This window comes from Mesoplodon mirus (assembly GCF_964341445.2).
Source record: "Mesoplodon mirus genome assembly, chromosome: 9".
NCBI classification, from domain to species: domain Eukaryota; kingdom Metazoa; phylum Chordata; class Mammalia; order Artiodactyla; family Ziphiidae; genus Mesoplodon; species Mesoplodon mirus.
In genome coordinates this window covers 99,049,939-99,122,027 of record NC_138985.1, presented here as the reverse complement: position 1 = coordinate 99,122,027, position 72,089 = coordinate 99,049,939, and positions in this window count along the sequence as shown.

Genomic DNA, 72,089 nt, shown 5'->3' with positions numbered 1-72,089 from the left:
TCAATATACGCAGATCAATCAATGTGATACACCATATTAACAAACTGAAGGATAAAAACCATATCATCATCTCAATAGATGCAGAAAAAGCCTTTGACAAAATTCAACACCGATTTATGATAAAAACCCTGCAGAAAGTAGGCATAGAGGGAACTTACCTCAACATAATAAAGGCCATATATGACAAACCCACAGCCAACATCATCCTATATGGTGAAAAACTGAAACCATTTCCACTAAGATCAGGAAGAAGACAAGGTTGCCCACTCTCATCACTATTATTCAACATAGTTTTGGAAGTTTTAGCCACAGCAATCAGAGAAGAAAAAGAAATAAAAGGAATCCAAATTGGAAAAGAGACACACTTCAGACCTAGGGGCACATACAGATTGAAAGTGAGGGGATGGAAAAAAGTACTCCATCAGTGTAAAGCTGTAAAGCTGTCACTGTTTGCAGATGTAATGATACTACACAGAGAGAATCCTAAAGATGCTACCAGAAAACTACTAGAGCTAATCAATGAATTCGCTAAGTAGCAGGATACAAAATTAATGCACAGAAAACTGCTGCATTCCTATACACTAATGATGAAAAATCTGAAAGAGAAATTAAGGAAACACTCCCATTTATCACTGCAGCAAAAAGAATAAAATACCTAGGAATAAACGTACCTAAGGAGACAAAAGACCTATATGCAGAAAACTATAAGACACTGATGAAAGAAATTAAAGATGATACAAAGAGATGGAGAGATATACCATGCCCTTGGTTTGGAAGAATCAACATTGTGAAAATGACTATACTACCCAAAACAATCTACAGATTCAATGCAATCCCTATCAAACTACCAATGGCATTTTTCACAGAAGTAGAAGAAAAAATTTCACAATTTGTATGGAAACACAAAAGGCCCCGAATAGCCAAAGCAATCTTGAGAAAGTAAAAGGGAGCTGGAAGAATCACGCTCCCGGACTTCAGACTATACTTAAAAGCTACAGTAATCAAGACTGTATGGTACTAGCACAAAAACAGAAATATAGATCAATGGAACAGGATAGAAATCCCAGTGATAAACCCACACACATATGGTCACCTTATCTTTGATAAAGGAGGCAAGAGTATACAATGGAGAAAAGACAGCCTCCTCAGTAAGCGGTGCTGGGAAAATTGGACAGCTACATGTAAAAGAATGAAATTAGAACACTCCCTAACACCATACACAAAAATAAACTCAAAGTGGGTTACAGATCTAAATGTAAGACCAGACACTATAAAACTCTTAGAGGAAAACATAGGCAGAACACTCTATGACATAAATCACAGCAAGATCCTTTCTGACCCACCTACTAGAGAAATGGATATAAAAAGAGAAATATAGAAATGGGACCTAATGAAACTTAAAAGCTTTTGCACAGCAGAGGGAACCATAAAGAAGACCAAAAGACAACCCTCAGAATGGGAGAAAATATTTGCCAACGAAGCAACTGACAGAGGATTAATCTCCAAAATATACAAGCAGCTCATGCAGCTCAATATCAAAAAACAAACAACTCAATCCAAAAATGGGCAGAAGCCCTAAATAGACATTTTCCCAAAGAAGATATACAGATTGCCAACAAACACATGAAAGGATGGTCAACATCACTAATTATAATTGAAATGCAAATCAAAACTACAATGAGGCATCACCCCACACCTGTCTGATGGCCATCATCAAAAAATATACAAACAATAAATGCTGGAGAGGTTGTGGAGAAAAGGGAACCTTCTTGCACTGTTGGTGGGAACGTAAATTGATACAGCCACTATGGAGCACACTATGGAGGTTCCTTAAGAAATTAAAAATAGAACTACCATATGACCCAGCAATCCCACTACTGGGCATACACCCTGAGAAACCATAATTCAAAAAGAGTCATGTACCACAATGTTCATTGCAGCTCTTTTTACAATAGCCCGGACATGGAAGCAACCTAAGTGTCCATCGACAGATGAATGGATAAAGATGTGGCGCATATATACAATGGAATATTACTCAGCTATAGAAAGAAAAGAAATTGTGTTATTTTTAGTGAGATGGATGGACCTAGAGTCCGCCATACAGAGTGAAGTTATGTCAGAAAGAGAAAAACAAGTACCATATGCCATATGCTAACACACATATATGGAATCTACCAAAAAAAAAAGGGCTCTGAGGAACCTAGGGGCAAGCCAGGAATAAAGACACAGATGTAAAGAATGGACTTGAGGACACGGGAGTGGGAAGGGTAAGCTGGGACGAACTGAGAGAATGGCATAGAGTAATATATGCTACCAAATGTAAAACAGATAGCTAGTGAGAAGCAGCTGCATAGCACAGGGAAATCAGCTTGGTGCTTTGTGACCACCTAGGGGGTGGGATGGGGAGGGTAGGAGGGAGGTGCGGGAGGGAGGAGATATGGGGATATATGTATATATATAGCTGATTCACTTTGTTATAGAGCAGAAACTAACACACCATTGTAAAGCAATTATACTCCAATAAAGATGTTTGAAAAAAAATCATATGTAGAAATTTTAGGCTGAAAGACATGAAATTATATTATTCCTCTAACTTCAACATAAAGCAAGATTTCACCCTACTGAATCCTCAGGGAACATAACCCAAACACAGAGGTTGACTTTTTTTTTTTTTTTTTTTTTCTGTACGCGGGCCTCTCACTGCTGTGGCCTCTCCCGCCATGGAGCACAGGCTCCGGAGGCGCAGGCCCAGCGGCCATGGCCCACGGGCCCAGCCGCTCCGAGGCACGTGGGATCCTCCTGGACCGGGGCACGAACCCGCATCTCCTGCATCGGCAGGCGGACTCCCAACCACTGCACCACCAGGGAAGCCCCCCAGAGGTTGACTTTTAAGAGTGCTTTTCAAATAGGAGAAGCTTGCAAATGTACTTCAATTTTTTAAAAAATTAGCTATTTTTGTTATTCTTTTCTTTAACTGAGAATGAGCAAAAAATATTGTTTGACTTATTTTTGTCCTTAGAGAAATTTCAGTTTTCTTTGAGTTGTACATTCAGTGAATTCTGGGGTGAAGTGAAGTCAAAAAGCTTTTGTCAAGAACCTCCTCCCCTATGTAACAAGACCTATGTTGAACAAAGACACTGCAAAGAATTGTTTTGTTAAATAAGAAGTGAAACTAATGTCACACACTTATATTATTCAGAAAACAAAATTAATGATAGTCATATAAGGATTGTCAAAATTCAGAGAAGTAAGCAATCCACACAGGCCAGAGTAGGGAATTATCATTGATGAGATAAAATGTACTTTGGGTGATGGGCTTAATTTGGTTACATTAGGGAAAGAGTGTTTTATGACACTATGCAGGTGGAGGGTATCAGGGAACGGCTGGTGGCAAGGAGGAAACTGGCCTGTCTGGAATAGGCATTTCATGTGAAAGAAAAGTGGGGAAGTTGGCTAAGTGTGGACTATAGGTTAGGGAAGTAGACAGGAAAGGTGGTGAGATAAAAAATAGGGCAAATCCCTAAGTACCCAAATAAGAGGTTCAGATTTGAACATTCAAGTGCTAAGAAGTCACTGAAGTCTTCTGAAAAATAAGGATTGTCATCTCTATAAAGGAGGGCAGAACTAAGATATGAAATAGAGGCAAAGGAAGGGAGAGACAGCTTTTTGCAATTTTCTCTACTGGTAATGAAGATGAAAGTGATAGACACTGAAATGGAAACATATTAACCATAGTAGCAGCAACAATACAGCCACAGATCACTAGAGAGTAAGGAGTCAGAATGATATATACCTCACTTTGACCATGGTTGAGTTTTTTATGGCACTAAATGGGCTCTTGGCCGTTGAAACAATACAGGAAGAAAGAGTTCAGGCAAAATACGTTATAAAAGAGAGAGATCCTCAAAGCCTGGGAAATACTCTTACTTTTCCCTGTTATAAATGGCTGAGAGGATGAGGGAAAATTTTGTCTGTTTGAAACTAGTCTATTTTAAATCAATCAATTAAATTAATCGGCTAATTAAATTTATGTTAAATTAATAGTAGTCAGCTTACTTTATTTCCCCAGTTCCCTGTAACCAGTTCATTAGTCCTCTTATTGCCAGATTAAACCCTTTGCTAACGCAACATGGTCCTCTTCCAGTGTTTCCTATCTTACACTATGGATTTTCCTCCCTCCCTCAACTTTTCTAGCACCTGCTGTACTATTTTCATATTCAGTGTCCCTCTCTCTCTCTCACTGCACCACACTGTACACTGTAAATGTCTTGCTGTTCCCATAATTCTACTCTTATTTAGCTAAAAAGTTCCTCCAAAAGATCATTTCAGAGTTTTTCATTTCCAACTTTTTCATTTTTCTCCTCTGAGCTCTTAATTAATGATTGAATTGACATGATGAAAGAAAAAAAAAACCTACATGAGCTTTATTATGCACTTGTCTTCATTAAAGTTAAATGACTCTCTCTAAAGTTATCCTTTCAATTCCCAGAGAATTAATGTTTTTCACTTCCCTAGGCTGCATTCCCTCCCCTAAATGCTGGAACTGATCACTTCTTGCCTCTTCTGGGGTTTTGTTTCTACCACAGATGTTTCATGTGCTCTTAAATAAATTTTAGCTTACTATATCTTTTAGAAAAAAATACACACAATTTACTGAGAGAAAATATTTGTTTTATTAGCCAATGAAATTTTAAATGTTTGGTTTCCATTTTCCAAATTCCTATCAGGGATTCTTAGGCAGGATGATTGACTAACCATCCATGACTACCTCTCCTCCTTCCTGAAATCTCATTGAAATGTGAGAAAACTCTAAAAACTCTGCACAACTAAATCCGTTGTACCACTGCAAAACCCAAAAGGGTATCATTAAATTATCAGAACATCAAGGATTTTCTTGACAGTATAAAAGAGATTGTTTATGAAACTCAACCAATCTTAGTCACCTGCAGTTCATGACAGATTAAAAATAAAAGGGCACCCAAGTAAGTGAGTTTACTCAGCAGAACTTTCAAAGTTTTCCAATTCCCAAAGCAGCTGGAACTGGGAGTAGGACTTGCCCTGTCAGGTGGTTGATTAATTCAAGGACTGTGGAATAGTTGTAGTAGTCTCTCAAAAAGGAATTTTCCTAGAAGATAAAACTAAGTAGAGCTCTCCAAGTAAAATGGGAGTTCTGCCCTAGGAGACTCTGTAAGGAAATTAAGTCAAGAAGAAGCTGCTATAATGGACAAAAAACAAACAAACAAACAAAAAACCCCAAACAAAAAATCTCTTGTACCTATAAATTCCCTTCTCCTTCTAAAGAAAACCCAGCCACACACAAACTTTCTCCCCATTTTAATCCTGCCCCCTATCCTTGCTCTCAGTCAGTGACCTTCACGATCAGGGTCAGAATTCACTGTGGGATAAAAAGCTTACTTTACCTGTGATTTAAAGACACCTGAATGTAACATGTTGCTACAACTGGGCTGTTAGTTAAAATTGGGAACAAACTAAAACCTCAAACAACTGAGAGAAAACAAAGGTAAGAAAGACAAGGGTAAGAAAGAGAGACAACAGAGTGAATAAATAAAGTCCCAGGGAAAGCTAAAGCAATAAAGGAAATAGAAGGTAACATCCAATATAGGATGTTTAACAACCTCAGAGATTCTAAAGGATCGCATATCTCGAAAGCAAGAACTGGCTACCATAAAATAGAAGTAACTCAGTAAACTGGGGTCTTGAGAATTAAACTGCAATAACAACAACAACAAAAAACCCAACTTCAGTGTTAATAAAGTAGAATAAGGAACAGCTGCAGAGTGACATTTGTCTTAAAGACTATATACAGAGGCATGCCTCAAAATTAGAGATGAAAATGAATGAGAGGTGAAATTATGAGAATGCAATTAAGAAATATGGAAATGGATCCATGAAATCAAATGATCATTCTAGAAGGAACAATTAAAAAGAGAAGAAAACTTATCTTCTAGAAGAAATATGTGGTGCAATGAGCAGAACTGTCTAAAAGTGACGCTAGGAATTCCCTGGCAGTCCAGTGGTTAGGTCTCCCTGCTTCCAATGCAGGGGGCACGGGTTTGATCGCTGGTCAGGGAACTAAGATCCCGCAAGCCATGCAGTGCAGCCAAAAATAAATGAATAACATAAAAAAAAATAAAAGTGACTCTAGATGTTATTATAGGTTCCCCAGACAAACTGGCTTCTTCCACTTCTCTCAGGTGTGTTGCACCAAGCTTGGCTTCCCGTAACAGGCCAAAGGCCACCCGGTGCTAGGCAGCTGGTTTCTCAGACAACTCTTGTAAACAGCTTGAACTGTTTCCAGACTACCCAGCATGATTCCAGACTACCCAGTATCAAAAGATTATTTTCTTTCCCTGAAAACACTGTCCTGCTTGCACCATAACAAAGCAGATACACAGGGGAGAGTGACCTTCAACAGGATCCCAGCCTCACACTGCAGGCCAGGAGTACCCAGGTCTCAGGACATTCTTCTGTAGGTGATGGAAGAATGGGAACCTTCTTCCTTTGCTTGTTTCTCTTCTTATTGAACCTGGACCTATGTGTTGTCCTTTTCCTCAATAAATCCTGTTCCTTAAGCCACACAAAATTATGTTGTGATGTATCATAGATGGAGACCTAGAAGGGACTCACCATGCACAACAAATTATTATTGAGTCTTCAGAGAAAAAGGCCCACCAGATATTGGTTATTTAAACATATTTTGGAAAAAGATACGATCTTCAAGGATAAAAGGAAATACCTATATTTTCATTTTTTGGATAGGTTACATTTATAGAACCAGTTAATCTTGAAATTAATGGAATTCCAAATGTATTTCAAAGAAAAATTAAAAAGGAACTCAATAGGCCAATTTTAAAATTCATGTGGAAGATAAAGGGTAACAAATAATGAAAAAATTTTTGTGTGAAAATATAATGTGTCGTGTAGTGGACACTGTGCTTTTCTACCCAGATCCCTCTTGTGGACCGAAGGACACCTTCCTCCCGCGGCTTCGAGTTCTGCCAGCAGATAGCCCCCAGTAGCCTGTCCTCTCCAGGAATGTCTCTCAGGGGAAGAAACCACTTCACCCAGAGTCTGTGTTCCTTCTAAGAGGCAGCCTGTATCCAATTACTAGTTGATGCAGGAGTATAATAGCTCAGCCATCCCACTTCAACTTGGGACATCTCTCGGGGACTGTCTCTTTCTTCAGAGCTCTCTGTGGGGTTAACTGTGGCTTAACATGATGTATCAAGCACACTTTCTCCCTCAGCCCATTCCTGCATCAGTGTCTTCCCCACAGATGCTGATCACCAGAGCACTCACTAATAAAATTCCTATATACTAATCTCCATCTCAGAGTCTGCTTCCAGAGAACCAGACTTGCCCTATCAGATGTAGATATCACAACAGCAAAAGACAGCAGTTAAGCACAGTAATACCAATATATCAATAGGCAATTGAATCAGGAAGAAATAGAAAGGTAAGAAATAGACACACACATATACTATGGTGATTTGGTATGTCACAAAGGTTATTTTTTTTTTTAACTTGGCCAGGAAATAATAGACTTTTAAATAAATGGTTGGGGACAATGATCGTCTATACATCAAAGGAAAACATAATGTAGTCAATTTTCAACTTTATATAATGCACAGGAACAAATTACACATAAGTTAAAGATGTAAACATAAAAATCAAAGTATGAAAATACCTAGAATTAAGCATCAGACAATATTTTATAAGCTTGAATGGGATGCGGGTGTTAGTATAAAGCTTCCCAGACAAAACACAAAATTCAAAGGTCATTTTAAAAAATGATTGTCAGATTTTAAATTTTAAATTTTTTACCTTTGCATTTTGACATAATTTCAGACACACACAAAGTTGCGAAAGTAATACAAAATATTACCACATATGGTTCCCCCATGCTGAAGAAAAATTGTATAAGAAATATTTAGTATGTTTGTTTTTCACGAAGATATGATTTAGCAGTTGTGAAACTACTTTATTTGTATTCTAGGACTGAGTAAATACATAAATATATTGTAGATAATGAAAACCAAGTTCCTCACAGTCAGAGAAAAAGTTTATTCTAGTGAGAACACTAGAATAAATGCTGTGGTAATTGGTGGTATTAGTAATAATTCGTGATTATAGATAGATAACCACCCAGGCCTGGATTTCTCCATGGGGCTCAATTCTTCAAAATTAGATTTCATTCCATTTCTGTTATCTTGATTCCGTATATTCCCACCTTTCCCCAATTTCAATTATTTCCATAACTAATTTAAATGTGTTTGTAAGCTTGAATCTTCCCTTAGAAATTTCTCCTTGCTAACTCAAAGGAATCTCTAACATTTGAAATCAAATGCAAAGTAATAAAGTGAAATAAAATATTCTAGACAATGTATATGAGAGAAAAACTGCCTTCCCTAGTCTCACAAAAGTGTCTCATAATAAAAATTATCGAGCTTCCCTGATGGCACAGTGGTTGAGAGTCCGCCTGCTGATGCAGGGGACACGGGTTCGTGCCCCGATCCTGGAGGATCCCACATGCCGCGGAGTGGCTGGGCCCGTGAGCCATGGCCACTGAGCCTGCACGTCCGGAGCCTGTGCTCCTTGACGGGAGAGGCCACAATGGTGATAGGCTCGCATACCGCAAAAAAAAAAAAAAAAAAAATCAGCTGTGTCCTTAAGGATAGATTAATTTTTAACTTTTCCATCTGGATTGGATTAATTTTCCTTTACTAACATAGCTTTGACCTCACGTTTGTACCATGTGATTACACCTGTCTAACTTTTTAGAAGTGTGGGTCCAATCAAATCCTCTTTGTGTAAATTCAAATTAAAGACAAAGAAACTAAGAATCAGAGCGTGGGGACTGCGAGAAGCAGTACTTGGAGATATGGACTTTGGGGTTATGGTGGCCATTTTGACCCATGTGCACCAATGAGGCTTGCAGTAACACTGTTGGTACAGAAGACAGAAGTGGCACAGGAGACCATGCATTTGCAGAGAGCGTAAGTAGCTAGAAAGTTTATATATTTACTTGTTAACTTTTCATGTCTGGTAAGGTCTGACTATATCTATAGTTAAGTTTAACTAAATGCTCGTAATTCTTTAATATAGAATGCCCTCCTTGCTTAAGCTACCTTGGGTAGGTTTTTGTTTGTTGCAATTAAACAATTGTCTGTTAAAATTGTTAAAAAGCTAATTAAAATTGTTAAAATTGAAGTAGGGTAATGAAAAGTAGGGTAATGAAAGAAGTCACTGCAATGTGGATCTTTAGTAAATAATAGTATTTACTATTAATTTAAACCATGTATAAATACATTTATAAGTAATAGTTTAAACCATGTGTAAATTCATTTATAATATACAAAACGGAACAAAAAGTTATCATATTGCTGGTAAAGTAACAAGAATGAAGTCTCTGTACTGATGTTTCCTCCATAGTTTGTTGTGGAATTTATTTCTTGATAGGTATTCTATGTTCGTTCAGACTTTAACCTAGATGTTTTTAATAAAGAAAGAATATAAAAAGAAGTGCTTCAAGGATTTGGAAGTTGAAAAGAGACATATATATATATATATATATATATATATATATATATATATATATATATATGAACATGATCTTCAATGGTCCTAGCATATCCGAAAAAATTTGTGTTCAATATAATTCTCTAATGTATGCTGATAACCTGGAATCAAAGAGCTGAGAAATACTAAGCTGAATCTAGTATTATAAGAAGGAAATCATCAATAATAATAGTATTAAAAGGTACCCTTTCCAGAATTCAGGGGAAAAAATTCTCCCCTTCCCTTAAAAAATAATTAGGATGCTTCGGAATGTTCTGCATTTCCCTGATCAAAAGCATTTTAAGCAAAACTAGCTCGATCTGAGGAACTAAAATATAAGCAAGTACGATCTGAGCAACTAAAATATAAGCAAGTATCGAATAATTGAGGAGAAGCTTAGTAGAGTTAGGGAGTTATTTCTCTCAAGAATCATTTTAGAAGACCTGAAGCATGCAGACAGTGACAATCTATTAATTTTCCTCATAAGCTGCCTTATTTTTTCCACTTAGTGGTCAGCAAATGCAAAGCCAACTACCAAACACTCAACTTTGAATATTCACTAATCAATAGACAATTATCTCTGACTGAGGCCAGGATGAAAACAACACAAGAAATAAACCACTATCTCACCCTTACTCCATTCTTCACTGTATCTGCACTCTCTCCTGGTATGAGCATTCTAAGCATTTAGTGATAATTTTTTGAAACACACACACACACACACACACACACACACACACTTCCATATAAAATTATCTTCTCAGAATATTTCACAAGGAAAACTCACTTTTCCATTGTGGCCAACCTATAAACTCAAAGTCAATACAATAAGCAATTCAGACTAGCAATAAAACTAACATATAGTATAAAATTACATTGATTTTGTGCTAGATTTTTACATTTTTTGTTACAAAAATTAACATATGCATTCTTATCCTCATTTTACAGATGAGGAAACAGAAGTTCTAAGAAATTAAATCTTATCCAAGGTAACATAATTAGATACTAAGTGATTAATCCATCTTAAAACAACCCTTTGAAACATTAACCACTTTTGCCTCTGTCCATGAGATAATGTAGAAGTATATTGCTTTAGGTATTTTGCTAGCAGTATTTTTTTAGATGGATCTATCAATTGGTATAAAGCAGTAAAGAAGGAAAAATAAATTATATCTATATTCATTTTACAAATATGAACCGTAAGCTTAACTATCATTCTACAGAAATGCATTCTTTATCATTCTGATATTATTACAGGTTGTCCATTTTAGAATGACAAGGTAGGCTGTCAATCTGTCTGAAGTTTACCTTCCCTAAAATATGATCATGTCATTTTCATGCTAATTTTTACATAAATTAGACTGTACTTTTCACTCATGTTTTTGTGCTGCCTCATATCCACAACCCACAAAAACATATTAGTGTCTCAGAAATACTTGAGTAAAACATAAAATGAGTAACGAAAGGTGTAACATGAATTATACAACTCAGACAATTGTCTCAAATTACATCAAGCATGAGAATCTGGTATGAAAAAATAAATTTGTTAATATAGTGACAAATGTACAAATGTGAGTATTTGTATAAGCACCTGTATCAGAAAATTACAATCAAGATATCTGAGAGTAAATATCTGAACATAGGATACTATTAGATGGGAGAGTCAGCTGAACAGCTTTGGCATAGAGCCAGTGAAGTCTCCATAATTAAAAGTAAAAAAAAAAAAAAGGAAAACCTAGAGGGTTTTTTCCCCTGAATTAGTAGAAAAATACAATTCAGCAAAAAAATAATTAATTTTAAAGATAAAGACAGAGAAGAAACAAAAACTATAATTATAGCACTCAAAATTGTAGTCCTGAGACTTAAGTATAAATCACAGTATGACAAGATATTTGCAAAATCAGGTAGAAAATTAAGAATTAATGTTCTGTTCAAAGAGAAAACTGAAAAAGTTATTGTAAAAATTCTCCCATTAAATGATGTTGGTTATCACATAGTGGTAATGAAGTGCATTACAGAAGAGCAATTATTATCACAAGATCACTCCATCAGATAGTTTTGTTTATAGCTGTGCAAAAACCCCTGAGGTACAGAATATGACTCTGCTCTTAGAACATATGTGGTACCTATATCAAGGAGATGGTCCTGGTTAGTATTTGTTTGATCTGCTACTAAAACCCAAACCACTGGGAAAGAGGTATTTCATTTCGTTCACATATTTTATGTACCATAACTTAGCTGGAGAAGGAGGCATTAATGCCAGTAGTAATGGAGAGTTATCAATAAGTGTGCCAAGTGAGGGCATTTCTGTGTGAAGAGAAGATGCTGACTATGAATACTGTCAACTAAAAAAATGCATAACCTAAAATTTGAGAATTATGTTTTATTTGGCAGACAAAACCAAGGGCTTAAGCCTGGGACTCAGCCTCTCAGAGAGCTCTGAGGACTGATCCAAAGAGGTGAGGGAGGAGCCAGGATATGTAGGAGTTTTTGCAACAAAGACCAGGTAGTCAGAACTTCAAAAGACTACTGTGAATTAAAGAAAACCAGACATCTAAGGGATTTAGCACTTTTTCTAGTACGGAAGATGCAAGAGTCTGGGCTCAGTGAAATCATTCCTTTGATATGCACCTTAGCTATCTGGGGTCAGTATCCTGTTCTTTCCCATCCTGAGTTCCCCCATGGCTCACCACAGGGGAGAGGCTGCAATGGCTTGCTTGATGGCTGCAACATCTTTTGTTTACTGATATGGCAGGCAACATTTTTCATTAGCAATACCAATCCACACAGAGTCTTATTCAGAGACAATGGTTGAGAGTCAAAATTAGATTTTTGGATCATAATTTGGTGATGAAAGAAATGGTAAATATCTTAAATTTGTTCAAAGCGTATTCTCTGGGTCTACATCTTTTCAACATGCTGAGTGAGGAAGTGGGCAGCAAATGCAAACCTAACTTCCCATATGAAGGCTACTGCACTTCAAAGTGAAAGATGCTCATCCAAATTTAAAGAATGAAATATAAGGTAAAATTATTGCTTAATGAATGATTCTAATATCGAAAGTTAAAGTGTCCTTTGAATTTATGTGGCTTGCTCGGGTGGCACAGGTTAGTGATATACTCAGCATGTTGCAGGGTCCAAGTCTGTTATTTAAGCATCACAGTATTATTTTTATTATTGGAGATAAAAGAATGGTACATCTTAAGAAAAAAGTCCATCTCAGGGTGTATTAGTCAGAGTTCTCCATAGAAACAGAAACAATAGGAGTTCTATCTATCAAGAAAGATTGATTTCTTATGAGGAATTAACTCACATAACTATGGAGGCTGAGAAGTCCCACATCCTGTCATCTGCAAGTCTGCAAGCTGGAGACCCAGAAAAGTCTGTGGTGTAATTTAGTCTGAGTCTGAAGGCCTGAGAACGAGGGGAGCTCAGAGTGTAAATCCCCATCTGAAGGCAGGAGAAAATGAGATGAAATGTCCCAGCTCATCAGTGAGGCAGAAGAAAGGGGCAAAGTCCTCCTTCCTCCACCTTTTGTTCTGTTAAGGCCCTCAACGGACTGGGGGATGCCCAGCCACACTCTGTGTTACTGAGTTCAAATGCTAAACTCATCCAGAACCCCACTGACAAGACACACGAAGAAATACTGTTTAACCTGGGCACCCCTTCATCCAGTCAAGTTGACACATAAAAGTAACTATCACAGAGGATAAGTAAATAGATTGCTGAAAATTTTATTTAATTTTCCTTCACGCTTTATTATTTTCTTCACTCACTGAAAATACATTATTAGACATGTTTTAACATTTATACCCAAATGATACTACGATATCCTGTTGAGTGCGGGATCCTCCCAAGGAGCAGACTAGGAATTCACTTGCCGTTATCCTTTGTGCTGAACTAATCAACCTAGGAGCTTGCAACTGAACCGTACTTACCAACTTGGCATCCAGGGAGAGGCACTGAAAGAAGCTGTTGATTTCATTAGAATCCAACTATCCAGAACTACCTGACAGAAGCATCACATTCTGGATGCCTTTCCCAATGATCTGCAACTGTAATTTAAGACTATTTCACTTACTGGGAAATGCAAGCAGAAATGCAAGCAGAACCTGATTCATGGCTCAAAACTCTCCATCCCCAAAACAGAAAATAATGCTTATTTTTCTGTACTTGTACAGTAGAGAGAGAATCCCTATAGCTGGTAATGTACTCACTTTGTAATTTTAGATTAACCAATTCGGAAGAGAGACTATGGGAGCTTCAGAGTCTTTACCTATAAATGAGCAATTCCTTCCTAGAAAGGGCTTTAGTAGGATAAGTTAAAAGTGTAAAAACCACTCAAAGTATCTTATGATAAAGAAATAATATAGGGCCTCCCTGGTGGCGCAGTGGTTGAGAGTCCGCCTGCCGATGCAGGGGATACGGGTTCGTGCCCCGGTCTGGGAGGATCCCATATGCCGCGGAGCGGCTGGGCCCGTGAGCCATGGCCGCTGAGCCTGTGCGTCCGGAGCCTGTGCTCCGCGACGGGAGAGGCCACAACAGTGAGAGGCCCGCGTACAGCAAAAAAAAAAAAAAAAAAATATAAATGACAAAATAAGCCAGCATATTTGGGCTGGAAATGTTCTTATACATCATCTATTGATTTCTTTTAGAGGTCCAGAGGGTTTAATCTCTTACCCTGGAACACACAATTAGATAAAGGCAAATCATAGACTGTAACTCAGTGTTTTGGTCTGTCTCAGAGTTCAACGCTCATTCTCCCTTGCTCTGCAATACTTCTTTGTGTTTTCTTTCATTTAGACTGCCCTTCAAATGTACAACAGATATTTTGCTGAAGATGCTGTGTAAATTCACTTAATGTAATACTAATCATGTTGTACATATATGAGACTAAACTTTACACAAAAAAAAACCCTATCTTGAAGTCTAAGGTAATAGAAATAATCATGTAACCTCTCTGAATTATGAGTTTGATTTTCATATATCAGTACTGTCTATATTTCAAGGTGTCTTGACCCTGCTGCATTTTCTTGTTTTCAAACAGTCCATGTTTATTATTCTCATTTTTGCTGCATTTACCATTTGCATTAGTTTCCTAGGACTGCTGTAAAAATTAGCACATACTCAGTGCCTTAAAACAACAGACATGTATTTTCTCATGTCCTGGAGGCTAGAAGTCTGAAAAATCAGGGTATTGGCAGGGCCACACCTTGTCCGAATGATCTGAGGTAGAAATCTCTTCCATGCCTTTCTCCTCGCTTTTGGCGGTTGCTGACAATCCCTGGTATCTGCCTCCATCTTCCCCTGGCATTCTCTTCTCTATGTGTGTCTATATCTCCATATCTGTACCTCTCCATCTCCCCTGCTTATATGGACCGCAGTCATTGTACTAGAGCCCACCCTAATTCAGTATGATCCATCTTAACTTGATTACAACTGCATAAACCCTATTTCCAAACAAGGTCATATTCACAGGTGTCAGGGGGCAGGGATTAGGACTTCAACATATTTCTCTGGGAGACATAATTCAACCCACATTGTTTTGCGGCATTTGCTATTGCCTATGTCTTCCTTCTGGAATGTTTCTTGACCACTACCTCTCTTCAAGGAGGCCCTCTCTTGGTCTCTTGGAAAAAGAAGAGTGTTTGTATAGAAGTTAAAGCAGTGGTTCTCAACCAGGAGTTATTTTGTTTCACAGGACATGTTTGCCAATATGTGGAGAAATTTTTGTTTGTCACAACTGGGAAGTGGGGGAGTTGCTACCGGCATCCACTGGGCAAGAATGCTTCTAAACACTCTTCAACGCACAAGGCACCCCCCCATCCCCACAATAAGGAACTGTGGTCCCTAATGTTAATAGCACCAAGATTGAGAAACCCAGATCCAGAGGTTTCACAGAGCTGTTAAAAAATACATTCACTTAGGATTCCTATTTCATGTCTTCATTAGAATACACATTGTTGAGCTGAGGTTGGTGATGGGAATTTGGAGACACAGACCTGGGACTGGTTGGACAGGACCTCACCTCACAGCTTGGCCTTACTACTCTACTGGTTATTAAGAACAGATGACAGAACCACCACGGAAACATTAAAAAATGACAAAAACTCAGGTTCCACACTTTGATCTTTTGAATCAAAATTGATAATGGATTGTAGAAATCTACTGTTATGAAGTTTACAGTCTACTAGAGTAAGTCAGGGAGTAGAAAACACACAGGCATAATGTTGTTTTTCTACTATAGAAAAGGAAATAGCCTCGGGGAACCCACCCATAAAAAAGAACAATGGGAATATAGTCCTCAGATAACTAAAAGGGATAATTAAGGAAAACACTTATTATTTTATTTTATTGTAGGTTAAGTCAGAAGTAAACATGTCTCCATTTTTAGAGAGGATCAATGACTAGAAGAGGTGTGTGAAGAATGAACACAGGGAACCATCATCTCAGCATAATTCTCCACTGTGTCTCCTAGACAATGGAGCTCTGGGCACCATGCTCACTTGAATACTTCCTGAGCATCCCATGGCCTTGAAACATGGCCCTTGAGCCAGGAAGTCTGCTTCGATTGGTGCTAACCTCTGTTGTGAGGTAACTGCCTAACATCTCAAGCCAAAACTAGTAAGAGCGGTGCCTAGAAAATATTGGGTGCTCAATAAATGTGTTAAATGAATTAATAAATAAAGAAATGCTCCAAAGTATAAGGAAAAACTTATCTGATCTTAGCTGTCCTCCAGAACAACCTAGCATGTTAACCTAGCATGTAACAAACAATATGCCATGTTAGCAAAAGTGATATGGTTCCCTCAATTCTGCAAAAACTAGAATAAAGAGGAAAGTCTAAGAATTGGATAATATTATAACTGGGATGTTGAACAAGCATGATGAGTTAAATGCAATAAAATGAAAATATATTATTGTTTTTAACTATCTTTTTAAAATGAATTAGCTTACTCTAAGTCACAATGCACCATCACTATCTGCTAATGAGAAAGCCCAATCTTCTGTTCTGTCAGAACGTTGAACTTGGCCAACTCAGACAGTACTGCTCACCAGACCTTTCCTTTCTCTGTTCTACTTTCCCTTTCTTGCAAATAAGGGCTTTGGTCCACTGTGGATTGAGGGAGGAGGGTATATGCCTCTCTTGACAAGGAGAGTGAGTGACTAACCAAGTAGTGCTGCAGAGGCTGCCAGATATTTAAGCCTTTCTTTCTTGGGTACTTTCCTTGGTCCTTCAGATGCGCCCTCCTCCCTTCCACTGGGCCACAGCAACTGGGAAATACACCTTTTTTTTTATCAGTCAGCTGCTACCAATTTAGCCTCATGTTTGTCTCCTGGATTTACTCCACACAGAAGTCTCCCTGTTAAAATCCCCACCACTACCCCAGGCATTGTAAAAGGCAAGGTTGGAAAGGACTCCAAGTCATCTCACTCTTTCAACTCTGGACCTTGGGAGAATTTATGGGAAAAACTCATGCATTCTTTAAGATGCTGGTTTCAGTCTTTGGTGAGGGCACAGTTTGCACTGACATTCCAAATCTTTCTTTCTTTCTCTCCCTCTCTCTCTATATCTCCCCCCGCCGCTTCTTCCTCCCCACCCCCAAATGCTTCAGGCCTATAGCTACTGTCTCTCTCCTTAAGATAACCCAGACTTGTGTCAGACACTATCTACTGAGTAACCTAACTGCAGAGACTGGTTTCTTTGAGGCTGCCTGTCCTCAACTTGAGAGCAGAAGGCAGTAGCCCCCTCCTCATTCTTAACAGGGCGGACCCAAGAGAGTGGGTGGCAACTCTTCACATATCCACAATTATGTGTTTCACCTCTCAACCCATTTCTATCTTCCTTGTGAATTTGACAGTTCTCTATCTTGACACCTCTTGAGAAATGTCTACTCAGCAGCTAGCACATTACTTTGAAATTCCACATCTATTGGATCCAGTTGACTCAACTGAAACTGAGAAACAAAGAGGCCATTTGTATGAGGATTACATCCCGTTAATTGCACCTTCTTTTTTTCCAATAGTACATAGTAATTTAGTAATTGGTAAATGGCTATATTCAGGTTTCCCCCTCATTTTAGTGTTTAATTTAGAGTAATAATTAAATGAAAAGGTGTGTTAACTTCTAATCACAGCTATGTAAGTTTTTGCATGGCCAAGACACCATGTCTTGATGCCTAGACAGATTTAATTACTTAGTCTCTTGGGTGAAATAGCTGCTAGAATGCTCAACTAGCAAATAGAAATCCATAAAATGAAAGTAAAAAATATTACCAAAAATCTAAAATAAGTTTTAGCTTTGAACTCAGGTAGCCCATCTACTAATTCAAATAACTTAGTAAAATGAGACACTGGCAGCATTACATTTAGCAGCCACAGTGATGTTAAAATGTAAATTGTATTAGAATTGGCCTTACTAATCCTCCAATGTCTTCCACCTGTATGTAAAGTGAAAGCCTAGGTCCTTACCACAGCCTGTAAGGCTCTAATGTGATCTGGCCTCTGCCTACATCCAGACTTTTTTCCTCTCACCCCCCCCCCTTTAAATCACTATCTTCCAGACACACTAGCTTTTTACATGCCTCTTTAGCTTGTTGCTGTTTAGGGCCTTTGCATATTATGATGTCTCTGTGCCAGTGGTTCTTACCTGGGAGCAAGTTTGCCCTCCATGGGACCTTTGTCAATGTCTAGAGGCATCTTGGTTGTAACAACTGGAGTGGGATAGTGCTATCAGCAACTCTGGGTAGATGCTAGGGATGCTGCTAAACATCCTACAATCCCAGAATAATCCCCATAACAAATTATCATCTGCCCTCAAATGTTAATAGTGTCAAGATGGAGAAACCCTTCTTCTCTGTTAGCAGTGATCCACCTGAATACATCCCCATGGCTTCTCCTCCTTTTCATTCTCAGCTCAAAGCTTCAGAGAAACAAACATCCTTTCTACCACCCAGGCTAACATAGCCCAGGCCCCACCCCACACATTCTTAGGTCACCACCATATCTTGCTTATTATGAAGTTTATTGTTTTATTGTCTTTATTCTTCCAGTCTCTGACTCTAGCAGGAGATTCCTTGTTCTACACATTCACTGCAATATACCCTGCATCTGAGCAGTGTCAGGCACACAGAGATCTCCATTAGATATGAGTTAGATTAGTGAGACAGAGAAAAAAGTGCGTAAGAGAGAGTTAACAAATAGCTAAAACTTTTTAAAAGATTTTTTTTTCCTGAAACACGTTGCTGGGCCAAAAAAAAAAAAAAGTGGAAAAAGAGTTCAGGAATTGACTTATAAAAACAGCAAGTGTTTTCAGATGCAATGGATTAGCATCATCTGATGTTTTAAAGCTCAGGTAAGTCAGAAGAGAGTTAGAGCAGAACACACTAATTTTTCAGTAAAAATAACATGTTCATACAGTGGCAACTCACACTTCCATGGAAGTAACTTAGCACTGCAGTGAATGAGTGGCAAAGTGGAGAAAGGCTGTGAGGTCCCTCAGGAGGAAGGAGAAGAACCACTTAGAGAACACTACAAGAGCTGAGGATTATACTTTCAGTTTCTTGGAATTTAGCCAGTCCCTTTGCTATAAATTATTGTCAGATCAGTGGTTTATAGGTGCTAGATTTCTCAAAGCACACCAGATGAATTTCTCCTTTCTTTTTGGGTGCCTGAAAAGTAAAGATGGCATTCTTACTCCCCACTGGTTTGACGCTCAGTCTTCAATTTCTGTTGATCAACACAGGAGGGAAGAGGACATTCCATTATGCAATTGAAATGCTAGTGAAATGTGATCATTTTTTAAATCATTATCCATGCAGGTCTGACTTTTAAGGCAGCAAGATTTTCCAATTTCCAAAACAATGGGTATGCAGGGGTGTGGAGTGGGATAGGGAGAAAACACCAGAAGGAGTGAATAGGTTAAATCTATAGCTTATGAAAGTATCCTGATTCACCCCAGTTTTACCTTCAGTCAAGGGGTAGATGCTGTACAGATCAATGATGGGAATCTGTGAACCTCTCAAATTAAGTTTAAAATAATGTTTATGTGCATTTATGTTTGGTTCTCAGAAGACTCTCCACTACTTTATTGGAAGTTCTAACATTTTCTTTCTTTAGGTATTCTGCACTTGGGGAATATTCCCTATTTGGTGACACAGCGATCAATTACAAAATTAGTATAAACAGGGACTTATTTCGATGGTACGTTATTCACATGTTCCATTTTTAGAAAGTACAAAGATCTAGTAAAGAAGCCTGTGACTCACCAAAAGCCACATGGAATCTTTGGGCTGGTGATAAAACTATTCCTGAGCATCCTGTTACATCATCTGAGAAGAGAAGTGAAGAGAAGAGGGCAAGTGTTGTCTCCTTAGGGCAGGAATTCCAGCAAGCAAAATAAAGGAATTTATCTGATGCTATCTATAATTAGAGTTTATGGGAAGGAGTTAGGAGAAATATGGAAAAAAAGAGGACTACTTCAGAAGGGAATGATGAACGAAGCATGGTAAAGCAGGACAAACCTGGGAAATTCTGGACTTTTCACAACTGAGCAGTTAATAGACTGTAGAGTCTGAACTTGGAGAAGTAGAAGACAACCAGTGTGGAACTTTCTCCTCCTTCTGTCTCATCCCATATTCGTTTGTCACATTTAGGAAAGGAGCTTAGGTTTTATCTTCCTTCACTATGTTTGAAACTTGTGACAGGTGAGGAGGGATGGCAGTGATCAGAATATTGCCAAGTAAATTTGTAATAAGTGGAAAACGCTAATAAAGAAAAATGCTAGAATTTCTGCATCTACCTGGACAAGGGATTATTTATATTAACTTTGCCATTTGCTTTACTTCACATAGAAATATACAGTACTTGCACAAAATTATCCCATACCTGGGATAGGGGTGAAATGGAGATGAAAATACTTTGTTACTTGGCAATCCTTACTTCCAGGAACCAAGTGAAGTTTCTATGGGTACTGGACTTCCATCTCTACGACAAAAGTTTTACAGATAGCCAAATTCCTTTAGTGACTAATCTTTGACTTTTCACATCAAAAATAGATGATCCCTTTCCATAGAAAGATGTGTGAGTGGATCATATCTCTCTCTTTGAGGCTGAAAATTTACTACAAAGGTGATAAAAATGCTGATTGTATGTATTTATGTCGAGATGGAAAGGTAAAACAGGAATGTTCAAAGAAGAAAAACCAATGACTGGGTTGGATTTCACATCAAGAAAAACAAGAGATCCAAACATGCTTTCTGTCTTTAAGAGCATGTGGCAGCCACACCCACATATTAAACAATAACTAATGTGTTATAAGAAATATAGCTAGTAAAAAAAAAGATTTGATAATGAAGTCCTGAGTTACGTGAAAATAATTAAAAAGTATGATGAATAATTCTTTGTGAAAACTCTATAAGCAGTTCTGGGGCATCCGTCAGAGGAAGGACAGATGAGGACATAAAATCAACCCAATGAGCCTGTTTCTTGGATGCAGAGGAGTGTCTCCCAAGTTGCATTTATAGTGCTTGAGGGCATAGCAAATAAATGTGTTCTTTTCTTTGATGTTCACATCTGTAGCTGTGTTATTCCACTTCAACCTTGGCACAGACAGCCATGAAGCTATCCTAGGCACTAACAGTGATCCCTCTGAGAGCCTGGCATAGCTCCCCATAAGAAAGCTCTCTACCTGCATATATGTATGGCAGGTAGTCACCTATAGTCTAAAACTTGAGAGGTACTCAAAATCTTCATCATATTTTCCCCTATCACCATAGTGCTGCTAAGCTTTAAAATACCAGTAGTCAATTCTTTCTGTACAAATTTTCGGAAGCTTCTTAATAGTAAAGTTAATTATGCTAGTACAAATATTGATCCTAGCACCTTGTTAGCTAGCTAACTGGTAGCAGAGCTTTTAAGTTTTATTTTGTGTTATTTTATTTTTCTGACTAATTCCCTGTCATACAGTGAAAGGGATAAGCACAGACAGCTTCTGATGCAGAGTTAAGGAAGGGAAAAACAAGTAGGAAAAATTCTGTTCATCAGGTTCTGACTAGGATGGTAGAAACCCAAAACATGAAATACAAAGTACCTGATTAGGGGAGGTCCAAAGAAATTAGGGTGACAATTCAAAATATTTTTCTGGCTGTGTTTTCAGGTGATTTTTAGGGTTCTTTATCTTCTCTGAATGTTTCCACACATCGACTGTTACGTCAGGCTCATCTTTTCCTTAGAGACTTCAATCCTGCAGTATTGAAACCGTTTAGTACTGGTTTTTCTCTAGGCCAACTGCATAGTGATCAGTGTGGCATCTCCCTTCACCACCATTATGAAAAGTTCTCTCTTTTGAGTTACAGCCTTTATTTCCTGAATTACACACATCTCCCTCTTCAATGGTTTATTCCCATTGCTTCCTAGAAAAAGCACTTAGGATGTAAATTTTTGGAGACTTTGTAAATTGACTAGCAGTTTGACTGAGGATAGAATTTTAGGTAGAATTAACTTGTCCTTTAAATTTGAAAGTAATGTTTCATTAGAGTCAAGTTTCTAGTGCTGTGCAAAAAATTTAATTTGATTTTTATTCTTATTGCTTTTCAGGTAATGAGGGTTTTCTCCCCCTCTCTGGAAACTTTGATAATCTCTTATTGTCTTGTTTTTAGAATGTTACAGTAATATGTGTTGGTATGAGTCTGCTCTACTGTCATAAGCTTGGGCACTTGGTAGGCGTTTTTAATCAGCAAACTGTTATTTTCAGTTTTCAGTACTTCTCTTGAATTGTTCATAATTTCCTACCCTCTGTGTTCTCTGTTCTCATCAACAGAAGCTTTCTATATTTGGATTTTGACTTTGCGGCTGATTCTCTAACTTTATTACCTTACCATTCCTATTATCTTTTTATTTTTGCTGTTATTTTTCTACTTTTTGGTAGATTTCTGAAACTTTATTTTCCAAAATTTCTATTAGCTTTTTCATCTTTAATATTATATTTTTAATTTCTAAGAATTGAGGAAAGAAAAGAGAGTTGTTTTATATTACTTTATGAATACCCTGGTTTGTAATTTCAGTTCTTTTTAATGAAGGGATTTAATATTAATGTTAATTATGGAAGTAATTTATCTTTTCTTATCTGTGTGTATGAATTTTTTCCTACTGCCTTCATTTTTTCCTCCTACTTCGGTTTTCCTCCTTTTTGTTTGTTTTGTTTGCATGCTATAGGCTTATTTTAAGTATCCAGTGATTCTTAACTGTCTGTTCTTATTTAAGAGTAAAATATCAGAAAGTTATTTGGAGGCAGGTTTTTTCAGTGCTTGGATTTACTGCAGGATGACCTGGATGGGCCATTTATTTGGGTAATCCCCAATTGAAAGATTTATTATTACTGTTTTCTTAACTGGATCAGTTTCTCCATAAACACTCAATTTCTTCCTTGGGAGGAAAAAACTTAGCTACCAGAATTTTCTTGAATCCCAGTAGGAAATAGGGGAGTGAGGTGTTTATCTTCTAAGAAGAAAACTTTCAATTAATCCCTCTGTTTTCAGTATGTTACTTCAGGCCTCACGTGTGCTTGGTGTCCACAAATCTGGTTCTCTCTCATTTAATTTTTATCTTCCAATGGTTTGAGAGTGGAGCCATTACCCAAGCTGAATTTTTATACAAATATTCAACCAATTCTACTCTCTCAACCCCATATTGCACCCTCCCTTTTAGACCTATATCCAAGGTGAGTTTCAGAGTTCCTGAGGTTTTCTGGAATTCTATGGTACAAATCAGCATGATTCTGGTTCTGAGTTAGCCTCATAAATTCTCTCTCTCCGTCCCTCTCCCTCCCCCCATCCATCAATCATGTCAGTAGTTTGTTGTTGGGTTATTTGGTAAGGAGGCAATAACTTGCTTTCCTTTTACTTGCGTGAGTACTAAACCACTTCAAAAATAAGACAAAGGAGGTATACAAAAAACAAAATAAACATTGTGAAATGTTAGTGCTGATATTAAATAGTGTTTCTTTTACCTACAAGAAGGTAGACTTCCTATTACTGAAGCCTGCTGTGAGGACGTACCCTTCCAGCAGTACTAGACAGAAGCAGGCCTCCATCCCTGAGACAGAGCTACTCACAGAGACCCAAAACACAACATATATCACCTGCTCTTTGCCTGTTTCTTAGGAAGAAAGGAATCTGCTGGCCACACAGGCCCACTTGCTCCTTCCAATCTACCAATCAGATAAAGATATTCCACCTGCCCTTGGGCAGAGTGAATAAGTAAATAGCAAGAGGCCAAGAGAATTATGCCAAAAGATCTCCTTTTATATGGAAGTAATCATCAAGAGTAAGGTAGAAGCATCACCACTTCCAATATTCCCCAGGTTTTGTTCTTTTAACTTCTTGGCTTGACCATTAAAACAATGCTACCTCTTTCTTTAGAAGAGATTAGCTGTCCATCAAAATAATACTTCATGATGCATTTAACAACTGCTTATTTGGCTTTCTCTTTGGATATGGGTCAGAAGAGTGCATTAACTAAATCATCTCTAAGACCTCTCTGTACTCAAGGCTAAAAAGTCACTCTTTATTCTATTTCCCTTCTCAAATTATGCTACTTTCTTAAAGGTCCTCAATGGGACCAAATGACGTCATAAATATATTTCAATAATATATTACGTAAAGTCACAATAATAATAAAATTCCATCAACACAGAGGTGTTTCAGATAGATATAGATATAGATGTTATAGATATAGATATATCTCCTGCCATCATCAAATTCCCTGGGAGAAAACAGATCCAACTATTTTTTTTATTTTTTGGCCACACTGCACGGCACGTGGGATCTTAGTTCCCTGACCAGGGATTGAACCCATGCCTCCTGCAGTGGAAGTACGGAGTCTTAACCACTGGACCACCAGGAAAGCCCCCTATATCCAACTATTAAATTCCCTTGCAAGTCAAACCCCAAAGACCAAAACACTTGTAGATCCAAAATTAAATTATATTGTTCTTATGTATTAATAGTGCAAAGAAATAAAAGTCCACCCCAATTTCTTATTTTTGCTGAATTTCAAAGCTCAGTTGTATTTGTCTCAGTGATCAAAAGTAGTGGATAAATTATAAAGCAATTATACTACAATAATGATGTTTAAAAAAATTCTTAATTAAAAAACCTAAAAAAAAAAAATAGTGGATAAAAGCACAGAGTCTGGATCAGATCACCTAGGTTAGAATCCTGTGGACATTACTTGATAATTGGATGACTATGTCTCTCAGATATCCAATCTGCAAAATGGAAATGTTAATCATATCCATCTGATGAAGTTAATGAATTTTCCATAAAGTAATATCTGTCCTTAAAAGAGTGCCTGAGATATAATAAGCTCTCAATACAGTTTTAATATAATTTCTTCAGCAGCTTCAACCTGGACTATCTTCCAGTGGAACTGGTAGGACTCCTCTGAGTCCTTGGAAATTAAAATGATCAATGCCAAATCTCTGAGGTTGCTTATTTTTAGAATCCATATCATTAACAGGACATCTAAGAATGTGATGACACCAATTCCACACCCACCAAAATAATACAAAGTCCTAGAGCAGTTATCCCAGGCAAAATTATATTCCCAGAAGTCAGTGTCCAGAGTTGCTGAAGATCATAGCACATTCTCAACAGTAACTGTTGAGAGAACATTAATAGAGAATATCTTTCTTTAGTCTTAGCAACATTCAAGTAGTTCAGAATCCATGACCCATGATTTTAAAATGTTCATTAAGATGTTAATTTGGGCAAGTGCATTTTCTGTAAATGGTGGGGAGTAGAGGGAATCTATACACACAATCATTTCTCCTATAGAGTGGCATTTGTGTAATAGCAGCTCTGCTTATCAGATATTTTGAACTTGGTGCCTTTCTTTAGATTCTAGTATCTTCAAAACTTCTTAGTTTCCTTTTCCATTTTGCATCCCCTGTGGCCATGAGTCTAGGACAGAACTGAGCAAAAGAGAGAGACACAGAGACGCTGTCTATCTGTAGACAGCTACCCTTCCAAATTGACTAAATAATTCCATATTTCCGAGGGCAAAATTATGAGGAGTGAAGAGAGATTATGCTACTGTGCACATGGTAGGATACCCCAAGAATGGAGATAAATTCCACTAACATTTTTTTTTTCACAGAACTTAACATTTGGTCTTGTGGATAACTTCTTATCTTAGCTTTGTTTTCTCTTTCTCTAATTTATGTTCTTATATTTATTCATTTTCTTCCATCTACTTTCATTAGGTTAATTCCATTTTTCTAATTTGTTGAATTGGACATTTAACTCATTAATTTTACCATTTCTTTTATTCTAGAATCCCTTTTAAATATTGTTTTAGGTGCATCCTACAAATTTGGGTATGGAGCATTTTGATCATAACTTAGTTAAAAATTATCAAATCACCATTTAATGTCTTCTCTGACCACGAATTACTTAGACTATTTTTAATTTTCTATTCTATGGAAAGTTTAATTCATCTTTTATTTTTGCTGTCTAAAAATTGTATTTGATTAAGAAAATGGGTTTTTTGTAATTCTAATTCTTTAATGTTTATTGAGACTTTGTGAAGTCCAATATGCAATAAATGTTATACCTGTCCCTTGTTTGTTTATAAAGACTGTATATTAGCTAATTGTTGGGTACAGTGTTCTCATGTTGTATGGTCTCTGCCCATGTAGACAGGGCAACCTCTAACATTCCTTACCCTTATCTCTAACTTTTTTTACCCTTTTGAGTCCAAGGAGACTAATCTCTTTGGACTACATCAAGAGGAGAGTAAGGTCGGATGTTTATTCCTCCCTCACTGTGAGGCCACAGATTTCCCCACAGAAGGCCACAGCTTCTGTCAGATAGCTGTCTTCTTCAGCTACCACTATAGCTACACATTTCACTGGGCTCAGGGACACTCTCCTCCACTTGTTTCTTTACATTTAGAGGTAGTATGGTTCCACGCTATAGCTAGCTCCTGGAAAACTTCATCATCCCTTCTTGGTTTCCCTTAACTCCCTACTCAATTAACCCATATGAATGTGCCATCTGTTTCCTTCTAGGGTCATGGCCAATATAGTGCTATACATGTTTGCTCAATTATAATTATTAATTGTATTATTACTTTATTTTTCACCATTCCTTTTTTTGGAGGGAGGTCAATTATTAAGAGCAATGTCAAAAGATTAGTTTAATTTCCCAGTTTAATGCTTTAGAGAACTGTTACTTTTCTTATTATGTAGCCATCCTCTTTATAACTCATTGACTTTTGTTGTTTATATTTTACATTATAAATTTTTATTTTTTGAGGCCTAGTTTACATACAGCAAAATTCACCCTTTATATAGTATAAGCCCTATGTGTTTTAAAAAGGGCATAGTAAAGCAACCACCACTAAATCAAAATGTATAAAAGTTTCATTGCCCCCTAATTCCCTTATTTTTCTTTGTAGTCAACCTGCTCTCTCACTCCTCATCCTTAGCAACCACCAATATATTCTTTTACTATAGTTTGCCTTTCTAAGAATGTCATATGAATGTAAACATATAGACTTTTCATTTATTTTAATTCATTTGAGATCCATCTGCGATGTTGCTTGTATCAATAGTTTGTGCCTTTTTGTTTCTGAGTAATATTTGATTATATGTATTTATCATAATTATGCATTTACCTATTGATTAAATATTGGTATTTGGACTGATCCTAGATTTTGTCCATTATAAATAAAGCCATTATAAATAGTTGCATACAGGTTTTTATATTGATATATGTTTTTATTTCTCTTGGATATTTACCTTAGAGTAATATTGCTGGGTTGCAAGGTAACTGGTAACTGTATGATTTACTCCACGATAAACTGTTAAACATTTCCAACATGGTTATACCATTTTGAATTCCAACCAGTAATATCTCTTTGGTTAATCCTGAGTAATTTATTTGGGTATATAGTTTGCTAATTTTCTCTTTATATCTTATCTATATTGTTATCAAATTCACTGACAGTCTTAATTTCAATAATTATATTTTTCATTAATAGAAGCTTTGTTTACTTGTTTTCCTATCTATCTGATAGTTTTCTACAATCTTGTTCTCTTGTTTTTGATTTACTTCTTTAATTATTTTATATGTAGTTATGTATTCTCTCTGATATTTTTGGTGGCTAAGGTCTAATTGTGTCTTTTCCCCTGTTCATGATATTTACACTGCTTTTTTTTTTTGTCAATGTGAGCTATTTCCTAGTATGCCTGGTAATTTTGGATTATTAAGTCATGTTCATTGGAATTTTATATGTGAGAATCCAGTGAGCCCTAGGTTGAGGGTATACCTTTTAGAAATTATTTTTATTTGGTTTTGTTAGGACTCCAGAAGGCTGCTAATTCAGGCTAACTTTAAGTTAATTTTATTGACCTGAGTTTCTTTTCTTTGAAGGAAAATAGGCTTATGGTTTCAATTTCTTAGGGGACCCAAGGCAAAAGAAATGTTTTCTTCTTGTTTCTCATTTATGTCAGGCATATATTTTTTTCCTATCATACTTTTAGTCATTATGTAACCCTTAAAATTCTTAACTTTTTTCAGGTTTCTCAGTTCTCTCTCTCTCCACAGGATCGGGGTGTACACCATGTCTCTTTTTCCCACATGGCTGCTAAAACCCAAACCTCTTGCTGAGGCAGATAAACTCCAGTTTCACTTACAATTCCATTTAAGAGTATTGTACTTTTGTTCTTTGGTTATCCCCCAAATCAGACATGTTATTATTTTACACAGCCAATATTTTTTAAAATTTAAAGAAATTTTTTATCATTTTCTTCTCTCACTATTTCTTCTTATCTCATGGATATTTCCTCCTGGTCCATTTTCTTATATTTCATGCACAGGTGCTTTATATACTGTAGCTGATAATTCTAATATGTGAAATTCTATGAATGCTGTTCTACTGAATTTTGCTCATGTGACTTGTTTCCTTGTGTGTTAAGTGATCTTTGATTGTGATTTCATATTTGGTGGTTCTTTATCCACATGGGAATCCTATGAGGCTCTGACTTTGCTTTTGTGAGGCACTGGGGGAAGAGATTGTTTAATGATTTGAGGCCCATTTAGCTCCCCCTGTAATTCATGCAGGAGTTTAAGTTCAGCTACTGCATATTACAGCTGATTCAAGACTTATCTAGACCTTAGAATTAATAAGGATAACAGTGTTCTGGGCAACCAGTACAACAAACATGGCATACAAATAGAAACCCATTTGCCAACTCTGTGCATTTTTAAGGCATAAAGGATAATTCCCTAAGTTTTGAAAGAGTGATTATACCTGCCAGAGTTTAGGGCTCATTTCCTGGTAGCAGCTTAACATTTTACACAACCTGTCCAATCATCTTTTAGACAGGAGATACCTATCAGAATTAAATACATAACAGAAGAAGAAACTTAAGAGATCACACAAAGCAGTTACAGAAAAAGTAAATGACCCACCCAAGTTCATACATCCAGCTGGTAGTAGAACATGGACAAAGACTCGAGTTGGTATTAGGTGAAATGTGCTAAGTATTTCAACAGACATGAAGATCATATGAGCTAATCTCTCAAGATCTGGACATATGCAGCCAAAGGGATCAATTCTCATTTAGTTTTCTGCCTTCTTCCCTTTTCCATATCCATTATCTAACCCCAGTCTCCTCATTAATATGGATGTTTAGGCTCTAATTATACTTGTTATGGTGTTAAACTAGATAAAGCTGTTGCAAATGTTCTTTGCTGGTTTTGCATTTTAAAGATTATAAATCTAAATCCTGTTACAGTGCAATAACAAATGTTTATTTATATGTACTTCAATACCACATTAATCTCGAATACACTAATTTGTAACATCATTTGGGATGAGTTGAGCTGGCGTTCACTTCTGTTCTATTTGTGAAAAATGCATCTTGGAGCAATCAGACGGGATATGCAAACTTCAGGAACTGTAGTTAACCATTTTAAGAGAAGAAATTATTTTTAATTAACCTAGAGACTCTATTTTCGATAGTTTGCATGCTAATTACGAGTCTTATCTTTTCAATAAAAGGAGTCATGGATATCGACTAAGGCAAAGCTTTGTTAAACTGGTTCAGACTGCATGGCAGCTGAACTTTATTTAATTAAAAATATCAAAAATTAAGACATTACAAATTGAGAACCCACTCCAATATTTCATTTAACTGGAAAGAATCAGATGGTTGGGCTAAGATTTTGAAAAATTATATTGTGAATTCATTCATAGTCTTACAAACTAAACAAAAATAGTAATAGAAATAGTTCATGCATGTCTTTGAAGAAGCTGGTTTGGAAAAAGAGCAAATTGCATTAAGTCAAGTCTAACCCTGTGAAATGCAGAAGAATGAACCTTGAGAGTTATTCAATTCTTAACTTCCTCTTCTCTCTCTCTTTTCTATGGAACCAAATACCACTGTTTGTTCTTTAAAACTCCTTTCATGTGCCAGCTTCTCTAGGCAAACTTTCCTGATTCAAGGTCTTAATTAGACACCATTATTCTGTTCTTCCAAAATACCAGCATAATCTCTGTCATAGAACTTCTCGCATGACAATTCAATAGTTGGCTCACATATATCCAGACATCACATATCTAATACTCCCAAATTATGGTCATTCAACCTTAATTTGCTTAAAGGTAGAAACCATGTCTTTGTTCTCTATACTCTGACCCAAATACACAATCTGGCACAGAGTAGGCACTTTACAAATATGTGGGGCATATAAGCAGCCAGAATTTAAAGTTCTGTTCCCTAGAAATAGACTGTAATTCTAGAAATATTCTATATATTGAACAAATTTTATTAGCACAATTTTTATTATTCATACACTTTATTTCATAGGGAGTATTTTCAGAGGATCAAAAAAACTTATTCCCAATAGTTACTTTTTTTTAACTTATAGGCATGTTGTTTCAATGTATTTGATACTTTCCATAAACATGGCTAAAAACTTTACAAACTTCATACAATTAAGTAATTCTGACCCATTGGGTTAGGGAAAGGAGATTATATAGGAATAAGAAATGAGAGAAGAAAGTCAATTAAGAAGAGAAGAAAAGAAAGCAGAGATATAAAGCATTCTTTAAGAAACTGAGGAAGAGTCAATATCAATGCACTTTTATTAAATACCTACTATGAGCTATATACTGTATTTGATATCAAGTTGAATTTTACATGGATCCTGAATTCCAGGAGTTAGAGTCCTAACTTGAGAATAAAAGATGAAAAGTAACTAACATGTTACTAAGCCCTAGTCAGGGAAGAAAGCTACAGGAAATTCACTTCTGTACCCATTGTACTCCTAGCTAGTAGATGACTACTGATAGAAGGGTTATAGCTATTATTCTTGCTCGGCCACTAAGTAGGTAGAGAGCATAACGAAAGTCGCTTAACCATGCTAACTTTCCGAAGTAATACCGCCATGCAGAATGGTTATAAAGATTGAGTATTGAGAAGAAAAGTATAGAAAAAGGCCTGGTACATGGTAGGAACTCAATTTAAGATTTTAGATAGTGTGGTATTATTCTTTCTCTTTTATTTTAGATAATTATAGACTTCATTTTATTGGAAACATTCAAACAGTTTAAGAATTAGAAAATTCTTTTATGTTCTCATAGAATTAAAGGTATTTTGGTGTGCCTGACATGTACCACACCAGGAATAAGTGTATAAGGCTGCCTTTATGTCAGAAAAGCTGGAATGGAATAATGACTTCTCAAAGTCCAGCTCAGCCCTGGGTGTCCATGCTATGTGGTTTAATGGTGGAGGAAGTGAGTGATTACGTTTCCTTTCTGTTCTACGTTGCGATACCATAACTAATAAATCTGTGACACACGGGATTCCTGCTGTCCTGAAAACAATTACTGAAATCAAAATTCAGATGGCTCTTTGATCCTAAATTTGTGGTTGCTCTTCCCATTGCTTCCTTTACTAAGGAGATAGATAAGAAAACAGAGGGAGGGGTCTTCCCTGGTGGCACAGTGGTTAAGAATCTACCTGCCAATGCAGGAGACACGGGCTCGAGCCCTGGTCCGGGAAGATCCCACATGCCGCAGAGCAACTAAGTCCGTGCGCCACAACTCCTGAGCCTGCACTCCAGAGTCTGCGAGCCACAACTACTGAGCCCACGCACCACAACTACTGAAGCCCATGCGCCTAGAGCCCGTGCTCCATAACAAGAGAAGCCACCACAGTGAGAAGCCCACACACCGCAACGAAAAGCAGCCCCTGCTCACCACAACTAGAGGAAACCTGCGTGCAGCAATGAAGACCCAACGCAGCCAAAAATAAATAAATAAATTAATTAATTAAAAAAAAAAAAAAGAAAACAGAGGGAGGGAAGCACTTTGCTCCAAATCCAGCAGAAGTGAACTATGCAAAATTAATCCTCAAGAGGGATTACTCTGCCACCTGATATGATATGGAATAACGCCAGAAACATATGGTTAAGGGACAGAGGAATTTGAGATTCAGGTGGCTACCCAACTGTAGGCTGAGATTTCTTAAGTCCACTTGCATACAGGTAAGCACATGCTCAAGTAGATAAACTCACAGAGATACCCTAACAAATACACAGGCTGACGAACTTACTAACACCTACATGCATTCAAAGACGTGGACAGAGTAGGTAAAAACATGAGTGAGTAAGCAGGAGGGGGGATAGGGAAGCAGGAGGGTAGGTAGGAGATGGATGGGGATCAAGTAAGATGATATGATAGACAGTGAAAGTAAATGTGAGTGATCTCCACAGAGGCCAAAGGATGCTAGTGTACAACACGTTTTAACATAGAACATGAACACAATCAGTTGTAAGAGCCAGAGGAATCACACCGCTTTTCAGGAGTGAAAATTCTAAATTTATCTGTGCTATTTGGAGCCATTATATGCTGTCATGTTGGCCTTCCCCGGGTGCTGGCTGTCTGATACCAACTGAAACATTTAATCTGAAAAGATGACATCTCGTGATTATTTATTTTCCCAAGAAAATAAAGAAATCCTTTTTTCTATAGAAGAGAATTATTCTGTGCCTAATAGCAAATGCATCAAGCCTTTAAATGGCAATATCTTGAAAGCATTCATCACATTCATCTTCCAAGTGCTTCCTTTGCCTGTTGTTGTGCGTTAGGCTAGAGTACCACTTGACACTCCACTCGACATCTCTGCAATATCATGTCACTGGGATGTAAATATCCCATTTGAAACAAATCAGGAGTTATCATTTGCCAATTGAAAGTTCACCAGAACTTCGTCTATGATATTCTACCATCTCACCACTGGAAAGAAAGTATAGTGAATATTTTGTAATTTATGGAATGAAATTATTTAATTTATATAGCACAGAACATCCTTCAGACAGCTGTCTTGTTGCTGGGACAGTATGGACTCCCTCTAAATCAGCAAGCTTCCAGAGATTTTCTTAAGATAAATACAGTGGCCTGATAGCCCTGGGAGCTCTGCCAAGTGGTCTGGCCTCATGAGAACCGACCCTGCCAATGTGGAGAATTTCCCAACCAGCCTGTGCTGTTAAACAGAGATGGAAGAGCTGGCACCGCATGATGAATTGTCCTCATCTCTGAGGTTGGCCTTATGCATCCCCAAGGCTCTGGTTCTATGAGTTAGCAAAGGGAAGGCGTGGGGAGATCATATTTTCCAGCTGCTTCCTATTCTCCTGGAGCCTGAGATGACTATACCAGTGATGCCGTCCTTAACACCCTCGATCCTTCCAGACACTGGCATCAACAGAATGCCTGGAATAAGTAACATTTAATAAGTGCAAACTGCTTGCTAGGTAGAGTGCTAGTCACTTCACCTGCAGCATATCACTGAACTCTAATGATCATTCTAACAAATTGGCATTCTGATATTCATTTCACATATGGGCAAACTGAGGCTCAGAAAGGCTAAATAACAAAGTCCATCTTGATAGCAAGTGCAGGACCAGGATTCAAATCCTGTCAAGATGACCATAAAATCACAGGCATTTATCATGACGGGCCTTGACATACGAGTTCATGTGAAATGCAGTCTGAGCGCACCCACACAGCAGCAAACTGCAGTACATTCCAGACTGGGAAACATCTCAAGGGCAAGTCTGGAAGGAGGCAGTTTCAGAGTAAACACAGGGCATCTATCTCACCAACAGAGGGCTGCCTTTGTGAATCTTCCTTCCAAGGGTGTAACTGTGCTGGGAGGGATGTAGATCTTCACCAGGCAGGAAAAGTCATGGAATAATCTAAGGAGGTGTCTGTTTTCTGGCAAATCTCACTTCTCACCAAGTATAGTCCCAGAGGCTGGAGATGAAGGTGAGAAGAATGTTCTCTCATTTATTTTCTCAGGAGGATTGAAGGCCAACTTCCTGGATTGGAGGCAAGGCAGTTTTTCTCTACAACCACACTCCTGCCGCTACAATCCCCAGTGTGTCTGTTTAACACATATTTCAAGTTGTATAATTTAAGAAGAGAGCCAAGTACATAATTTTGGAAGTGGAGTGGCACTTTCAGAATTAACACTGTTTCAAAGTTCCAATATTTTTAAAATAGGGTGTCAGGAAATAACTGAGAAGGGAGGGATTAGCTGCTACTTTTAACTATGTTTTCAGCAGTGGTGATGCTGAAAATCTTCAGCTCTGTTGATTTCAGCCCCAGTGTGTGGAATACTTGCTTAATTAAGTCCTTGTCTCTAGAATTAGATGTGAAGCACACAGTCTGGGCTCCCACCTACCCAGAGAACCATGGCCCATGTCCTGCTTCTACAAATAAGGATAGGATTGGTGACTAGATACACAAGCTTTTCCCAGGCACAAGGATGGGTGTTAGGCACACCACACATTTCTTCACATGAAACCTCCCTGCAATCAATAATAACACAGAAGAAAGATAGTTGGGTAGAATTAGCAGGGCTCTCAGGGTATATTTCCAGTATAAAATTATCTGGCTCTTAGAGAATCCTTGACTTCTCCGATAATACAGCAAGAAAACCACAGACAAAAACACACAGAAGGGAAAAAAAACATTTCAAAAAATGATAAAAAATAAATAAAAAAGCAAAAAAGAGAACATTTTTCTCTACGTTTCATTTCTTAGATCAAAGAATAGATTGAAGATGCTAGAAGGTATCTTTGAAATAATACATTCTAACCATCACAGGAAGGGAATGGGACTTCTTTCCTTCCTTCCAATTTAATGTAAAAGCTCTGAGGGAAAAGATTTTTGTTAGCTTTTCTTCATATCTTTGGCAGTACCTAGCATGTTTCTTGTACATGATAGGCATTAAAAATACTTATAGAATTTATTGTATTAAATTGCCTTAAGTCACATAGTTAGAACAAGACAAGCAGAGGCTGGATGGAGCCTGGATTTTTTGATAACTAGTATTGTGGTTTTCTCATTACACTATACAGTCATAACTGAAAGAAAAAAAGTGTACCTATATATTGAATGCTATGCAGATTATAAAATCTCCAGTGATATTTTTTGATAATGGTGGTTTCATTTCTGCTTCCTGAACTTCAGCATATCCTAAACTACTCCTTCATATTATAAATTGCCACATATATTGTACTAATGATCTAATGATAAGGTGTGTAGGAACTGTTAAAGCACCACGACCTTACAGGGATTATCATTACTGATGAGCTCTGCTCATGGGATTTTAGGCAAAACCATGCTTAGGCAGGATGAGTCAAAATTCTTTTGACCACTGAGGTTTCTTGTATCACCTCATAGCCAATACCTGAACATTTAGTCTCTAGAATTTTCAGAATATCATAGGAGCTTAAACTAAACACCATAGACAAATTAGAGTTATGTGGAGAAACCAAGAATAGAATGTCACAGAGATAAAAAAAAAAAAAAAAGGAAACTTTTACAGAGAAGGAAAGGCAATAGTCTTTATTAGCAAGAGAAGTGGGCGCCGTTAACTGAGATGGGGGCAAAGAAATGACAGAGATGGTGTCAGATGACTTGAAGAGGGAGCTGTCAGATGACTTGGAGGAAGCTGTGTAGAAGGGTTAGGGCTTGAATAATAAAATACATTAGACTTAGTCTTAGGAATCATTTCATTAAAGACCTTTAAACTATATCTGAAGACATTGAGAACAGAGACAAAAAGCAGAGACAGTCAGTGATAGAACAAGGACTGGAATTAAATTTGTTTTAGCACAGATTTGCTATGCAGTTACCTGAAAGGGGGTGGCAACTCAAGGACAAGGATATGCAGCAAACTGATAGAAGTCTTAGAAGAGAAGGACGAACAGTGGGAGTGGCTGACTCTGAGGAGGAGAATTCTGTTGTTTAGTGAGAGAGGTCAGCAGGAAGGAATAAATACAACTGAGGTAGCTAAGGACTGCAGAAGATTATTTTAATTGTTTTTTAGCCAACCTCCAATTTTTTAGACTTGCCTGAAACTAAAAGCTCTTCTGAGATGACCATGTAGTATAGTTAAGTGAGTGTAGCACCAGGGCCTAGTTTTATGGGCAATCATCCAGTTTTCTAGGGGATTAGATGACAGAGCTAAAAGCGAAGTATTTTATGTCTGTGAACAAGCTGGATTACTGTCTGGCAAATCAGTGACTGAGTCCCACCTTTAAGAAGCGCTCTGGTTTTCTATTGAGAACAGAAATAATATTGATGCTTGATGCTTATAGTTTGTAATTGCAGGGTTACTCAACAGCTATGTGTACTTGTGTTTATTTTCATGGGGGTCTTTGCACTTTCATTCATGCCCAGGTGTTTGAGAGTGACAGGTAAATTATAAACAGTTTTTAATTTGTTATTTAACATTAAAAATATGGCCTTAATATAGGGCAGCAAAACCGGCATCTGCTTTAGAGCTATAAAGAGCAAACAGTTAAAGTTGGATTTTAATCTACCACTTTATGTTTAATTTTCCTTACCTATAATATGGGGATAATAATAATATTATCTCGCTCATAGTGTTACTGGGGAAATTAAATATAATATATACAAAACACTAGCTCAGTATGGGCTCATAATAAACAATCTTATTATTGTTGTTGTTATTATTTTTTATTTGAACACATATTTGTGGGGTTTTTTACACAATCTAAGAAAGGAGTAGAGAAAAGAGACAGGATAATTAACATTTATTAAGTACCCACTGTGAGCCCTATGAATTTTTGTGCATAATCTCATTTTAGTAATCTCAACAGTGTCTCAGGTAGGTACTGTCATTCCTATTTGGACGTGAGGTTCAGAATGCTATATTTAACTTGCCATAAAGTCTCACAGCTTATAAGTGGCAGGTACATGACTAGAAACCAAATATGTTTCCATTTTAAATAAATCACATGAATTATTCCTCTCATTTGGAAATTAGTTATTTGGAGTGAAAGTAGAAGGTTCATATGTGTCTATATTGATTTAACAAGTCTTCATTAAACCTCCACTTTAGTTGCTGGAAACTACAAAAAATCCCATAAGCAGTAGCTTGATCTCTGGTCTCTACATCCTTAGAGTCTGGGGAATGAATATCATCCTTGAATTGCCACAGAGAGACCCTCTCCTTCCTGGGGAGGAGGGAGGTACTTACACAAGCCCAAGCAAATGAAAACTGTCACCTGCACAGCCAAATCAGCCTGTCAGCCAGCCAGAGTCAGACACTGATTGCACAGCTGACATCTGTATCTCCTATTAATCACAGTGTCCCAACTTGGCCAGAGACACAAAGACACAGACAAAGAAGCAGCAAATAACCCCAGCTCCTCTGTGGTTCTTCCATCTGTCTATCAGGAATGCATCAGCATGAGTATTACTAAATTGATATATTCAAGGGGAAAGAAAGGCCATCAACAGAAGAGCCAAAAACAATATCCCGATACATGTTAGATGTGATCAACATTCTTGTTCAAGGCAGTGTTTTTATAATTTCATGCATGTTTGTCCTTAAAAATCATGTGTGTGCTGTTTAATGACCGCCTCCCATTCCTTCAACTCTCATATATGAGCAATTCCATCATGCTCTCTTGGGGCTCTTCAAGTATGTACACTATGTCTTAAAGAGGTTAGTAACAGAGGACGATCAAGTAAAAAACTGATCTTGCTTTGATCAAAAATGAATCATTTATTAGAGTTCTCCCCCAGCTCATTTTTGACTCTCTTAATTTCTATATAGAGCTTCCTCCCTGAGAATTTCTTTATATCCTACCCTAAAAAAGCACTAAAGATCCCCTTTACCTATCTTTCTTAAGTCTGAAGTTTCCGTTAAGCTCTAAGCATCCACATCCTTTCTTCCTCCTCCCTAGGCTCTATGTTACCTGTTCTAACTTCCAGATAAGTGGTCAGGCATATGTGATAGGACCTATTAAGGTGTCACATATACATATATGTTTGTGTGTATATACACATATGGATGTGTGTATGTACAGAGAGGGAGAGAGGCAGACAGAGAGAGAGTCAGAAAGAAACAGAGACAGAGAGAGACTGGTGTCATCACTAGGAACGTGGGCCAAATAGTTGCATTGTCACTACAGGAAGTGAAGTGTCTTCATGGAAGCTGCGATGCAACAATGAGGAAAGATTGAGGCAGTATCTGTATTTATTCGCTAGCAGTGGATTGGGACATTTAAAGTTTGTGAATGTCTGATTAAGTGGGATTTATGCATCATACCATCTAATGTATCTTAATTAGCCCTTATAAAATGCAAAGAGCCCTAAGAAAGTTCCTTTAAGGAAACTGTGATTTGACCATAAGGCAATACGACTAGAATAAATAAACAAGAAAAGGTCTGAACTGACACTTCTATTTCAGTGTATCTGTGAACATCTCTGTCAGCAACTGTAGAGACAACAATATTTACTGCTGGTAGTGTGCTACCTGGCAGATATTAGAAAACTAATCATACAATCCACCTCTTCACAGTAAAGAAGACATTTTCAATATAGTCACCCAAAAAACTGATTTTTATTTTATTTTCCAAATAGCTAATTTTGAAAAGAAACTTGTATGATGGAGAGAATACTTTTTAAATTGGATATTCTATGTGATTTTGTTGTTGAATTTAAGCTAACTGAATAAACCTTATTTAGATACTTTAATAACTTAGAAATAAAACACAAACTTAAAAACATGATTTTCTATCCAATGTAAAAATTGTCTATGCAAGACTGGATTCATTTGTTAAACATATCAAAGTGCAATTTCCTCCTTTATATTCACAGGAAAAATTTCTTGACCTCAGTGATTCTTACAGTCATGCAAGAATTATCGTGCGGTATAAATATATGAACAGAGGTATGCTTAAAGTAACACCATTTCTGGGGCAGGAATGTGTGCAAGTGGAGACATAAAACAAAAATTTAATATTCATAAGTTGGTCCTTTAAGAATGAATCCGGGAGACAGTGGAGAAGTTATTTCAGAGACCAAAATACGCCAGGGAACAGCCTTTAAAACATGCTCATGCATTCATTAAGATAACTGAAAGGGGGCAGCACTGGTGGATTGAAGTTTGCAAGGGGTAGGGAATAGTTAGACTGGAAGCTGGAGAGGTAAACAGGGCTAATCAAGATGATTCATTGTTCTCTTCTAAAGAGTATGGCCTCTTGGGGTGATAGGAAATTGCCTGGTAAGTAAAGCATCACAGTCAGATTTATGATATAGAAAGATTACCCAGGCAGGAAAATGGGGAGGGTTAGTAGTTTGGAAGCAGATAAGAAGATACTTAAAGTATTTGGTAAGAAGATACTTAAAGTATTACGAGGTGACAGATATTGAGGTAGGGCTGGAAAAGAACCAAAAGCAATGAGGAAAGACATGAGGGGGGAAATGTAAAGACCTATAGAATATAAATAAATATTTTGTGATGGACACCCATGCTTGGCTGAGAAGGGAGAAAGGTCTAGGGCTAATGAAGTTATATAGAAGGATGAGAGTCACTAAGTTTAGACAACAGCACTAGAGATTTAGGAGTCAGGCATTTGGTTCTAGTTATATTACACAAAGATGCCTTCAGGGATCACAGGTCATCCAGTGTCTTCTATCAGAATTATTTTCTCCAATTGCCAAACAGGGATATTAACATCTATCCTATTTCTAATTCCTGCTAATATGATGAGCATTAATGATAGATAAAACAATGACACCAGGCAATACAATGTATAGATAAAGCTTGTTTATACAGAAAGCTAAACAAAGCTGTCCAAAATATAGAACTGTTCTAAAATTTTTTAAATGATCATGTTCTTTTAAAAGCACTCCATGGGGCTTCCCTGGTGGCACAGTGGTTGAGAGTCCGCCTGCCGATGCAGGGGACACGGGTTCGTGCCCCGATCCGGAAAGATCCCACATGCCGCGGAGCGGCTGGGCCCGTGAGCCATGGCCGCTGAGCCTGCACGTCCGGAGCCTGTGCTCTGCAATGGGAGAGGCCACAACAGTGAGAGGCCCACGTACCGCCAAAAAAAAAAAAAAAAAAAGCACTCCATGAAAAATGCTGAAGAACAATTTGCTATAATACTAAGCTCTTGATGATGGTGGCACATGCCAGGCTGCAAATGACCAGTTGGTGATGTTGCAACAGTCCAATCTGTGCAACATGCACAAGGCAAATCATTGTGACTGAGGATGGAAAATTATTCTGTTAGAGTCTAGATTGTGTTAGGAAAATATCATAACTTTTATGGAATAAAGATCACTTGCTATAGCATAGGAAATGCTCAATATGTATAGGCTGGTAGCCATCGTTAGGCATAACAAGAGCAAGCAGAAGACAGTAAGAAATTTCTTCAGAAGAGCTGCTGTATCATTTTTACCTTCAGGTTTTCCAGTGGTGCAAAAATCCACATGCCTAGTTGAAACTCAACATGGGCTTCTGGTCAATTACATTCTACCAAATTATAATGACACATTTTTGGCATTTTAAAAAAGTGCACTGAAAATTCTGGTTTTCAGTGTGAGAGTTATTAGGAAAATGTATGTGTCATGTTTAAGTCACTATAAACTTGGAGTTTTATGTAATATTTTTCTATTCTTATGTAACTTCAGTTGTTTTTATTAATATGAAGTCACGACAAATAGGTACTATGTTCTTCAACTGCATTCACGTGATACATTCATTGCATATAAGTGCTTTCCAAGATATATGCTCTGAAAAACTCATTTATTCTTCATATTTTATAGGTTCCCCCTTTTTAAAAACATACTGCTATTTTGAATGAAAGCCATCTAAACTCTGGAAAGATCTTTACTGTAGTGTCTGGAGAGTCAGGAAAAAATGAACATTCAGATGTTGATGGTCTGTTTGTTGCAATTTATCACCACTCCATCAGAGAGCAAGAGACAATGTGTGAACAAGAAGATCCAGCTCTTGCTTCCATAATCTGATGGAGTAAACTAACAACTGGGATTCAGTACAGTAGGTGAGTCAACACTATGTGCCTTAAGAGTGGGAAGTAAAAAAGGACTAGCTGGGGAAAGGCAGTGTCTGGGAAGGCTCTTAGGGGAGGTGATAATTCAGTAAGACCTTGAAAGGTGAGGAGAGCTTGTCAGTTGGTAAGAAAAGAGAATTCCAGGCAGTTAGAACACATTATGCAAAAACAGAGAGATCACAGACTCTAGCTTGAGGTGGCCACATTGAAAGTTCATCTGACTACCCAGGGCATGTAGCGAATCAGGAAAGAAGGGGAGAGCCAGGTTCTCACATGAGGACACGCAAGACAGGAAAGAGTCTCTCCAGTTCAACTGGGACAAGTCTTGTGTGCCAAGTGGAAGCACTTGACTTTGCTCCTCTTGGAAAAGAGGAATAATTGAATGTTTTAAGCTGAAAAAATAGTAATGTAATCACAGTGATCATTTTGATATCAATAAATAAATAAAATAGAAGAAGAGATATTGGTGATATGGAGTCTCATGAGAAGGCTATTAATATAATCAAGGAGAGAGGTATAGCTTTAGGGTACTTTATGTCTCTGTATATTGTTGTATCTTTGTGCTGGTGAGGGAGATATCATTTACCATTTTTGCAAATGGAAAAACCCATGGTGAGTTGAAGTAAATCATCTGTGGTCATTAAGAAATTAGAGCCCACTCTAAAATCTGCTTCTAAACCCTGTCGTTTCTTTCCAAAAACTTTGACCTCTTTTTCTTCTTAGCAGAAAGCAAAAACATAAGGCATAAATAATATTTATTGGTCAATTATTCCTCAAAAAAGCTGTCAATTATTATTTTGAAATATTTATTCTAATATCTCATGCATATTATGCTTTCAATAATTAAAACATCAACAGGGATTAACCTTATATCACAGATTACAAATATGCAAGTGTATGTAACAATAAGATTAACTTTAATTTCTACTTTCTTTGTTAGTTTATAAATAGTATTCCAAACTGAGATGTTCACAGGACAGAGAGTGGGAGGGAAGTGATTTTTTTTTTTAATACAAAACTTCTAGAGAAATCATAAAAGTGCCTCTAAAACTCCAAGGAGTCCAAACTCAACACTATGTTGTTGTGGGAGAGGGAACCTAATAGTAGAAATTTCAGAAATACTATGGAAGTTCCAGACACAAGGAGTTAATTCTAGGACAACTTGGGTTTTTTGAGGTCCAGGTCTACAGGGCCATTAGAATTCTCTTCAAGGCACCTTAATCCTCTAACTCCGATAACAGATATAAATAGGTTTGAATATCAGTTCTGCCCTTACTAACAGGAACTTGAAGAAATTATTTAGCATGGCTTCCCTCCTTTACAAATCAATGGCAGCACTTACTTCATCAAAGGGCTGTTTTGAGGAGTAAATAATTTAATGCATGTAAATGATCTGGACTAGTGTCCAGCCAGAAGTGTGTGTTCAATACATTGTAGCTGTTATTATAATCATCTGTTTAGAAATCATAGAATCAGAGCTAACAGGAACTTCAGCAATTACCTAAACAACCACCTGATTTTGCAGTCGAAAAAACTGAGGTCTAGACAGCAAGTATTTCCCCAGGTCACACAGCCAATCCATCACAGAGCCAGGACTGTAACCCAGACCATTTAGATTCTGGTCTGGTGTTCTTTCCACTAAAACACACTAACTTCAGTGCTGCAAGATATACTGATACACTGTGAGTGGTTTTACAGCAGATGTGTGATGGTTCTGTCTGGCATAAGTGTATGTAGCTGAAACTCAAGCAATTTGGACGTGCCCAGGGGAAAGGGCAGAATAAATAGGAGTGAGCCTCATATTTGGGCACAGAGTGAAGAATCAAGAATAATTATAATGTGTACTGCTCTCTTTCACTTTTGGATTCTTTGGGATTTACATATCTTTCCACATAGGAAGCTAACTTCTTTGAAAGACAGGTAGTGTGAGACACATGCCCTGAACTCCAGAGTGAATAGCAGCTGAAACAGCTGCTTGAGCCCTAGCCCTGTCACTGAGCACCCCCTCTGTCTCCAGGCTGACAGATAGCTGCTGGCAGCATCTGATCTGTCAGTATCTTCACTCCTCCAGAATCAGCAAATAGTCTGGGCCCTGATCTGAGACAAGGAAAAACAACAGCATCATCACTAGAAACTCTGCCACTGATGTACATGCAATAGCAGTTTATGACAATGAAAAAGAGTCACATAGTTGATAGGAAAGTTCATATTTACATTGTAACTGTGTGAATAAGTGCCTGGCTCATCTTCAGGAGAGGAGAAAATCTCCCATCAGGACTTTGCTCCAACAGTGCCAGTTTCAACATTAATCATTTTCAATAAAGAAAGCCTTAGCTCTCTTTTAACACTGGAAACACAAATTTAAAAAAACATATTACTTTAAATGGAAGGGGTATCATCACAATTCAATCAATGTTTATTTTCTGCTTAAAAGTCTCCATGTGTGACTAAAACAAGTTGGCTCTTCGTATTTTATTCTTAGGTGTTAAATTAGACTACTGAATTAGATAATCTCTAAGGCCCCTTTCATTCTCCATAATATTGTAACATTGAGCTTAATGGTTTAACATTTAATAGTATATATATAACTCATTGTACTTCTCTATGATTATTTACCAGCCCAAAATAGGTAGGGTTCCCATTGCCCTAGAAATAGTCGTTAAGCACATATTTTATGAGCTCAGGCAATTTTACAGAATAGTTAAGAACTATTTATCCTCTTGATACACTGAGAGAATGATAGTTGTATTTAAGAATCAGGAGATGAGAAGAAATAACATAATATTTTATATTAAAAACATTTTATAGCTTCCTAAATACTTCTGTATACCATAGTTTATATAATCTTCACCAAACCCCAAAAAGTACATATTTTCTCTCCTTTTTTTCCTGTAATTCTGCAATTCAGAGAGTTAATGGAACTTGTCCAAAACACACAGCTTTAGCTACAACCTAAAATTAAGACTTTGGATTCCAAGACCGAATCTCCATCACTAGTCTATGTCTTCCTCCTGAGGAGGGGATGGTGTCCTCCAATTAAATGCATATTTTTAATGAAGAAATGATAATGTTAAAGTTATCTATTTTCTTGACTTATTTAAAACTTATTTAAAATATATTAATATAAATACAAACTAACTATAAATTGTTTATCAATATAAACATGCAGCCAAAGAATAAATTAGTTCTGTAATGAAAAAGAGAAAATATGGATGAGAATATGTCTTGGAATGGAGAGATGGAAACAGGATGGGGAAGGGAATTATATAGGAGTCAAACTCCATCTGCAATTTTTTTAAAGAATATAAATACCATTATATATAAAATAGATAAACAACGACCTTCTGTATAGCACAGGGAACTATATTCAATATCTTGTAATAACCTATAATGGAAAAGGATCTGAAAAACAATATATATGTGTATATCCGAATCACTTTGCTGTATGCCTGAAACTAACACAACACTGTAAATCAACTATACTTCAATAATGAAAAAAAAAGTTGAAAAAAAAGTATATATCAAATATGGAAAAAATACCAAGAACTGGCCAAGTTGTCACTTCCTTTTGAGAAGCTGTCTCCCTTCCCAGTACCAGGAAGTAGAGAGTGAATCTTATCACCAGAGATAGTACCCAGAGGAGTCTGCATAAACAGGACCTTACTAAACAACACTTATCTTTCATTTGTTTCCTTCCATAGAGTTACCTTCCCATAATTTACTGCTGCTAAAAGCCCAAACCCCCTTTCCTTTGTCTTGTCACCTCTCCACAAGTTTATTACTCTTTGGGTCTAACCACTTCTTTGGATCTTCACTATTTTTCTATGAAGAACTCCATATGCATAATAATAAACTGTTTCTCCTGTTAATCTGTCTTTTGTCAGTTTAATTTGTAGATCCCAGACACAGAACTTAAGAGTGTGAAGAAAAACTTTTTTCTCCCCTACACCCTCATAAACTTTTCATAAAATCTAACTTGCCCGAGCTCTTGAACTGCCATTCAATTTATTATTGTAAAATTTATTTTCTATTTCTCCAGAATTTAAAAAAAAACATATTGTTCATCAAAGACAATTTTTTCCAGAATACTGCAGGGACCTCAGAGTTGACTGACCCTTAGAAATGGGACTCTAAACTTCTGCTATCTGACAGGCCTGACCAAATACCCTGTGACACAGGAGGTAAAGAAGAATCTAATGTTCCCGGCTTCAACTCTGATTCTGACTACAGAGATACAGGAACCTGCTTTAACCAACAATGAAAGTAGATTTTACCTTGAAAATACCAGCTCCACAACAATGTGGTGCTAAAGGTGACAGTGTGTTTTGCTTGGTCATTTTCTGAATGTAACAGCACTTGGAGGATGACCATTTAACTCTTTTGTTATTTATTTAAGCAGTAAATTGAGAGGTGAATACACTGACTTCTTGAAAACTTTAACCACCTAGTGGCTCTAAAAGCAAAATAAATAGAATGAACAATAGCCAGAAGACTGAGTCATCCTGCAGAGAAAGCCTTCAAATGCAGTGTATTCGTCTTATTTTCCACTTTAAGAGCTGCGTTGTCTGGAGAAAAAAAAGATGAATGTAAAGAAAAAAGTTATATAAAGCTGTTCTTTTATGCTGTTATTTTCACAACTTATTTGTAAGAGGAAGACATCCAAATTATATATATGTGTATGTGTGTGTGTGTGTGTGTACGTGTGTGTATATATATGTGCATGTATATATATATATGTGTATATGTATATATATAAAATGTCCATACTTGGGCATTAATATCAGCAGATTAATGTATCATGCTTGCTTTTTTTTGCATTTCTATTCTCAAATGTAATGGCTCCAGCTACGTGCCTTCTGTTTTTACTCATGTTTTCAGACTATGAAAGTGATTACTGGGTCTATCTTCTTCTAAGGCATGAACATTTTATGAAATCCAAACATATTTGAGAAATGTAAACACATTTTTATTGACTAAGGACTATAAACCAAGGATTGAGCTCTGATTTGAAAAAATTTTTTAAGTGCTTTATAGTATCAAAATCTGTTCTAATGCAACATTGCATCTAATCTTCACAATCCTGTAAGATAGATACTGCTATAATTCTTATTTAATAAATGGAGAACCTGCAATACAGAGTTAGTTATTCTGTCACATTTTAACAAAGGGTATATCTGGTTATTAACCATAGATTCATTTGCTGTGAGGGCTGTGAATAGCTATTTTGTGCCATATACGGTGCTGGGTGGTAGAGAAGAAAGAAAACTAACACAGAGTGCCAATATTAGGGAGAAACAGAATATTGAGGAGATAGACAACAAATAATTAAAACACAGTACTGTTGACTGCAAGAAAGTAAATCCAGAATGCTATGAAATTACATGAAAACAAAACAAAGCCGCTCATCCAGTTTAGCTCTGGGTATGTGTGTTAAGAGGGACTATTAAAAGGTAGATAATTAAAATTTTAAGGGCTGATGAAGTTAGAAAGGTCAAGGACTGCACAGGGCAATCAAGGCAGCAGCATCAGTACAGAATAAGGAACAGACTTCTGCACAATCATGGAACCATGGAATCCACAAGTGGTGCAGGATGGCTGGAGCATAGGGCACGAGAGGGGAGTGGCAACTAATGAGACTATAGATGTGAGCAGCCAAATGACAGAAAATTTTCATGTAAAGCTGAGGCGATTAGAAGGCAGCCTGAAGCAGTGGGGAAGCCATGAAGGTATTTTAGTAGGTACATAACATTCTTAGATTTGTTTTTTAAAAATTACACACTGGCAACAGTTGGGAAAAGAGTTTAAGGAGAGGTAAGATTGGAGACTGAAGCAGTCCAGGGTCTCCACTGAGGGCAGTGGAGATGCTGAGAAGAAAAAGGGCACAAAAGATATGAAGGCAGTTTCAGAACATAGGACAGGACAACGCCAAGTTTTCAGACGTGAGCCACTAGGTGGATACTAAAGATACAAAATGTTAATAGAGTTCAATTTTGGACAGACTAAATTTGAATGTTCAAAAGGGACATTCAAGTAGAGCTGGATATAGAAATCTAGAGGCCAGAAGCCTGGACTAAAATTATATTTTAGTTCTGTCAGTGTTTACGTAATGAGGAAAGAGGATTAAATTCATCAGAGTATTAAAAGTAAAAACAGAAAATATTTGAAGAGAAATCTCTGGCAAAGAAAAATATGGAAATAAACCTGAGAGAGATGGAGAGAGAGAGAGAGAGAGAGAGAGAGAGAGGGATTTTGTGGAAAAAACTGGAAAACCAACAAAAAACCCAGACAGTTTTGCGTAGGTTGGAAAGGTCAAAGGCACCAAGTACTATGGTGAAGTTAAGTCACTCTTGATAAAGGGTACAATAGTGATGCTAGGGAAAGCACTTTTAGTAAGATGGCACAGATGGAATTGTGTATCAAGATTGATTTGTGTGAGCCACAGGTGAGAAAATGAAGACCACTAGCATAGACCACTTCCTGGAAACTTGGATGTGAAAGAAGGGATGAAATTGACCAGTACAAAATGAAAATATAGAGGTAAATCATGAACCCAAGTATTCTAACTCCAAATTTCTGTGTTCTACTACCTCTGTGTTTTTTTTTTTAAATCATGATTTTTTATAACCTATTCAGATTGTTTTCTTCTGAGAAGATTAGTTTAGCTGGTGGGAACTTGATGCTAATGAGGTGAAAGTTCTCCCTATACCCTAGCTTGCACTCTTGACCCTAGCTGATGGCCTTGTAAATGTGTACCTTTTGACTAAACAGAGAAAATGCAGAGCAGTGGGAGGCTCAGAAACCTTATTATTGTCCTGTGCAAACTACGTCACAGATCAGTAGTATCCATTTTGCATAAAAGGATAGGGCTCTTAATGATGGTAGAGACAGTGTGAGTCTTCAGAGATTCTGTAAAGACAAGTGCTGTGCTATATTCCTAGGTTTCTAACCAGAACTTGAACAGCAGCAACCTCCTTTCTGCTCTCGTTTCCGTAGCAGCAGGACCGTCTAAGTAATAGTGTAAAGTGTTCACTGGTACCCTCTTATCATTTGTTGCCCAATTCCATGTGCTGTTTGACCACACTTACCCTAAAAGTCTCCTTCAGATGATACTTATTTAGTAAACCGGTCTTTTACACTAGTCATAAAAGTGTTCTGAGACCTTAAGGGTTAGAACCAATCCTGCCTTCAGGAGCTCACAATTTAGTAACAGAGAGGAGAATTGTAGTACACTTGAATTTGTAACCAAGCAGGACCCTACGGGGCCTTCCCGGGACAGACCCCTCCCCCACATGCTCTGCTGTAGCTCCTCTCTGAAGTACCTAGATAACAGCACTTGATGCACACTTCTTGAGTTGTTTTACAGTTGCTAAAACCACCACCAAATGGAAGAAATTAACTCCCTGATGATCATGAGCCCCCAGACCTACGAGCACCTAAGGAATGATAATGTTCACTGCTCTATTACCTCAACATCACCAATCAGAGAATTGTGTACAAACTGATCACATACCCTGTGCACCCCCCCTCACTTGGCTTTTAAAAATGCTTTGCTGAAGCTCTTCAGGGATTTTGGGGTATTCTGAGCACTGGCCACCCATTCTCCTTGCTCACACCTGCAATAAAACTTTCTCTGCTCCAAGCTCTGACTTTTTAGTTTGTTTGGCCTCACTGTGCATCTGGCACATGAACTTGCATTCGGTAACAGTTTGGCACATCTTCCTCTCTCTTATCTGTGTTGGAACTCCTATACATCCTTCCAGTCTGTGTCCAGGCATCAGTTCTTTCTGGGGCCTTTAATAATAAGGCCAACAGTGGGAGCCACCCCCTCTTTTGCCCTCCCACTGTACACTTGACATATTCCTATTAAAGGCCTTGCCATGTCCTATAACAGCAATTGTTAATTGTCCAGCCACCCTGTTAAACCATGGTCCCCATGGGGGCAGGAATTTTCTTATTGATGTTTCTTTCCCCAGAGTCCAACCTCATATAATTAAGCTCCCGATATAAGACTGGGTGTTAACTAGACTTATTGTGGTGATCTTTCCATAATATATACAAATATTAAATCATTATGTTGTACACCTGAAACTAATAAAATATTATATGTCAGTTATATCCCCAGAAAATAAAAAGATTGTTGAAACTTTGTCATGAATATAGATGACTATAATACAGTGAAGAACTATAAATAAAGTTCTATAAGAGGTCAGAGAATGTGGTAATATTTGACCCGGGCCTGGAAGAATAAGTAAAATTTGGATGTGTAGAAATGGAGTGAGGGAGGTAGTCCATATAGAGGAATTAGTGTGAGCAAAAGCAAACATTTTACTGGAGCTTTGAGACATAGCAGGTATAGGAAGCTCAAGGGACAAGCTTGAAAAGAGAGGTCAGAATCCACCTCTGGAGAACTTTGTATATCAAGTCCAGGATTTTGCTCATCTATAACCACAGATACATTCAGGTATGAATTCATCCCTATAGCTGTGAAAACACACTAGTCTTTACATTATTATAAGAACGGCAAATATAAGACAGAAGTAGGACCAGGCTTTGCTCTTAATAGACACTTATTTTCATATGGAGTTTTGGGGGAGCTCTTTCAATTTATGGACTTAGGTTCAGAGACCACCCACTGAAAGATGGATATGTCAAGTCAGGAAGTCAGGAAGTTTCCGTCAGGGAGACTATATGACTTCAGGATAGGTTGGCAGTTAGAGTCCAGAAGGTGAGTACTGTTCAGCAGTGGGAGGAAATCTTCCAATTCAAAGAATAAGGGCCAGTGAGTATTGGCTGTCTCACATGCGAGCACACCAAACATCTTTAAGACTGTTCACAGACAACAATGATAACATACACTCTGAAAGGGATAGTGAAAGTAAAGGACATGGTATGGCTTGTGTTACTGATACCTGGAATATTTCCAAGATCTCTTGCTTCAGGGATACCATTTGATCTTGGACACTTTTATGGTGACTTGGCTATAGTAAAACTCCCAAGCCTGGGATATGCTGCCTCTGATCTCTAAGGAGGCCAATCAGGTGTTGCGTCACTTTTGTTTTAGGTGGTGGCTGCGTGGCCAGTAGTTTGCTTTTAATAAACTGGGGAATATCATTTGGGGCTGATGCCCATATAGTCTCAAGAGGACCTTGGAATATTGTCCTTATAAAAGGTCCATCCAGTTTTAGTTGACTGTGCTTGAATAGCATGCAAATGCAAGCAGTTTCCTTGTTGGGGCCAATCTAAAAATATTATGAATATTCATCTGAAATTTGCTTAAAATACTGTCAGGGAAAAAAACATGGCGGTATAAATGAAACAGGAATGTCAGAGTGTTGGTAAAAGTTGATATTAAGAATGTATATGTTGACATTATAAGATGTGCGTATGGTGGTTTAATATACGTTTTTCTTTTTGTATATATGTAAAATTTTAAAACTAAGAATTAATTTTAAAAAAGCAATATAATGGAATGTTGGACTTTAACAAGCAATTTACATTATGCTATTGTTTCCTAAATTCACTGATGATAACGTCACTAGCTGCAAAGTTCTGGACAGTTATTGTACACTCAGTGTGCCTTGCTAAAAGAAGACAAACTTAGTTGACTCTTCTCTGTGGAAGAACATGGAAAAAAGCTGATCCAAGGATGCATACCAGGTACCAGTAACGGATGTGATTTGTTAAGTCACCATTATGATAAAAGTCACTGTTGGTCTATACAGCAGACACTTCTCTGTATAGACCTGACAAACCACAGGAAGTACTAAGTACTAGTGACTTTTTAAAAAAGTTGTCAGACCAGGTTGTTGAACTGAGAGACAGTGTTGTGTAACATCCCTGCCTGCATCAAGTCTTCTATATGGAGACTGATTGATTTTCCTACTCTTGGAAAGCGGTACTGCTTCAACTGCATGACTGTGGCAAGTTTTAGAATTACAGTCATTTCTCATCAATGCCCCTGGCCAAATGTAATAAAGCCCAGCAGCAGGGGTCAAGTGATCTCATCCAACAAATGTGTCCTCTCACTAGTGCTGGATTTAAGGAACTCAGAAAGTCTAAATCAATTATGCAGTCTAACAAAAGAACAGTAAGGCAGTCTAGATAAAATAACTGGCTACAGCTTTATAAGCTCCAAAACTGAAGACCTATAAAAGGCCTCTCCACATGGTGGGGAGTAGAAAATGCAGCCTGAGATGTATAGTGGGAAATGGAGCCTGGGGTGAGAACCTAGCCCTAGCTCTAACTGATTGCTTATTGAGTGTGTCCCTACATTTCTCTTAAGTCTGTTCTGGGTCTCTGTATTCCCATCTATCTCCCAGACCTACAGGAGTAGCTGCCATAGAATAAATTTCTTAGACTGTATGTGTTGACCGTGTGTGCAAGCTCTTCTTCTGGATCTTCCCAGGCTTTGCTGAAACTGTCTGCTAGTAGCCTTATTATAGTTGTGTGTTTGCTCATTTTTTGGTTTGTTTTTACCCTGAGGTGAATCCACTCTTTTGGAATACCCAGGTGATCCTTTTACCTCTGGGCTTTAGTGGACTTGGGAACCTACAGATATGACAGCTCATGAATACCACAACTACCCAGGTAGGAGGCATTTCAGTGTGACCAGTGACCTGGTCACTCTGAGGCTGTTGTGGCTGACAGCCAATATGATCACCTGGTTACCAGCCATCTTGTTGATCTGCCCTTATCGCCAGAAGGATGTTCTACCAGTAGGATGGCCTATTAAAATTCTTTTATCCATTCCTTAACACCATATGGCTATAAAATGTGGTATGTCCACTGTGGTCAGCAATGGCTTTACCAGGGGCACAGGAACACACACTGCTAGCAATACACTTATTAAGGAAATTTATAGGCAGGTAAAGTAGCTGAACATATGTTATCCTCCAAGCCTTCACCATCCCACAGGAAGGAGTGGTTGAGCCAGGCACAGCTGGACTCACCTGGAGTGTGCTCCAGGAGATGGACTCTGCTTTCACCACTGTACGTATTTATAAGGTAGATGGGAGGAGTAAGGCAGTCCCTAGTTGACTGTGTAACAGTGGGAGCTTCCTGGCTGGGAATAAGACCTTTTCATGCCTGAGTTTAGCTAGATGAGTTTGCATACTAATGCTCTTGGTATCAGCTAAGGATCCTGGGTACCCATAAACTAACTCAATCCGGCTGAAAGAGTTCACTGTTAAGCTTCTAGGAGGGAAAAGGCAGAGAACCCAATAGGACCATAGGAGACAATATATTTGTCTAGCCTCACTTATTAGGTATTTTTGCCATCTGTTTTTTCTACCTGATGTTTCATTAGACCAATGTTTCTTACAGAATTGTCTTCATATCCCTTATATAACCATAATTTGGGGTGGGGGGGCTTATTAAAAATTCCAATGTCTGAACCTTACCAGAATCCTACTAAATCTGACTATAGAAAGATGGAACCCAGAAATCTTCTATTTTAACAGGCTTCTCAAGTGATGCTCACGGACACTGAAGTTTGAGAACTACCATTCCAGATCAGTGTTTCTTGAATCTATCTTATCACCCAAGACTCTTGTTCAAAAGACAATTCTCATGTGTCATTGGAGACCTACTGAATCAGAACCTCCAAGGGAGCTTCCAAAAATCAGGGACTATATCTAATTCATCTTCACATTAATTCTAGCCCAGTGTTCATCATACAGTATTTTTTTAAATTAACTGAATTGTGGCTTGAAACATAACTGTGAAGGTAATTTAAGAACTCATTTAAGAGACAGTGAAAAAAAATTAGAGCCAAAGTATTAATTTTTTTTCAAGTAATGGAAAATTACTTTCCCAGGAGAAATAAATAGCCTGAAAGAAAAGAGAATCAAAATAGTAGTGATCTTAGGAGTTTAAAAAATTTTTTTCAAAGAGAAAAATATTAACCCATTATATACTGTGATGAGATCAGGTAAGATAGTGGCAGGGTGTGCGTCACTCTCTGTGAACAGGAAGTTTCCTGACCACAGAGAGTCAGTGTGAATCACAAGCTAAGGGTGGAGTCAAATCATTCTTGGCTGAGAACTGAGTGAATGTCCAGTGAGGGAGGGAATTGGTGTAATTTATTCTATCAAAGGGTGTGGTGATAAGAGGAAGGAGAAAGATAGGAGAGACAATGCCTTCAACAGTAACAAATTGATGAAAATGATTTATCTATGATTACATGAGTATATTTGTGGATCAAAGGGAAAAAGTCAAGGGAGAGAGAAAATTTGGAGGCATAAATTAAATGTAGTTGGGAGAACAGATTAGATTAGGAAAGTGAAGAATTTTTAGGACTAGAAAAATGTCTGTTTATTATTACAGGACTTTTGCCATAATCCTCCATGTGGAACCTTGGGCATGGGTAAACCCCATTAGGCCAAGGCCTACATTTATATAACTGAAGTGGACCTTCATGACCTTTATCTCTATGAGTCAGTACTCTCAGGTATCATCCATCATCCTACCACTATATAATATTAGGAAAGACGAATTCAAGTTTCTCCCTATATTCTATTCCTTGCCTATGTCAGCCACCTCTAGGCCTTCATAGGACAGTAGTCAGGATAGAAGAAATAAAACCTTTCAAGTATGAGATTGCACCAGGATCATTTTTGTCGTAATTTCTACACAGAGCAGTTAACCAACATTTTCCAGAAGAAACGGCATTTAAATTTGAAACCTGAAGAATTAGTAGACAGTCAGTGAAGGGAGGCAGGATTGTTCCAGAAAGTGGAATGGTAAATGCAACTTCCCAGAGGGAACATAGTGGTCTTGAATAAGTAGATGTTTAGTGTGGTTGTAATAAATTATAAGATTAGTGGTGCATGATGAGGCAAATGAGAAGAGGGAGAATAAGACATTGTAAACTCCTATGGGTCATAATAGGGATTTTGGGACCTTATCCTTAGAGCAATGAGAAAGCATTGGAGGATTTTAAGCAAGATCCTGAAGGGTTTGGTTTGTATTTTTAGAAAAAACATCACTTGAGTTGTAATATAAAAACTGACTGAAGAAGACTGTAGAAGGAGTCAGGGAGCCTTATAGAGTTCTACTGGTATAATTCAAATGCAGGAATATGATGGTCTGAATTCCTTTAGTGGGAGTAAGGGTAGAGAAATGTTAATAAATTAGAGAGAGATCTGAGAAGGAAGCATTAACCTTCTCTTTAAGAATCAATCTATCCTTCCTATAGGAAAGAAGAAACTTTCCACCCACATTTACAATGTCTCCTCTCACAATCTTCTAACTTCTTACTAAGAAAGAAGAGATGGCTAACATTATCTGTCAAAATCTAAGATATTAAATAAACCACATTTATTTAGTTTATTTAAAGTTCTTATGCTTAGTGAACAAGAACCATGATATGTCTTCATCTTTCACTTTCTGCCTTAATAGGAGCCCAGTCTCTAGGGGCCAAGCCAGCAAATCTTTTCCAAGTAATGGAATTTAGGGCCCCTTTTAAAGTCCAGCCATTATTCCATTTCTTCACAGACATGCCTGAATACATAAGCCCCAACAATGAGATGTGTGACAAGGTAAAAGGCATCAATTAACAACAAATGCTCTGATGAAATTTTTACAGGAGAGTCCTGTTTTATGGTTTGGATGAAGATTACTGATGACATAGGTTTGGCCCTGTCATTTTTTTGTCAAGTGGCTGATGGTAACATAGTTTCCTCTGCAGTCCCAGATGTTTTACACTAAATGGTCAAAGAAATGAGAGACTTCACTTAAGCTACTATTCTTCAGTCTACTTTCATCTTTGAAGCTCTCCATGGAGCATGGCAGGGAGACACATATTAGGCATTTGCTTGACTGTCAGTTAAATGATAAATATCAGTCAGGATGGACTGGTTTATACTGTCAAAAATAAATAAACTCTAAATGCTGGTAGCTTAACACATCAAAAGTATATATCTTGCTCCTGGTCTATGTCCAGTGTGGGCTGACAGGGAGTCTGCTCACCACAGTTGCTCAGGGAGCTGGGATATTAAAGCTTTATGTCAGCCTATGCTTCCCAGATCATTGTATTCAACAGAAGTGAGAGGGAATATGGCTAATCCGTCACTGGCTTTTAAAGGATCCACTGGGAGAATATACATGTCACTTCCCCTCAAACTTCATTGTTCAAAGAAAGACTTAATTTCAAAATATGGTGTGGCACTGCAGTTCAGCCTTGAGCCTGGAAGGTGGAAAGCTGTAAATACTTGTTGAACATCTCTAATAAGTGTCATGTGACATCTTGTGTCTCATTTGGTTGTTGCATGTTTTGGACCCCTTTCAAAAGTTGAGAGGTATAATCAATGTAGTTAGTTAACTGATTATGAGGTAGAAGGTATAGAGGAGGAGTTATTCAAGAAAATTCTTAGGTTTCTGTCTTGGAGAATCCAGGAGGTGGTGGTGCCAGGTTATGCATAGAATCAAGGGACATGGTGACCCATGACCCCAAGGGACCTCTTCAAATTCCGTGCCTCATATTATAATACACCCCCAGACAATGCCACATTACATCACAAATCCCAACATGGGAGAAATATTTATGACTTTCAGAACTGTGATAGCCATCATACTTGATAATACAAAAAACTAGCTAGAAACATTTTGAAACATTTCACAGCATATATTTTCACAGTTGTAAAATTTCTTAAAGTAAATGACAAGTGCCATTTCATGGAAAGGTGGAATACCATGTAAGATTACATTATTCCCCTAATCCCCACCCAAAACCAACCTATCCCAGCACTGCCCAACCCATTTCAGTCATATTATGCCTTTGGGGCCATTCATAGAGAGAGAGAACACAAGAGGCAGAGAAGGTTTCAGGGAAGAAACAAATTCAGTTTTTGCAAAGTTGAATGCTAGCTGCCTATGAAGCATCTGAGTAGAAATGTGAATAGGTAACAAGGCATGTGGGCTTGAATCTCAGGGGAGAAATCTGGGTTAGAAATATGTATTTAAGCATCACCAGTAATTGAACAATGTAAGTTAATATTCATATTTCTTTCCCCTCAGCCAGACTTTGAGTGTTACCATTTCTCCTGGGGTCTCATAGTAGATTCAGAAAGTTCCCTCTTAAAGGAACACTCTTAGTTTTATATTCCAGGTCATAAAACTTACAATTCTTTATTTCGTTTGCATAAATGATAGGTGGGAAGCTGAAATGTTATTACACTGAGATGACAGTGGAGTCTTAGGTGAAATCAGATTACAAGAGAAAGTGTTATCTGAGTGCCCAATTAAGAATATTTCCAGGATAAGTTTTTTATTTGTAGAATATTTTTCTAAATATTTGTTCAAGTAATACAGAGGATAAACAAGGATATAATTATTATAAATGTGGCTTGTTTAATAAAACTGCTATTTAAGAACCAGTAATATACTGACACTAATAAGGGGATTTATGTTCCTCAAATACTTGTCTCAATATGTCCTTCTTTGAAGCAATTTAACTCAGGCATACAGGCCTCTTTGGGAAACATCAGTACTCACGGGTGTGTGTGTGTGTGTGTGTGTGTGTGTGTGTGTGTGTGTGTGTGATCAGACCTCACATCTTTTACATTTCACCAATAAATATTCTATAAATCAATGAAAGAAGTTCTTGGAGAAAGAGGGGTAAATCAAAGATAAAGGTGGAGCAATACTCATGCTCTGAACTTCATTATCTTTGGTAATTATGTCTACTATTTTGAGGGAGGAGAGAAGTAATTAATCTCTGTTTGACTATTCTTTATGCATCCTGTCTTCTCTAATAATATTCTCTTACCAATTTATATTCCTCCCTCTTAAATATTTAAAAGGCTTCTAATTTTCCATCCACTGTGTACCTAGGCAGATGTAGCATGTTTAATTAAAGGATTTGCCTTTACCTAGAGTTGATAATACGTTTTTTTAACCACTTCAGAAAAATCTTGCAAAAACAAGTTATTATAAAATGCTAAATTGAGTTTCAAATTTAAACAAGGTATCTGGAGTTATATTTATTACTGTGTTAAAGCAGTTCCAGGATTATCTGTGGTTTTACTTCTCCACTTTATAGTATCTGAATTTCCAAAATAGATTTGTGACCATTTATAGAAATTCAGAAAAAGAGATACTGAAACCATAAAAGTTCTAGAGATTTTTAAGTCCAAAAACTATACTTCTTTTTCAAAATGTGAAGACATAAAACCACAAGGAAATATAGTGACATAAGGAAAGTCGTAAGTTACTGAAGAACAGAGTTTGTACACTTTACTCTCTAATCAATGGTTTTTCCATAATTGTATTTTGCATGAATATTTAATGTCACAAAATATTTTTCTATTATAAAAAGATATTTAACATTTAATAGGACTTTCTATTTCATCTCAATAATTGAAATTTCTTACTTATCAAAAAACCTCTTTCATTGTTAAATTTTTTCTTCTTCTGTTATCAACTATTTAGATTATAATCTTTTGTCAGCTAAGAAGACACTCAAATGTACTGTCATCATAAATAAACTTTTCCTGAGAGGATTCTATTAATTATAACTTGTTCATTTGCCACACTTCTGCACAGTCTTACCTCTGTAGTTTCCCAAATTGCATCACCCCACCGCCTTCTCGGACATGCTTTGAAACATGTCCGAGAAGAAACATGTTTTGAAACAAACATGTCTCAAAACATGTTTCAAGAAACAACTTCCTGTGTTTCTGCACAAGCTACTCATTCACCTCCATATTACAGCCATCAGTCTGCAGACACACAGATGGCTGGAAATCAAATTTTGCCTAATTTGACATAAATTTATCTACACTTGACTATAATCACACTTTATGCATCCAGACAGGATTATATCCAGGTCCATGTAGAAATGGGGAGAAGTGGGTCTTGTACTTTTTAATTTCACCCTAGCTTTATAAAAGGGGATACATTTTCTCCCAATAATTGATCCATAATAAATATTGTGCCAGACTCAGGTACCAATCAGGATTTGACAGGTGGGATTTCCCACTTCATCACATAACAGATTCTGACTCTAACAGTCTTTGGAACCAGTTTCCAGATAGTATCAGCATCAATGGCTTTGTTCTAATATACAAAGCCTGGAACAAAACATGTCTTGTTATAGGAGATGTTCATTGCAAGGATTTATTAAAAATATTTATTATCTCCTACATGCTAGGGTCTCTGTTGGATCTGAGCACACAGAGGGGATTGAGGACCTGTTCCTTGGTCTGACTGTTGGGCCCTTCTCTTCCCTTAAGTACCTGGGCTTATACTCTGTCCTATTCCAGCAGAAGGAGTTGCAATATTAAGACAAAAATATACCCATAACTCCTATAATGTCTTTATTCTTTTACAAGCAAAGGAAAGAAAAGATGACAAAATATATGAAGGAATACTGAGAGTGCCAGTTTCATGAATCATAAGCACCGTGTTACATTTCAAGCTATAAATTGTCACTATGATTTTTTGTTTGTTAGTTTTTCTGACATTTTTATAGTTCTAAGCCACAGTGAGACAGCCTCTCATCTATTACAGGCCTTACCTAATATTATGTTTTAAAGTATGACAGCTTTAGCTACAGCTAAAATGAGACAACATGGTATCATAAAAAGAGGGCTGGCCTGAAAGCCACGGGTTCTAACCCTAGCTCCATTTCTAACAGTACATGAACTTGAATGGTTCTTATCATGTTCTAGACCTTCAGTTTCTCTCCTGTAAGCAAAAGGCTGGAATTCGATGGTCTCAAGTCTGCTTATACCCCGAATTTTCTGATTATATTAGTTTGTTTTGAAAAGCTGGAGAAGGAAACACAAAAAGCCAGCTAGCCCAGTTGCAAAGGGAGTTGAATGCTGGCACAGGAATTCAGTACTGTATATGAAAATGTGATTATAGTACAATCATTATGATTCATCAAGACAATAAATTCCCTTGTTGGTTACACATACACACTCTCCTCCCCTTCCCACTCACAACTTTTACTTCCTGGTTTAAGAACAATCTAAAAGTAGGAAAAGGATGTGGGTGGAGTGGGAAGAAGGGAGGGGAGGGAGCAGGAAACGTTCTCTATTTGGAAGAGATTTTGGAAGCTCTTTTTCATGCTCATTTATACCACCTACGGTGCTTTTATTCTTCCTTGCTGAATGTTTGATTATCCTAACCAAACAGAAAGTAATAAGTCAAAATAGTTATCCTCTCTCCCTTTTCAAGCATAATAAGCTCAGTTAGAACATTTCCATACATACACAAATGACGACTTAATTCACTGAATAAAATTAAAAGGAATCAAAAATTAAGAGTCTCAATCATGCCAACAAGAGACAAAGAAAATTTCATAAGGCAACTCAGTTTCTATGCCTATGGGTGAGAGAGAAATGACCAAAATTGACCTTTGAAAGCAATCTTCCACTTTTTGTTCTCTGCTATAGTGAGTCCACTCTCATAGTAATCAAATAGCTTAAAAGCAAAGCTTGTAGGTTTTATAACATAAACAATTCAGCTCAGGGACTCTCTAGATGAGGGTATTTGGTTTTGGCATGATCTGGTTCACAGCAGGAAAATCTCTGGACTTGTAGTTCTCACATATTTGTGGGAAGCTCATGACAATAAGGAGGTGGGATTTAGCTGAACTTTCTGTGGACTTCAAAATTAAATGTGACTTCTGCTGGGAACAAGATACCACACACTCATTTCTCCTTGCCCCTTTTCACTAAATGCAACAAAAACTTGGGGGGAAAAATGCAAGAGGAAATCACAGGAGAACACAGAAAAATGAAAATAGGATGGCAAACTAATTGAGGATTCTAGGATTGAGGAACAATGTAGTATCAAGAGCTTCTCAGGACCTCCCACCCAACCAAAGAAGGTGGCCCAGACTCCCCATCTCCAGACCCCAAAGCTGGCAACAGAAGGGCGACTGTTATGGACTAAATGTTTGTGTTCTACCAAAATCCATATGTTGAGGACAAGACACCCAATGTGGTGGTATTTGGAAGTGGGACCTTTGGGAAATAATTAGGTTTAGATAAGATCAAAGTGGTGGGATCCTCATGGTGCAATTAGTGCCCTTATAAGAAGAGGAAAGTGAGACCTGTACTCTTCTCCATATGCATGAAGGAAGAAAAGGGTATGAGAGCACACAGAGAGAGGGCAGCCATGTATAAGAGGGCTCTCACCAAAGCCCACCATGCTAGCACCCTGGTCTCAGACCTTCCAGCCTTCAGAACTGAGAGAAAATAGATGTCGGTTGTTTCAGTCATCAATCTTTGGTATTTTGCTATAGTAGCTCCAGCTGACTAAGACAGTGGCCCAAGTAGATTATTCTTCCCCTGACGGAACAGGACTTCAACACCAGGAGAGATGTGGCACCAGCAAGGAATTGATCAGGAGCTCAACTAACTATAATTGGCCAGTCCTTCCGTGATGATTCTGATACTCCCTGCCACCACCGAGAGACATCAGTGGCTGAGGGCACCCAAAGGGTATTCATTTAGTCATTCAGCAAATACGTACTTAACAGTTATTTTGTGCCATGCACTGTTCTAAGTGCTGGGATATGTCAGTGGAAAAAAACGATAACAAAATATTTATTGATAATTATACTTGAAGTTATATTTCAATTAAGAATTTTTAAAAGGCAAATGAAAAAGAATAATTTAAAGATTATCATGATAAGCTTAAACACAAATATTTATACACAGATTAAAGTTCAGATCTTCATTTTAAATCTAACTGTTTTCTAAGAAATTGGCAAAAACCTTAGATGCGGATTACTAATGTCATTGTTTCTTATCTTCTGCTTCATCACCCAGGCTTTGCATATTTTCTTCTTTATGCCTCACACAGCCATAAACCTGGCAAGTTTGTGATGAGTTAGCATTTCCCTTTATCAGAATTCTTAGTCTCTGTATAACAGTTATTCACTGTTTAGATTTTAAATACAGTTTTCTACAAGACTAAGAAGATTGTTCCTCCCAAACGTACTCTGTGAAATGCCAGCTGCCTGCTTTAATCTAGAAAAGGCATCTGCTGTTGTAATGGGTGGTGTTCTGCTCTATGATCAGCATCCACGGGCCTTTTACTTGTCTGAATATTCTGGGATCTGCCCAGCACTGTGGCAATGGGAATAGTTTAATAGCTTCTAACTTGGAAGAAAAAGTAATTTCCTAACTGAATCCAAGCTTAAAAGATATTCCACATAGAGCAAAATCATGGACTCTGTGTTATTCTATTAAACATCCAAGTGATTGCAGTTTTCTGAGGATTAATTATTTAAATATTTCAGGCTAGCTAGCTAACATATTCTCCGGCAAAATAGGACAGCATGCTCTTTTTTCCCCGCAGTGTATCATGTTTGCTTCAGATGTAAAATACTATCCATTCAACTTACAATAATGAGATGTTGTTTACCTAAGTTTAAAATGATTTATTTTGAAAAAATTTTTCTGAACAAACTTTTGGGGAATAATTTCAGATTTGTAGAATAGCTGCAAACACAATGTGGAGAGTTCCTGTATACTCTGTATCCAGTTCCATTATTAACATTTTAAATTATTTTGTTACATTTATGAAAACTAAGAAACTGACATTGGTACATTATTATTAAGTAAACCCCAGACTATTTGAATTTCATTAGTTTTACTGTGAATGTCCTCTTTCTGTTCCAGGACTGAATTATATCTCCCCAATCTCTGGTCTCTGACAGTTCCTCAGTATTTACTTGTTCTCATGATCTTGGCAGTCTTGAAGAGTACTAGCCAGGTACCCTATACAATGTCCCAATTTGGGTCTAGCTAACAGTTTTCTTATGATTAGATTGAAGTTATGGGTTTGGGGAAAGAATATGATACATGTGACATTGTCATATCAAATCGGGGAGAGCATGATATCCACAAGGCATCACTGATGATGTTAAACTTCATCACTTTGAGAAGATGTTGTGTGTCCGGTTTCTTCACTGTAGAGTTATTTTTCCCTATCCCTGCTTTCTTTGGAAGTGTAGCTCTTTTATGTTTCTAGTTTTAAATGAATGAGTCACAGACAACAACATTTGTACAGCTACCACTCAGATTTCAATAAGGTTTAAAATTTAGTCATTTTTGCTCCACATATTTTTAATAACAAGAAAAATATTAACCTATGGAGTTTATATTCCTTGTATGTTACTACACTATTTCATTTTCTTGCCTTGTAGAGACAAACTGATTAAAAATGAATATTGAGTGAAAAGAAATAAATTTCATGTTGACAAATACAGTATGACTAAAAGTATATAAGTTTAAAAGGAGAAAAAGAACTATTTTATGAATATCTATGTATATAGTATTAAAATCATAGGACCAAAAATGTTTAATTATTTTTCTTTTCTTAACTTTGCTTCTTAAACTCCCTTCTTTCTTTTGAGTTTAATTCTTAAGTATATCATTTAGTAATATTCCTTTAGCAAGAGTTTGAGAACACTGAACTCTCAGTCTTTGGTTCTCCAAAATTATCTTTATTTTACCCTAAGTACTGAATGATATTTTAGCTGAGTATAGAATTCTAGGATGAAAGCTAGTTCTTCTCATAATTTAAAGATATGGATCTGATAGAATGCTATGATCAAACAGTAATTCCTTTGAAGGTTAACTACCTTTTTTTTTCTTTGTTTACTTTCAATATATTATTTCATGTTGCATGATTTCACTAAATGTGCTTAAAATATGATTTAATTTTAGTTATGCTGCTTGGAAGTCAAGGTCCTTTTTTGATTCTCTGAGAATTTACATTTTGTGGGTGGCTCTCTTTCCAACTATGACTCTAGTCTATTGAAACTTTCCCTTAGCTGGTTGATAGAACTTATCCAGTTTCTATTTCTAGGACAAGGCAGCCCTTCAGGAAGTCTGACTTTATGGTGATTAATCAGGTTCATCTTATGCTTCTGGTTCAAATGTGTTTTTCTTGGTGTTTGAAACCTGTTCCAAGCCACTAAGCCTTACGTGGTTTTGATGTTTTATTGAGCGTTTGAATCTAAGCTCTCTCATTTCTATGACTTTCTTTTCCTCTTTATTTCAGGGAACTGATACTTTCTCATTCAAAGTTTTGAGCATGTATATTCATTTAAAATAAATTTTATCTTATTTTATTCAGAATTTCTAAGTGTTTATAGGAGAGGGAGTAGAATAGCTCTGTCATGTTATGACAGCCTGTCATATTAACTGGAAGTACCTAAACACCATTTCTGTATAAGATATTTTTTCCTTTGGAAATACAAAAAGAACGCTGACCAAAAATATATTCTCCACTTTCTAGATGCTTGAAGTCTAACTGAAGATTTCAGACACATACTCATAGAACATAAAAGGAAAAAATGTTATTAGGCAGCATTGCATAATGATTTAAATGGTGTAAATTAGTGATTAGAAGCCTTGACTCTTAAGACAGAATTCCTAGATTTGAATAAAAATTCCAGCATTTGACACACATATGAAAATTTTTCATAAAAAAGGTCAAGACTGGTTTCAAAATTAACCTATGACAAGGGTGATTTGGCAGAAAGTGGATTTTCTGATAAGGATTTGCTTTGAAAAAAAGCTGTACTATGATTGGTACCCACCCCAAGAGCGAGAGTTGTATGCCCCAATGTCAGCCAAAAAATAGTGAGAATCTTGGGGACTAGATGTGGGAACCAATGCAGTAGATATTGCTAGACTGGAGCCACTCAGCCCTTGTCCAAGAGAACCATTGGGAAATAATAGGGACCAACAGAGTATCTCTTTGCAGTGGACAGCTGAAAAAGTCATGGACTAAGGAGATGCAACTGCTGGAAGCATAGAAGACATTATTTCACAGGAGTTGCATTCAGAAGAGTCCAGCAAGGGAATCTGCATGAAAGCAAAACAAGCTTAATATATCTTCCAGTCCTAGAGAGCATGAAGGTATTTTACAACAGTATCAGTCCAATACAAACTTCCTGCTTCCACCATTACCCTGACAAGTGGGGAAAGAGGTAGTCAGAAAAGGTAACCACATTCTCTTTCAATACTACTGACTGTCCCCTATAAAACACTGTTTGTGAGTCCTTGCATTACCTGAGAGTAAAGAGCAAAGTGACAGGACTGCCAAATTTAATTCAGTGGCAGAGGAAAATTTTCCCTAGTTGAACAAAATTCCAGGGGACAAAAGTAAAGTATTTTTCCAAACACACATTTCAAAGGCACTTTTTCCCTCTGAATCCTCTTTAATTGAAAATGGCCTTCCACTATTAATTTTATAATTTCTTCTCCATTCCAAATTTTGATTAAAATTTTAAAAAATCAATAATATGTAAATAGGATGAGTTATTCATTACAAGTACTGACATTACTATTGTTTTTCTAAGAGCTGAAATTGTCTTCTTTTATTTAAAGTGTTAATTCAACACACTGTATATTGTAATTTAACATGCAATTTTTCAGTTTCATTTTTTTCCTTAACCCAGGCATTATTTAGGAGAGTTTTCTATTATTATTGCCATTATTATTAATTTCTGATTCATTGTGCTTATATGCAAAAAATAAATTTTTAGAATCTAATCTTTAAGGAATTAAGGTTATCAATGGAATTAATTTTTTAAAAGCCTCTCTGAACAACTAAAAAGAATAGATAGATGCCTTTGTAAAGTATGATACTTTATATATGCTACTTAATCTTTATTATTTTTAGTTCCCTGTCTATTTATTTGTTTCATAAACTGAACCAAAGGAAATACCAAACATTTTGTTTGTAAATATTTCAGCACATATGTCTATCAAATAAGGAGTTTAAAAATATATAACCACAAAAGCTTTAGCATACCTAACAGCCTATTATTTCCCTTATATCTTTCAATGCGTACTCCATGATCAAATTTCCCATTTATCTCAAAAATATTATTTTATGAACAGTATTTTTAAAGCAGGAAAAACACAATATCCTGCATTGTACTAGATTTATATGTCTCTTAAGCAACTGTTAGGATATATGCTACCTCTCCCCATTTTTTATGTTATCTATTTGTCAAATAAACCAAATCACTTGTTCTGTAGAGTGTCCCACTTTACGGATTTGGCAGATTGTATCCATGTTGTGATTTTAACATGTTCCTCTATCTGCCATTTGTCTTTAAAAGTAGAGGATTATTTAAATTTAGATGCAATGGCAAGAATACACCATAGATGGTGTTCTGTATTTCTTATTGTATCACATCAGGAAGCATGAAATGTCTGATTGTTCCATGTTTACTGATATTAAGACTTATCAACAGGTTTGAGTGGTGCCAACTTAATCCATTCATTATAAAGTTCCCATCAATATTTCACTTATTGGTTTCAGAACCAATGGTTGCTTAGATCCATTATTTTATTACAGCCTGGAAACAATAATTTACTAACTGCATGATACTCTATTTAACCCTGGAATTCTTCTGTAAAGAACTTCTCCTCATCAACTATTTAGTTATCTTGAGGTACAGTCTGTTTAGGAAAAGCAGGCAAATGCTTTTTCTTCCCCCTTTATTTGGAAAAAAAAGTGGGACTTCCCTTGTGGCACAGTGGTTAAGAATCCGCCGGCCAATGCAGGGGCAAGGGTTCGATCCCTGGTCCGGGAAGATCCCATATGGTGCGGAGCAGCTAAGCCCATGCGCCACAACTACTGAGCCTGCACTCTAGAGCCTGTGACCCACAACTACTGAGCCCATGTGCCACAACTACCAAAGCCCGTGTGCCTAGAGCCTGTGCTCCACAACAAGAGAAGCCACCACAATTAGAAGTCTGTGCACTGCAACTAGAGAACACCCACGTGCAGCAACGAAGACCCAACACAGCCAAAAATAAATAAATAAATTCATTTAAAAAAAGATACTATAGAAATCTCCAAAGATGAAAAAATAAGTCTATTTTTGTTTTATTACAGTCAATTTTTTATATATTTGAGCTATTTCAAATAATACAGTTATTATTCTTTGTCATGTTCAAACTGTACCATCTTTGATCTTTGGTGTTACCTTCAGATAGACTCTTTTGTCCATTTGAGACAACTATGATAGTTTTTAAAATAGTTTTCTTGCTTTCTGATATGACAAAATATTCCAGGTTTATCTTGCATATTTATCACCCTGAACTGAAATCAGCTTTTTCTTCAAGGAGTCCTGATTCATTTTAGTTAGAAATCATGTTTATAGACACAATCTGAGCCCTAGGGATGCTCATTTCTACTGGACTGTTGTTGGTTTTAAGCTTTTTAATGTACAGAACAAGGATATATATAATTTTAGAAAGAGAAAAAAAGTAAAAACATTATTTCATATTCACATTTACAATAACAATGTTCATGTTTAATCTCTTTGACTTTATATCTGTATCTCTATTTACCAAAAAAAAGGTTTCCCAGACATTAACAATTACTTCTTTATTTTATCTATCCCAAGATAAATACTATTACAAAAAGAAGAAAAAAAAAAGAAAGACTGAGATCAGCCAAAGATTTACCTGTGGTTATATATATATTTTTTCATTAGGATACATATGCTTTGGGATATATGGTTAAAATAGTCATTTTAAAATAGCTTGATAGGGCTTCCCTGGTGGCCCAGTGGTTGAGAGTCCACCTGCCGATGCAGGGGACACGGGTTCGTGCCCCGGTCTGGGAAGATCCCATATGCCGTGGAGCGGCTGGGCCCGTGAGCCATGGCTGCTGAGCCTGTGTATCTGGAGCCTGTGCTCCGCAACGGGAGAGGCCACAACAGTGAGAGGCCCGCATACCGCAAAAAAAAAAAAAAAAAAAATAGCTTGACATAGTTATCCAGTATGTTTATGCTAATAATTTCTTATACATTTAGGTTCATTTGTTTTACCCTTTCTTGTTAAAATTTATAAAAAGAACACTGGTCTTAGAGAGCCATATTATACCAAAATTGTGAACTACTGGTAAATTGAAACTCCCACCTACAACCTTTGGTTTCCCCCAAATACACAGAGAGATATAGATAGATAGATCTATCTATGTAGATATTTATGGATAAATATTTTCTGAACCAAAAACTGGGACAAGGGGTCTGACCACAGGACCACCTAGTTTAAATTGGCACTGCCTCTCCAAATCAGGAACACATCATTGTTGAACTTTAACTCTCTTCATGTTCTCTACCAGGTTATTTTTTAGCAGATGATGTCAAAGAGGATTTTTTGACTCAAGGACTGAAAGATTTGAGGATCGTAATGAAACAAAAAGATTAGAAAACTAAGGTAGAATCGGTAGTTTAGTCTTAAAGTCTCCAAAGGACTTAAGGGTCTTAATAGATTCATTTAAGCCACATTATTGCTTCTATAGGCATTTGAGTTATCAGGAGGATCAAGCTAGGAACCTGTACATCATTTTAATGTCATGAAATACAATGAATTCCAATTAGATTTTCAAAATATGCTTTTCTAAAAGACAAACCATATTGTGCTCATTTCCTGCCTTGACTATTACTCCTTTTCACTTCCTCCACTTTAAGAAGACATTTTTGAAATTTTACAGTTTCACATAAGCCTTATATGTAGTAAAAAGCAAGGATTTTCAAACTGTTTTCAGGCAAGCCTTAGAGCCCCACGTGCTGCTTCATGTTCCAGTCCCATCACGAGACTCTGAGTGGGTAGGAATCTGGACCTCAGCCCCGTTTTACTCAAAATAGATTCTTTTTGATATGTTTCATATATAATTTGGTTCTTTGGAGGCTTTATTTGGAAAAAGAAGCATTTTCTCCTTAAAAAGAAATTCAAACTCTCAAATTCACCAGCTTAAAAATGGATATACTCTCCTCACTCTCTCCCTACGAACTGTTATAAACATGTTAAATACAGCCTTAGAGGAGGTAGAAAGAGTGTTCCACACTTTTCTTTAGGGTAGTCACACAACAGCACAAATCAGCTGTATTTCGAGTACAGAACTCTCTACCCACCACAAAGACACATATACTTCTTACACCCCATGGCAAACCAAAAGCTAAATCCCATTTGTTTCTAAAGTATAACTTTTTTATTATCATTATTATCACCATCATCATCACCATCAGGTTCTTTTCCACCAAGACAAATAGAATACCCCTAGCAAGAAAAATTTTGTATGTGGGTGGGAAACACTATAGGAAATTCCCTGAAGTAGAAAATTGGCTCTTAAAGAACTTTTTTTTTTTTTAGTGAAAAAGAAATCGGCCAATAAATTCTTCATAGGAAAAATTCTCCAACTTTGAAAATACAGTCTAAGTATTTTATTCTCCATTCTCAGACAAGAATCTCTGTCTTTGAACTTATTTCCTAATGATGTTTATTAGTGCTTGGAATACAAAGATAACTTACACTATATGAGAAACATAACAAAGAAATGTTATGCAGAAGAGCTTTGTAAATTTCAAACAAATGCCTGCCAGAGACCATTTCAGATAGTACATATTTACTTAAAAATAAACAAGTCATGTTATCATGGTTATCATTATCTTAAGATAATACTATTTATAGAGTTCTAGGAAATTGATATTAAATCTAAAAATACATTATCTTCTATTATATATCTTCAAATTCACATATGGCCTTATAAGTTCTGTATAATCACATCATTTAAGTTTTCCTTCATTTGGTTTAATAACACCATAATTTAAAATTAAAATATTCAGCGAGAGCACTCACTGTGTTACCCAAACTAAGAAGACAGAATCTTCATTTGGGGACCATTCATTATAACTGGGGTGGTTATTTTCGTGCATCAAATACAATGCCAGAATTTTCCAAATTTTAATATTCCATTGAAGGCTTTTCTTAAGTATATTTGAACATGACAGGTCATGTGTTTTCATTTTGGGGTTGAAGAAAAGAGTGAAAATAAACATTGAGTTCTCCAAATAGCTTAAGGCCTGGATGGGGTCAGTACTGGGGGAAGAGAGAAAGAAAGGACACTCATATTGGACATGGGGTATGACTCCCAACTTCTGGTCACCTTCTGTTTACCTGCTAGTTTATTTTGATGGGAGCCCTCCCTGGGTACCAATGCCAATGTGTCCAGCTGCTGTGGCCCACTGAGAGTGTTCTATATTGAATTGGGCTGGCTTTCTCCTTTCTTGTTTCTGTGTCTTGCTTCATTTTTCCTACTGTTCGGTGTTTAAGCTTCATTATGGATCAGGTGGTCCTTAATGAAGACTCATTGTCCACTGTAACAGCTGCTTCATCTTAATTTCTCTAGTACTGTCCACTGCCCCATTCATTTGGTGTTTGTACATGGTCTGTACTGCTAATATTTTAAAAATTATTTTAGTTTAGGGTAATAATTAAGAGTCAAGGCTTTGCATACATTATTCTTGACTATGGGTACAATGTTGTATAGCAGATCTCTAGAGCTTACTTACTCTGCTTAACTGAAACTTTATGCCTGTCCATTTTTAACTTCTGTTTCCCCTTCCCCTCAGCCCCTGGCAACTGCTATTCCATGCTTTGATTCTATGAATTTAACTCTTTTAGATACTTCATGTAAGTGGAATCGTGTACTATTTGTCTTTCTATGACTGACTTATTTCACTTAGCCTAATGTCCTCAAGGTTCATCTGTGTTGTTGCATGTTGCAGAATTTCTTTCTTTTTGTTATGAGTCTGCCAAAATTCATGGTATTGAAAATAATTTGGGACTAGATAGAGGAGGTGATTGCACAGCGTTTTGAATGCACTAAATGCACTGAACTGTTCACTTTGAAATGGTTAATTTTATGTTATGTGAATTTCACCTCATGGAAAATAATTAATTTAAAAAAAAAAAACTCATAGCATTGCATACCTCAAAGGTGTGAATTTTACTATATATAAATTATACCTGAATAAACATGACTTTAAAAAAGAGTAAAGGCTTTGGAATCAGATGACCCTGGATTCAAAGCCTGCCTCGGCCACATATTAGCATTCTATGAGCTTAGGCAAATTATTTAAACTCCCTGCTGTTGAGTTCCCTCATGTGTAAAATTGTAATAGTAATAGTATTGAGGTGGTGTGAGCTGTGGTGCAATTAAAATGGCATCATATTTGACCAGAACTGCAAGCCCAAATCCACCCTTAATGAAGTTACCTTTGCCTACAAAATCCTTGAAGCTAGCACAAAGCCAGCTGGGATTCTGAGCCCAAACACAAGGGGAACCTGGGGACTAAGCCTGGAAAAGTATGGGGTTTTTCCTTTTTTGACCTCAAACAAAAGCAGGTCAGGCCTGTTCCATTTATATCTACCTGAAAGTCTAAATTTCATTTCAATTCAAGATTTCAATGGTAAAAATAAACAAACAAACATATAAATAATAAAACTATACCTCCTAGTGACAAGGGGAAAGGAATGAGAAAGGTAAGACCATTGGTCCCAAAGTCTGGAATGGAGCCAGCTCAGGCCACTGTCAAAGGCCTGGTCACTGAATGAGAGTGGGCAGAGAGGAAGCTGTTTCTATTTGGGTGCTGTGTGCAGATCCTCATGCATTACGATAGAGTTCCAGCATGAAACATGAAATTGGGTCCAAATTTGGACACTTCTTAATTGTGATGGGGTAACTTGACCTTAACACCTACTCATTTTTAGGGAATGACTGAAGAGAGGATTGAGAAAGGAGCAGAAAGGAGTCTTGCGTACCTTTCCTTAGAAGCCAACAAATCTCTTCCTCACTGGTTCATTATAGAGATTCAATGAGATAATTCAGGGAAAGCACAAATAACAATGCTGAAAATAGACCCTAGCTACCTTAACTAGGAGACGGCAGAAATATTTGTCGAATTGATTATATCATTTTGTCAAATTGTCTTTCCTGCTTTCTTCCCTTTGTCTTCGCTGCAGGAAACTGAGTTTCAGGCTGCACCATGACTTTGTAGGAGATGGCTGCATTTTAACCTCTTTAGAAGCATTTCCCTTTGAGCCTCGTGCAATCAGCACATAAAGGTAAAACGATCTTTATCATCGCTTTGAAAAGCTCAGGACCATTCTAATTGCTTAGCAGGAGAGAAGGTCTGTGCAGAGGGCTGGAGCGCTAAGATGATCAGCTATTATGAAAAGGGTTACATGTATCTTAGCTCTGTTGGTTCTTTGAAAATCAAAAAGTCTGACAATGCACCCTGGGGAAGCAGCTGTGCCTGTGCTTTTCAGGCAGATGAGCTTAATACTTGCCATAGCAGTGATTTCAGGCACACTGTCTTTCTGGAAATGAGACTGTATTTAAAAGAACAGGCTCTTGTTATCTCTTTTCTTTCAAAGAATAGTGACAAAAGATGGTCTTTTTGAAAGGGGATTTTGATGTTTACTGTCACTTAACATGTTTGGAAATGTAGGACTAACCCCACAGATACTGATCATTTTCCTCCTAAGTACTATGCCTGCACTTCTGGAAGATGTCAACTTAAATCTGAATCTCCCTACAATAGAGATTTTCCTTAGGCATGACCCACTGAAAGCATAAGCAACAATCAACAGTTCCATTCCTGATGATCTTTTCCTATAAAACATAACTTCTTGTTCAGTAAGTAGCATAAACAAAAACATTTTTATTAGATATCTGTCATGACCTTTAAGGATGCTTAAAATAAGAGGTTGTTTAGGGAAAGATTGAAAGAAGCATAAAATGTAAATATAAACTGATAACTTAGATACAAAATCCTCTTGCTGTCAGTCATAAATCATCTCTTAACTTTGGTTTTCTTTTCTCTTTCAAGTGAAACTTTGACTTTCTCTCATTACAGGCTTTGGAAAAATGTATGCCTGACCAGTTTGTCACTTGTAGTTTATGTTTTGGAAGTTAGGACTTCTCACACTTAATTCAGCTTCTCACTTAATTGAAAGTCACTAATGTCAGGGCTTCTCACTGGTTTTCATGATCACTTAATTAGCCTGCTCTGTTACACAAGAGGAATTAATCTTATGTTTTCTTTCACTTTTTATGTTCTGTATTTCTTGATTTTTCTAAGAAAATATATACCACTTATTTTTTGACCTACGTAAAGTTTGTATTAAATTCTATGATAATTTCTTGCCAATAAGAACAAAGGTTAACTTATCAACCAATGTGGTTATTAATTCAATGAACTACCTCTACTCCTCCTCATCAATATTTAACTAACATTCCATTACTTCTAGGTCA